The sequence below is a fragment of the Papio anubis genome, chromosome 14 (genome assembly GCF_008728515.1).
Source record: "Papio anubis isolate 15944 chromosome 14, Panubis1.0, whole genome shotgun sequence".
Lineage (NCBI taxonomy): Eukaryota > Metazoa > Chordata > Mammalia > Primates > Cercopithecidae > Papio > Papio anubis.
This window is the reverse complement of record NC_044989.1, coordinates 12,308,014-12,380,102: the sequence shown is the minus strand read 5'-3', so window position 1 is coordinate 12,380,102 and position 72,089 is coordinate 12,308,014. Positions and strand designations below refer to the sequence as shown.

General features: G+C 38.5%; 1 long non-coding RNA gene across 3 annotated transcripts; it reads left to right on the top strand.

The window, feature by feature from the left end:
* The first annotated feature begins 14,028 nt into the window (after positions 1-14,028).
* LOC103876735 lies at positions 14,029-58,438 on the top strand. 3 transcript variants are annotated; one of them, XR_636094.4, is made up of 4 exons: positions 14,029-18,084; positions 52,543-52,798; positions 55,234-55,559; positions 57,436-58,438. It is a non-coding gene; the product is annotated as an uncharacterized LOC103876735 (long non-coding RNA). The 3 variants fall into 3 exon arrangements; XR_001894593.3 differs by lacking the exon at positions 14,029-18,084 and adding an exon at positions 25,617-30,307; XR_002516520.1 differs by lacking the exon at positions 14,029-18,084 and having other exon boundaries at positions 52,275-52,798.
* Positions 58,439-72,089: the final 13,651 nt, after the last annotated feature.

Here is a 72,089-nt window from a genome sequence, read left to right as displayed (position 1 = left end):
TTTGATTGCGCTTTGTCTTCAGGATCATACTGGTAAAGCCATGTTTCATCTCCTGTTACAGTTCTTTAAAGAAATACTTCAGGGTCTTGATCCCCGTTGTTTGCAATTTCCATCAAAAACTCTGCTTTTATCTGCAGCTTGTCTGGGCACAATTGTTTTGGCACCCATTGAGTGCAAAGTTGGCTCAACTTTAATTTCTGAGTCAGAGTAGTGTAAGTGGAACCCTTGAGATGTCTATGGTGTTGAAAATTGTTTCTGCTGTTAATTGTCAGTCCTCTTCGATTAAAGCAACAAATAAGATGTATTCTTTTTTCTTGAAAGTTGATATGTATGGTCTGCTGCTGTGGGCTTCATCTTCAACATTATTTCTTTCCTTCTTAAAATGAATTATCCATCTGTAAACTGCTGATTTCTTTGGGGCATTGTCTTCACTAGCTTTTCATAAAGCATCAGTGATTTCACCCTTCTTCTACCCAAGTTTCACCATAAACTCAATATTTGTTCTTGCTTCAATTTTAGCAGAATTTATGTTACTCTTTTCAAACTGATGTCCTATCCTTCTTAGTTCCTCAAACTAGATCTTGACAGGGCATGTTATAATGAGTTACTATGCATTTATTTTGGTGCAAAATAATTTTGAAATCTATCCATAGTTTTTTTTCATAATACACATTTTTCATGAACTGTTTTAAAGACCCTTTATATATGCCAAGCATTCTGTTAAGTGCTTTGTAAACTCCATTACAACTTAATGCTGGTATGATTATGTCTAATTACAGATGAGAAAAGCTAAGTGAAGGTCATTTAGATAGAGAAACCATTACAAATAAGGGGATAAAATACAAAAGAAGGAAAAGGAAATCTCTGGTTGGAGGGATACTTCTGGAAATTGTATGTATTTGAAAGTAAGTTATTATTTTAAAAAGTATTCCTGACCTTCCAAAGATAATGTCTCTACCTCCCTTAGGTCCATACTATAAACAGCTATTAAATTCTGTCCTTATAGGAACAGATATAAATGTTCGTAAGTGCAGTAATATGAGCATTTGGTGGAGAAAAATCTCTTCCACTTGGAGTAGGGTGAGAGTTTGTCTAGGGGCTGGATTAGTCTGCTTAGGGCCATAACCAAATACCACAGACTGGGTGGCTTAAACAACAGACATTTATTTTCTCACCGTTCTGGAGGTTAGAAGTCCAAGATGAAAGTGTCGACAGGATTGATTTCTTTTGAGATCTCTTTTCTTGGCTTGTAGATAGCTGTTTGGTGGTGAAATCCTCACATGGGCTTTCCTTTGTGCACACCCATCTCTGGTGTCTCTTTGCATGTCCGAATTTTCTCTTCTGAAAAGATCACTAGTCCTATTGATTGAGGGACTACACCATACCAATGCCCTCATTTTATCTTAATTACCTCTTTAAAGGCCATATCTCCAGGTACACTTTTGTTCTCAGATACTGAGGTTAGGGCTTCAATAAATAAATTTTGGAGGTACACATTTCAGCCAATAACAAAAGAGTGCAGGGGAGACTCCAGGCAATGATACATTTTCTCTGGTCCTTAAGGGACAAGTGAGCCCTGGAGGCATCATCTGTGATGTCAGAGGGCAATCATTGCCCGAGGATTCTGACCCCTGTCTACCATTGAGACTGTTGTTTTTGTTTGCATGCTTATTTTTCAGTAGTCTGATAGAGATTTATCTGTAGAGTAAAGCAGTGTATTTGCAAATACACTTGAGAGCTTGATGCCATTTTGTGTTATTTATTTATTTATTTATTTATTTATTGAGATAGAGTCTTGCTCTGTCATCCAGGCTAGAGTGCAGTGGCTCAACCTCAGCTCACTGCAGCCTCCACCTCACGGGTTCAAGCAGTTCTCCTGCCTCAGCCTCCTGAGTATCTGGGATTACAGGCACCTGCCATCGCACCTGGCTAATTTTTATATTTTTTAGTAGAGATGGGGTTTCACCATCTTGGCTAGGCTGGTCTCAATCTCCTGACCTCATGATCCACCTGCCTTGGCCTCCGAAAATGCTGGGATTATAGGCTTGAGTCACCACGCCCGGTTGTGTTGTTTATTTTTGTTGTTGTTTATGCCTAGTGTGCTACTGGCCTTGTTTAAAAGGTCCTCCTCTTGACTACAAGAGTGTCTAATGACACAGACACCTGCAGACCCATTTTAAGCCTTGAAGTAAGGCAATGTAAGCCATCTGTGAAAGGTAGAGCTGGTGGTTTTCCTTCTGTAAAGTGGGAATAAAATAGTAATAGTTAGACTTCTATCACATGATGGCTGATGACGCTGGCCTCATCTGAAAGGGTTAACACAAATAGACACTTAATTAGAGTTAGCTTCCTGCCTCTGGACTCAAAGCCAGCTAGCTAGTCATAAAGCACTAACAAAATTGTAGCCAAGGAGTAGAGGTGTTTGACACCCCCTGAAAGCTTAGGTAGGCAGAGCCAGAGTCATAAGTACTTGTAGGGTTAAAAAAACAAAGCAAAACACAGAGCTGTACAATGAGTGACAGGAGAGCCAGGAAAGAGAGACCCGCCTGTGCCAGCCAACAAAGACTATTGCCTTTGGATTCTGAACAGATTTTGTTTCAATTTCTTCCAGAAGAAAGAAGAGGCAGGAAATCAGAGAAAAACAACACAAAAGGCCCTTCCATCCACTCTTAAGGAAATGTAAGCCAAGCCCTGTTAACCACAGCCAAGTGGATGGCTAGTTGACAACTTGGGCACTGGCCGGAGTCAGCTCTGGTGCCCCTGCCCTACCAGGATGCAGTTGGCTGTCCTTTGGCTGTCCTTTTCCTTCGCAATTGAACCAAGCATGTTGGCCAGGAGAGATTGCAAGGCCAAGGGGAGGTGCCATGCTGTGAGCAGTAGACATTTATGCTATTTTGGTTTGTCGTACAAGACTTGCTGTCATTTACTTTGGCCCTTTTTGCAGGCTGGGCACAGATGGGTGAAAGTAGAAGGTGTCACCTGGCATATCATTAAAAGAAGAATCTAAAATCACCAAGCAGATGTAACTGGTCTGCCGGAGCTTTGTGCAGAAGAGTGGCTGAAAGTCTCTATTAACTAGGATCATGGGAAACTGTGGAGAAGAAGGGTCTCCCACTGATCCTTTTTATAAAGCTGAAAAAGTAGGGCCCAGAGAAGGGGATCAATCTTAATTGCACACAGAGTACTTAAAACTGTGTGGAGACAAGGTTACCCAGAGTTCTTGAATCTGGTTCAGTGTCTTCCCACATCCTTGTTGTATTTGTGCCACTCCACACTTCTGCTCACACTAGTCCTTCTGCCTAGAATGCCTTTCCCCTGGGACTGTAATGTACCCTAAAAAGTCTTCCCTGCCCACACTTCTGTTCCAGGTTGAGCAGTGAATCTATTCTCTGTGCCTTCAGAGCACTGAACTTACTGTCCTGTAACTGTGGCCCTGTGTTCCCTCCACCCAGCTGGAAGCAGCTTTTTGAGGGCTGAGACCCAGCACACAGCATAGCGTAGCCTGGGGGGTTGATGTTTGGTCATGAGTGTTAACTGGATGACTGAGCCTGGGACCCCAGGATCAACTGGCTCACTTGCCAGAGAATGCCTTCGGGCCTTTGAGAATGTTGTGGTCAGCTAGGATTTGTGATGTTGCCTTGCTTCTAAAGAAAAACAAATCCTTCTTTAACTACAAAGACAGAATAATTTAAAGATTCAGACATCAGCTTCTACTTAGACTCAGAAGGTTGTTTTCCAAGGAATGTTTGCATCCCAGGTAGGGATGGCTTGCGGACAGTAATGGCACCGAGTTTCTTATACAGGCTCCTTTAGAAGACTTCAAAAGGCCCCACAGATCTGTGATTTGATTTTTGCTGCTGCTGTTGTTGTTAAGACATCAGTATCCTCTTTTTAAATAAAAAATGTCCTCTGCGTTAAGAAATCCAAAGGGTTAGTGCCCAGTGTGGAATTAGCACATGACATTAGCAGGCTGTATGAGGCTGAGGGAAGGGGACGCTGAATAAGAAGTCCAGAAATGGGGAGAAAGGGGTCATTGAAATTGACAGGTAAAAGAGAAAGGTGACACCGTGTGACTCTTCCTCTAAATTATGCCTAGGCAAACAAACTCTATGGGAGATGAGAGAATTCTCCAAGTCTTCAAACTTGCTGTGTGTTCGATTCTTCTGGGGAGATTTAAAAAACTGAATGCTTGGGATGCATCCCAGGCCATGACATACACACTTTTGGGGTGAACCCCAGTCATCAGTATTTGCTAAACCTTCTCCAGATCATTGTAATCTTAATGTTAAGGCCAAGGAGAGAACTACAGATGTGAAGCCTCAACTTACAGATGGTGAGAGGACCCACCTATGTCTTGGTAGGAGCTGAGGTTCCTTAAAACATTACCACAAAAACTTTAAAATTGGACTTTGGGTCATTTGCCTATTGTGAGAACCTAGTTGAGGGGACTCGGGTTGACCGAACCTTTGGAATCTGCCTCCTCAATGTCAATACCCTTCCTAGTCGCAGCACTCTGGCCTCCCTAGCTGTGTATGCTTGTTCATCCTGGTTTGCTTTGCAGATAGTGGACCCATCCATTAGTCTGCCAAACCCATGCCATGCACTTCCATCTTTCAGCATAAAGGCTGAAAACATAGGGAGCTTGGACTGTTTACAGCCTCTGCTTAATTTGAATCTTCTTTAGTTTAGCAAAACTGAGGCCACTGAAGACAGGAGATACTTTTCATTCCTCCTTGGAGCCATCATGTGAGTGAGTTGAGAGAACTGACACCCTGGAACCAAATCCACCTGGCTGCAAGGCCTAGCTCCAGTGTTCGCTAGCCATGGAGCTTTGTCAGTGACACCTAGAAACCTGAGGCTCAATATCCTTTTCTATTGCATGGGGACAATAGCAATAGCACCTGTCTCAAAAGGCAATACAGAAAGCTGAAATGAAATAGCACTTGCCATTTAGCAAGCCCTGCGTAGAAATTAGATTTTTTTCCTTCTCCCCAGTGCCTACCATGATTTAAACACATTAGAGATGAGAAAGTGGGCTGCTTAGAGAATGGATAAATACATAAATTAATTGATTCCAAGCGTGTCATGATATGAAAACATAGCATGAACTTCTGAGGTGTCCTAGTTGAGTAGTAAATGACTTTAAAAAGTCATATTTTATGGGGCTTTAATTAATCATTTATTGGGGGCTTTCCTATAAAATGAGAAATCACCTTAGGGTTCGTGCACAGAATGAAAACACCAATTACGCTGCTACAGAAACCCAGTCGCTCCTGAAGAACAGCCATAAATGAGCCTATCAATCCGATGATTGTTAGACCCAGTCCAGTCAGGAAATGCCCATCCACAGAGCGGGCCCTGCCATTTCCTCCCTGAGGCCTTTCGCTGCAGACTGCAAGTCTGTGCCTTCTCATAACGACTCCCTTTCATTGACACCTCCCCAGCACCAGCCACTGTTCGCCTCCTCATCCACTTCATATTAATCCTCACGATCTCCACTCCCAATCTTCTACCAGTGAAAACCCTGAGGCTCCAAGAGGTTCAGTGATGCCCCAAACCACTCACTAAGTAGCGGAGGCGGCCCTCACTCCCTCGTGCCTCTGCACCAATATTCTCAACACTATCTTGCCTTTCTTCCGGATCCGAGGAGGGAATCTTCTAGGAACGAGGAGGTGGTGAGTCATGGCCTTCTTTGTAGGCCAGGCCCGGACCTGGAGGCTGGCTGGGGACAAAGCTCCCTGGTTTGAGGAAATACCAAAGAGCCTCAAGTGGAGACTTGAAGGGACTGGAGAAGATCTGGAAGAATTAGAGACATAGGCAGATAAATCAGAACCTGTAAGATAAATATATTCCAACACAACAGTTTTAGGCAATATTTTCTGATTTCTGTGGAACAGATGGATGGTGACAACGATAATAACGTCCCTCAGAGCGTTTCACCAAATCTGCTGTCTTCAGGGAGAGGAAACCTTCCAGTCCATAAGCATAGAGGGAAGGCTGATGGCTGTCTGTATTCTCATGTTTTGAGGTATTTGTGTGAAAACTTGCCTTGGGCATTTAAAATGTCATTTCATAGAAAGTTTAAATGATGTGGGAAAATCCACATACTACCCCTCATGTCATTTGTCCTTTTAGCCCTGGCCATAGAGGTCTTGTTTTTGGCTCCTTGTACACCCTGTGCACCATGCTGTTTCCTGCCCCTGACCATACAGGCTGTTCCCTTACCTTCTCTCTGCTTTATCCTAATAACTACTGTTTATCCTCTAAGTTTATTTCCTATATTCTTCTTCAGCAATACCCTCACCGTGTTTGATTAGGATCATTTTTGCAATTGCTCTCTCTGCATACACCTGCGTCGCTAGCTTTTTTTGTTCTCTGCACCACTCTCCCTTATTCTCCCAGGACATGTTACACATGCCTGAAACTGCAGAAGCTCAGCTACTTTGAATGAATAAATGAACGCTGAATTTTAAAGGTATGATTCAAATAGTATGTGCATGTATGGATTATGTAGTTTCCTCTCAACAATATATTTTAGAGATCCACACACAGAAAACATAGGATAGAAATATTTACCATTAACACCTGATATTATAGGTATAATTTCTCTTTTTAGTCTGTGTGATCCATATCTTCCACAATAAGCCTATGCAATTTTTATAATCAGATCATAATATAATCAGATAATAAAAATGAATACAATTGCCCTAAGGCTTGGTGAGGAATAAAAAATAATACATATGTAGCTTTCTTCTCATAATGCTTTTTTGGATAAAATGTGTTTCTATTTGCTGAAAAGTAATAATAGTCATTTCCATTGCAGTGCTTCATAGCTTTCGAGGTGGTTATATATTCACCCCCACATCTTGCTTTCAGCAACCCTTGACATCCCTAGGAGAGGGGCCTCTTTTTCATTTTATAGACAAAGATGCAGAGGCCACAGCCATGCACTGTGGAGAAAACGCTTGGCGGGAGCCTGCACCTCTCAGGCTGAGTGCCCACATGGGAAGGGCATTTGATTTCTCTTAGCTTCAGCTTCTTTATAAGTAAAATTGAGAGAGAAGTACTTACCTCCAGAAATTAAAGGACCATGCTAGAGAAATGAGGCCCCTCCTTGCACATTAAAGATGCTCAGAAACTTAACTGACTTGCATGGGTTTTGTCACCAACGCAGATCAAGGGCTCATTTGGAACCCAGGCTTGTTCCAACCTTTTCCATACACTGTACTATTAATTGAAAATAAATGATCACCTCCATATCCACAACCCTAGGATACAACATAGCAGACTCCACTTGTTGGAATAAAGGATTGAGCTGTATCTGGTGGAGAAATTCCTTATGGTGGCCTTTGTCTTTTCAAGATGGCACAGGTTCTATCTGCAATGAGTTGGGCAAAGTGCAAGTCAGTGGATCTAAGTATACTGCCTCCTCCTTCCACTATAATCCTGGAGCATCACTGCTTGGGCCACCTTTGTCTCACCTATGGATGTCCAAATCATAGCCTTGGAAGTCCTATACTTGTAAATTAACAGCTGAAGAAAAATCAAGGTGGCAAGAACTGTTCAGATTTTTGTGGTCCTTATAATGTAATCGAGTGGCAAGGATCGCTTTCTCCCATATATGCTTCTACGGGGGCAGTTATTGCCCTGGATTATATGCTGTCTATTCTCTGTCTCCACACATGGAAGTTTCTCAGCCAGACTATATGTTTCCTTAGCCTTTTACTGAAAGCCTTCCTTATGGAAGACTCTCTGCTGTGCTGGCATATCGAAATGCGAAGCAACTGTTGGTCTTTACAAATCTTTGCGTTCTGAGTCTCAAATAGTATGCATGGTAGGCCCTCCTTAAATCGAGTGACGAGTGAATGAATGAACATTTGCAAGCCTTCTCCGGGTTGTTGATTCATTACATTTATAGATTTCTTGTTTGCAAGATTTAAATGCGTATTTTAAAGAATCTGTGGAAAGCACCCAGATCTAAAGACCTTTAATAATTGCTCTTTGAAATGTTGCACAAGACCCTGCCCTCAGAAAGGCTCTATGCTTAGTTTAATACTCTCTTATCACTACTTTGAAATTCTAAGTAGTTTTTGAACCAGGATTCCCACATGTGCTCTGGATCTCACAAAGTACATAGTCGGTCCCATGTATCTTCCTGCTCAGAAAGTCTCAAAATACTAGAGAATTGTTTCAATATTACTTTCACAAAACGGCATGTTAATGGACTAAGCGTGACTGAATAAGAAACTTGTTAAATCTGACTCTGCCTGAGTTTAAACAAAATGGAGATTACAGAGGAAACTGTGTAAATATGCTTAAAGTTAACCTGACCAGAAAATATTTGACAAAATTTTAGAAGTTACTTATGAAGAAGTTGTTTGATTTCTCTTCATTATTTAGCTTTAGATACTGTATATCTTACCTGATATGGTCTGGCCATGTCCCTACCCAAATCTCATCTTGAATTGCAGTTCCCATAATCCCCACGTGTCCTGAGAGGGACCACATGGGAGGTAATTTAATCATGGGGATGGTCACCCCTATGCTGTTTCCATGATAGTGAGTAAGTTTTCACAAGATCTGATGTTTTATGAGGGGCTTTTCCCTCTTTAACTGGGCATTTCTCCTTCCTGCCATTGTGTGAGAAAAGACATGTTACTTTCCCTTTCCACCATGATTGTAAGTTTCCTGTGGCCTCCCCAGCAATACTGAACTGTGAGTCAATTAAACCTCTTTCCTTTATAAATTACCTAGTCTTGGGTATATGTTTACTAGCGTCATTAGAAGGAACTAGTACATTATCCAAACTAGTTTCATCTTTTAAGTGAGTGTGTCCCTTGCCCTCAGCAGGAGATGTTTGCTTAAAACTAAATCAGTACCTTCCACACTGTAGTTTTTTAACTGCTAAAGTCCAGGGAGCATTAACCAATTTATGTATTCTGCCCAAAGAGCAGGAGAATGAAGAGTGGGTCCTGAGAACTGGAGGTTCCTTCAATGCAAAGAAAGTTTCTGGGAGTCTACGCTCAAGCCTGCATTGGTATGTAGAATGGAAAGCTGTCATCAGTTTCCTTTGTCATGTCCCATTTTGTTCAGAGGCCTTTATAGCAACAACCAGTGAGTTTATTGGCGTCTGAGGCCCTAATCTCTGACAAGTGAGGCTGCAATATGGAACTGCAGATTGACGGCTGAAGGGAAGCTGGCATGTGGTAAGAGAGGGGCCTATCTATCTTTTTTGGTGATGGGACTGAAAACTCCAAAATATGAAGTCCTCCCTACCATGGCCCCCCTCATGATATGTTTAATCTATATCTGAATCTATTACTTTTCATATGTTTCTCTGTAGCCCTGCCTTTGAGAGATCTGCAAATAAAATTGCTGATGGCGAAGGACTGTGTCTCTTAAAGAAAGGAGGAAGGAACTCATATTTGATGAGTATCTAAAGGTACTTATATTTTTGCATTTATATATTCCAGAAATCCCATGAGAAAAGCATTATTATGATCATTTTATAGATAAATTAACTGAGCTTATGAGATGCTAAATAACAGCTAGTAAACTATGGAATTAGTATTTGAATATAGCTAACTCATTCCCAACACCTTGCCCTTCCCATGCCATGAAACCTCAGCCCTGCAGCTGAGAAAAAGTGAAGAAAATTCGGTTCTGGGGTGACTTGGAGTGAAGTGGTTTTCATAAGAAAGTCTTCTCCTTCTGGGAGTTTAAGAACAAGGACCAGGATCCAGTCTGCCTGATGCATTTTATTATCCCGAGGAGGTTGCTTTGCTCCCTGGGCCTTCATGTTCTAATTTCGCCAGTGCAAATAGCAACACCTTTCCTGCCCACCACACTAGGTTGTTTGGAATTACAGGGAATGCGTTTCAGGTAGAAGTAAACGCCAGCATGATCGCGTGGTTATTGTTGCTGATGTCATTTGTTTTTGCAGAGAACTGAATAGGTTTATTCTGGAGGTGATAATTGGGAAGGTCTGTCCCCATGCCGCCAGGCACCATGGCCAGCCGAGCAGAGTGCTTTGACTTGAGAATTTCATGAGCAAGGCAGAATAAGCCACTCAGCTTCTGTGCAAGCAAAGCCAAGCAACAGCATTAATTAATGTGGATAAGAAGAGACAGGCCCTTGTTTGTAATTAGGAGACTCTGTGGACCTTGTTTTCTTCTCCAGTCTCTCTTAAATGTGATGAGAGCTGTGACTTCCATGGGGTGAGTAGTTGCCCACCTCTCCACCTCCCTCTCCTCAGCCAGCTGATTTCCAGCCCTGGGATCTGGGGTACAGGAAGATCAGGTTTACATCCTAATCCCTAGGAAACTTCGCCTCAGCTCACTCAGTTCATTTCAACCAAAAGGTGAAAGGAAACTAAGAGTTAGCTGATGCCAAAAAAGGCAATCAGACCAACACAAGCCAGAACTGAGTTATGTCACTCTGGGCTTTCTGCACCGTTGCCGCCATTAACACCTGGAAGGCCTTTGATTCTCACATTAGCAAAACATGCCATAAAGCATGAGCTTCCCTTCTTCCCACAGAAACACTGGCCCCTTTGCAAGTGGGGAGGTGGGGCAGTGTCACAAAGGCAGCCTTCAGCCCTAAAAGGCTTTCCTGATTAGGCCTCTGAGGAGAGACTTCCACGAAGTCTTCTCACAGGAATTTGCAGCCTGTTACAGCCCAGATTTCCAGCAGCTTCTAAAGGAAGGACTCTTGGAATGTCTGAGCCCAAAAGGACAGTGCAGATTAGTTGGTCAAATCACCTTCTTTTATAGAGATGAAAATGGATGCCTCAGGTGAAGAATTTAATTTTCAATATGAATTTTTCTGACCACCTTGTGTCAAACAGGATGCAAAATGTTGAGGATGCAATGATCTCTAACTTCATCTCATTCAGAAGCGGAGACTGTCTATCACGTGCAAGATGCACGGAACGTTTACTAACTACCACCAAATACAGCAGAGCTGTGAATATAACGACAGCTGCAGGTTCCTTGTTAGGTAGTGCAAAATAGGATTACACACACGCACGCGCGCGTGCACACACACACACACACTATCTATACAAATAGCTAAGGTAGCCAAATAATAAAATACCTACCTTTCAAAATAGCTACACATTTAACATTCAATCATGTGTAAAGTATATTAATTTTTCTCTGCTCATTTCCCGATGCAAGTTTATTTGAACTCATCCTGTCGCCTCAGTGTTATGTCTTCCTCGTCAATCAAAGCGCTCTTTGAGTCACCTAGTGCACCTCATCTTTATTTCTATTTGGGTTTGAGAGGCAGCTCTTCTTGAATATTTATAAAAGGTTGTCACTGGAAGTTTTTTCCCAAGTCACCAGTTTCTATTTACTATTCATGATCTTTGCGACATGCATCTCTTACCCAATTGAATTCCTAAAGTGGTTTTGATATCCTTGTTTGTGACAACGTGCAAGAAATGAACTTGGGAGGTCGTCACCAACTCCCAATCCCCAGAGAAATAATTATACCTACATTACATTTCTTTGCCCCTTTTGTTAATAATCCCATTAAGAGACTTCTATGGAGATCCAATACCAATGTTTATTGAGGTTGCTTCATGTTAAGTCTCTTCTCCAAATACTAATCTGATTTGAAAAGTAAAATATTGGGAAAAGTCCTCTATAGTAGATTTTATACAGAACTAAATATATTTCAACTCTTTATTCTCAAAACGATGTGTTGTTTTGGGGAAGACAGTTTTCCTTTTAATCCGACCTTTATGGCATAGGTGGAAAGGTAATGCGGTAGTCCCTCCATTTCTGTGGGGAATATGTTCTATGGAATATGTTCTAAGACCCCCACTGGATGCCTGAAACTGCAGATGGAACTGAACCCTATACATACTACACTTTTTCCTGTACCTATGATAAAGTTTAACTCATAAATTAGGCACAATAAGAGATTAACAACAATAATAAAATGGAACCTTGATCACAATATGCCAGTTCCATTACTGCTGCACTCTGATGCTATTATTAAGCAAAACAAGGTTTCTTGGACACAAGTACTACAATACCAGGACAGTGATTCTGAGAGCTGAGATGGCTACTCATTGACTCACAGACCAGGAGCAAATGCAACTTGGATACAGTGGACAGAGGGAAGAATCAAGTGCTGGGCAGGAGAGAGCAAGGCAGCACACGGTTTCATCATGCTACTCACAATGGCACACAATTTACAACATGAATTATTTCTGAAATTTTCCATTTAATGTTTCCAGACTGCAGTTAACCATAGGTAACTGGAAAGTGAAACTGGAAAGTGAAACTGTGGTTAAGGAGGAACTACTGTGTGGAGGAGAGTGTGAGTGACTTTTTCTAGAAGAAAGGGGATGAGTTAAGAAACTTTCCAAGGAGGAAGTGATACCTGAGGCTGAGTTAGAAGGACTATAGGTCATGGTGCTAAGCAAATGAAGTTGGAAGCACCCCTCATACAAAGGTACTATGGGGATATGTTAAGAACCATGGAATATCTGAGATTTTTCTTTTCCTTGCAACCTAACAATTTAGCTGTTGCAAGTTCATGAGTGCTGGCAGAAGAAATGAGACTCCTGGACCAGAGACAAAGGACCATTGTTTACAACACAGACAACAGCATAAACTTCATGGTTGCATTGGTTCGTCTTGTTCCAAGTTCTAATGGAGACAACACAAAAGTGAGCCCAGGTGAATGCTGCATGCACAGGTGTGCATCACAGATGAGGAGCTCCAATCTCACAAACTCAAATCTTTTATACTACATTGCAAACAAACTTGTGGAAATTTTTTTCCAGAAGGAAGACATTATCTTTCTTTTACCTGGCACTTAACAAACTTACCCTCTATTCTAGAGGATGACGCTATCTATATCTTCCAAGGCTTCTTGCTATACAAACATCCTTGAAAATACAGTTACCTTTTAGTGCTTCTGCTTGCTATACCTTCAGAAATGTGAAAACCCAATGGAGAATTGACTCCCAATAGGAAACGCAAATATACGTGAAATGACTTACAGTCACAAAGCCAACCAGACCTGTTCATAGGCTATTTACATAGCCTCTACTCCCGGGAGTACACACACTCTACTCCCGGCCTTTCCTGCTGACATCATTCTTCTGTGGGATGGCTCCCCTAGATAGCGTGGAAGCCTGAGGAGTCACACAGTGAGGGAAAAGCCCATGTGGCAGGCAGACTTCTAAAGTGGCCCTCAATGCTCCACATCCTTGTACACTCCTTTCCCCTTGAGTGTAGGAGCAATAGGAAGGGAATCTCTTCTATAACTAGATCAGTTATATGGCAAAGGTGAAAAGATTTTGAAAATGTAATTAAAGGCCCTAATCAATTGATTTTGAGGTAGTCTAAGAGAGATTATCCTGAGTGAGTCTGATGTAATCAGGAGAGCCTTTTAAGACAGGCGCCTTGTTGTGGAAAGAACCACATGACAGAGAATGGCAGGTGTCTTCTAGAAGCTGAGGACTTCTGTCTCACAACCACAAGGAATTGAATTCTGCAAACAAACAGTGAGCTTCGAAGAAGATGCCAAGCCTCAGATGAGTTCACAGTCCTAGTATAGACACCTTGATTGTCTAAGCAGAGAACCTAGTTATGCTGTACCTAGACTTCTGACCCACAGAAGCTGTAAGATAAGAAATCTGTATTGTTTTAAGTTACTAAATCTGTGTACATTTTTATATACAACTAATGCACTGCAAGATTGACTTCTAGTTGTTGTATATTTCTTATCTATGCTTCTATAAGATAGCAGAATGAAGACACACATATTTATTGAGCACTATTACTTGTTTTTATTCGTCTTTCTTTTTTTTTTTTTTTTTGAGATGGAGTCTTGCTCTGTCACCCAGGCTGGAGTGCAGTGGCCGGATCTCAGCTCACTGCAAGCTCCGCCTCCCGGGTTCACGCCATTCTCCTGCCTCAGCCTCCCGAGTAGCTGGGACTACAGGAGCCCGCTACCTCGCCTGGCTAGTTTTTTGTATTTTTTAGTAGAGACGGGGTTTCACCATGTTAGCCAGGATGGTCTCGATCTCCTGACCTTGTGATCCGCCCGTCTCGGCCTCCCAAAGTGCTGGGATTACAGGCTTGAGCCACCGCGCCCGGCCTCGTCTTTCTTAAATATGTGTATAGCTTATATTAATTTCAATGTTTAACATTAGAAGTGTTTTGCTCTTTATTTAGAAGTTTGATGATGTTTTTGTGACTAGAAATATGCTGCAGGAGCTTAAGTCCTCTTTATATCAATTAGCCTGTGGCAAAGTTGGTTTCATTATACATCATTTAGCTTGAAGTCCCAGTTTTCAAGAACCTAGTAGATCTGACTTTTAGAACTATATTAATATTTTGCATACCCAAATATAATTAATAAGAATGGAGGGAAAAAACTCCAAATGGAATGCGAACAGAAACAAATTAACCAAACTACATTTCAAGTTAATAACATAACCACACTAAAGGAAAAAAGAAAAAAAGAAACGTCACGTTTGAGAACATGTTTCTAGTTAATAAGTCCTCTGCATTAGAAGTTGGCAAATCTTCCTTGTAAAGGGTCAGATAGTTAAAATTTCTGGCTCTGTGAGCTATATGATCTGTATTCCAAATATTCCGCCTTTGGATCCGGAAATCAGCTACAGATAATATGTAAATGGATGGGAGAGTGGCACTGTGTTCCAATCCAACTTTATGCATGACATTGAAATTTGAATTTCATATAAGTTCCGTATGCCACAAAATTTTATTCTTCTTTGGGTTTTTTTTTCCCAACCATTTAAAAAATGGAAAAGTTATTCTTAGCTCATGGGCAATATAAAAACAGGGATGTGCCAGATTTGGCCTGTGAACCACTGTTTGCTGACCTTGCATTCCTCAGTGATTGAACAAGTCTAAATTCAGCTTTTTACTGTCTCCAATGTATATTTTATTTTTTGATATCATATTGTATTTAATTACATTTTCCCCCTAACTCTGCCAGCTCCTTTAAAAACTTATCTTCCACTTGACCAACACAAATTCTGTCTTACTTCATAGCAACAAATTTTTTATATACTGAGAACACAAAGCAGATGCATTCTATTTTTTTCTGCCATTTGTAGTGAATTATTTTGCTTTTCTCTGAATCTTTATTGCTATGTCTCACCTTGTCATGTGTCAGAATGTTTTCATACAGCCCATGTTGTTTTCTGTTGTTCTTTTCTAGTTTTTTCTTATATGAGATAAGACATGTACATGTCTGCTGTTTGCCAACAGATAGTGTGTATTCACTTTGATCTTTTTATTATTCATCTGGGTGCCACCTTAATGTCCCCTCACAACTTAAACTATGTAATAAGCATGGTCCCTAGCCAAATGTCTAGTGTGTGGTAGACCTTTATCTTGCACTGCTTTGTGGGAAGGTGGATATTTTTTCTCATTCCCTCAATATGGTTCTTTACTCATCAGAAATTTTTTGTCCTCCTATCCTAGCTTCTGTATATTTGAAACAATCTGTACTTTTTCTTGTTCTTATCAGGGTGGGGCATGTAAAAATGCACTATTCATAGCATTCTGCTTCTAATTCTCTGCCTGTCCTTGATGGAGAGAGGGTTGGAGAGTGGAGGTGGCCAGCAGCATTTTCCAGACTCTCTTTTTTCTAGTTAGAATGCTCTGTTTCAGAGGTTTAGGTGGGAGTCAATCACCAGTCCTTTTCCCAAGCTCATTCCTGCTGTAGTTAAGGACAATTCCTTCAGAGACTGGCCTGTCATTCATCAAAATCCTCACTACTACTAATACTACACCTTTACTATTTTAAAAAGTTTTCATAGGTATGGGTTCAGAGACACTAAGTAATTTGCCTAAGATTTTGCAACAAGAATTGGAAAAAGGATTTAAGTCCCCTTCTACCTAAATTTGAAAGTATGCTGCTTCCATAGGGACCCTGCCTCCACAAAGGTTAGGCCACCAAGAAGTCATTAACCGGCAAATAGAAAAGTAACATAAAAATGCATAGTGTGGTATTATAAAAAATATGAAAAAATAATTCATCAATGGAATGGAAGATCAATTGTACTCAATGTGTTTTGAGGTGGATTGGGGGGATTGTCTTATTTCATCTATGATCCTCTAGTAGACATTGGCATGAAGACACAGCTTAAAAAAGAGGCTGCTATTGTCACAATTCCAAGTTCTGTAGCCTCTTGATTTATAAGTCTGAGGCAGTTTGGAGAATACAGGCGCCCATGATGCATATTGTAATCCATAAATTAGTGAGTGATTAAAATCTTACTAAGGCAAACACACAGTCACAAATCTGAATGATGCACAATTATTGCCAGCCATAGCCAGCAGATGTATAGAAATAATTGGCTTTTAATGCTCATTAGTCAGTTTTATTACAAATAATGCATTTGCATGAAGTTTGTAAATTTATGCTCCAGTGGGAAGATATGGTGACTGCACAGTACAAACAGGCAAAGCAATTACAAAAAGTGCATCCAAAATTTATTAATTGTTCAAAGTTACATTTATTTATATGTTTGCTTCTAACCTGGCCTCATTCCAAAACAAAATAATTTCTTATATTTGAAGAAATATAGCCATTATAAGAATATTTAATTGAAGAAAATATGGAGAAAGGAAAATGAAAGTCAGAAAATATAATAAATCAGCAGTGAAGTTAGTGTGCAAGATGAATGTCAGAACATTCTATATGCGTGATAAAAATGTAATGCAAAGCCACCTCTGTATTCATTAACATTCAAAATAAAAGAATGAAAACTGATTTGTGTATGTTTCATAGTGTTTATAACAGAAGAATTAACAACAACGAACAAGTTTTTCTCAAAGGAAATATAACCTTAGTTGGTAAAATAACCAGAGAAAAATTTACCTTATAATTGATCATATGAGTGATATGACCATAAAAAGAAACTAACATTTAGTAATATCTCCAAAGCAAATGCAATCAGACTTCTCTCTGATAATGTTCCAGTGCATAGACTGATAACCTTCCACCAAATCACACTTAAATAAAAATTAGGCACTTGAAGTGGGGAATTAACCCCCCTTTCATACCCCTCTCCCTGCCGTATTCATACATACTTCCTGGCCAGTCATCCTTTCAACCTATCCGTATTTTAATTTTAGTTGGATACAAAATGTAGTGCTTATTTTATTATGGCCATGTAAATGCTAGGCACGATTGACAGACACAGGACACTTGAATGAATTTTCTTACACAAATTTGTGTTTCTTAAAGTTGTCTGATTTCTTTTTTTCTATTAATTATTACTAATTCATCCCCAAATTCTTCCCCAGAAATAAAATCTCCTTATAATACAGTGGAGTGTATCCAATCTTAGGAAAGTTTCATCTGCTTGAAGACGTCCCTTCCAGAGGCCTCTATCCGTCCAGAATGGTAGCCCACTGAGCCTGGAGCACAGCTGCCTAACATCTCCCCTCACTGTCCTGTGGAGATCCCCCAGATCTTTTGTGTTGAATTCCTAGTTTAATCAATCTCATGTTTTTTAGTGTCTTCCTTTTTTTTTTTCTTTTTTTTTTTTGTAAGTTGCCTCCTTGAATAGCTATCTAGAAAAGTGCATATGGCAGATAATTTTTTGGGCCTGTGAACATGTAAAAATGACTATTCCATAGGCATGCATAATGGATGATCTAGGTGCTATAGAACACTGATTAGAAAGGATTCTCTTTCAGAACTTTCGAGGAGTTGCCACTTCTGCTCTACTTCATTGTGCCTGGGACTCCTATTTTCCTCCTACTGGGAACACAGTATCATATAGCGAACCTACTTTGTGCATAGACTTCTTCCTGGAGATGTGAACTCCATCCTCTCTCCATCTCTGAGCCGGTGCTTCAGCTGTGTTTTCACTGTTCCAGTGTTCTTTCAGGCCTGCAGCTTTTAGCTGGTATAATATTTGTTAAGATCATTCCTGTAGTTACTGGCCCACTCCTTCACCTGCATTTCTGTTAGGTGGACTCATTGGTTTTTGGCAGTTTTTTTGTGGAATCCTGTGCCAAGCGGCCAACACTGTAAGGCTTCAGACAGTGGGGCGTTCTGACACTCTGTAGGCAGGTAAGTAAAATACATACCTGAAATGTGTATCAATTTCTCTCAGTGAATTACTGGCATTTGTGATGTGGAAGGGGCCCACTTGGTCAGCTGTTACCAAGTGGCCAGTTTGGTCTTCAAACTCAGTATGGGCCTCAACATTTGACATTGACACGCAGTGGCAACACTAGCTAGCTTAGCCTTGGTCAGTGAGAGATGCTGCCATGGGGTGCATGTGGAGGCTCTCCATCACTGTCACTGCTTTGGCCATATGTCCCTGTGCTAACACTGGTCTATGACAAAATCTGGCTGACATTCTGTCTACTGGGTGTTCAGTACTGCTTCTCTGGTGGATGCTCTGTGGTGGGTGTTAACATGTGGCTCCAAGATCTTCATAAACCATTCCCACTCCAAAGGCCTCCATCCCACCCCTCCTTGTCCTTCTCATTGCAAAATTTATTTATTTTTTCAGACTGGCCAGGCTGTTTGCTGCTGCCTATGAATCTGCATAGTCTCATGTTAAAACACCTCTTTCCACAAATGCACAACTGGGTGCTCTTCCCAAAGTGGATTTCCCCTCACCACTGTCTTTCAAGGCTGCCTCCAAGAAAGCTGTTATTTCTGACGTGGGCCACATTCAGAGCCAGCCCATCTGTGAACCAAGCTCCCGCTCTTTCCCTCTTCAAAAGCTGGCACAAGAGATCACACCATGTGGCACTGGTGCATGATGAGGGAGAGTGCTGGGGTATCAGCAGTGGGTGGCATGAGATCAGCATTCCCTTTGCATGCAGCTTGCTCTGCCCCTGGTCCTGCCCATACTCTACTTCATTTTCACACTATTGTTGCCAGGTGCGTCTAATTTTATAACACGGTGTGTTCCGACAGAATCTAGGTCATTGTGGGCAGTTCATCATGCAGGGTCAAAAAAGTCCCATGCATAGATGTTCCACTTTTATTGGGGTTGGTGGCATGCCAGCAGTTGTTTTTCAAAAGTTGTTGTCATTGACTCTCCATGGTCTCTTTATTCCACCACTAATATCTTTAATATCTTAGGATCTGCTGGGTCATATGGCATCATTTAGATAGTTATGAATGAAACTCATTTTTACATACCCTGGAATGCAGTATTATTTTTAATTTACTGTCTTGGATTGATGGGGAGAACAGTTTCAGAAGGGCCTGAGAAAACAGCAGATATTGCAGACTTACAGTTGGTTAGATATTGGCCTTGAACTCTAGTTAGTTAGCTCTATTTAGTTAGTTCCCCCCCAAAACTGGGGCCATAGTGACTTTTGGAGTTTCCCATATCACTGCCAGTTTGAGTTTTCCTATTCTCCAAGTATAAAGTTACCTCAGTTACCTGTCTACCTGGATTTTGACAATGAAGTGCTACTGCCTGGTTTCAATAGGGATCTTAGTATTCTTATCATTATCAGTGACCCTAGCTCTGTAATAATGCCATTTCCTACAGTCAACTCCACCTACAAAGGACAGCCACCAATGAACTTCTTGGTGAGGCTGGTTCCCCTCTCACCAGAACACCTCTTGTTTTCTCTGGGAATTTCCCATGAACTATAACCACACGGTGGGCTTTTCGTACATTGTATATCCTCCCTAGAATGCTCACTCCCTAGCTTTTTATCCCATTCTCCACCATCAGACACAGAGGTCACAACATGTAGACCTCCTTTACTCTGGCCATCACTTTTTCCATGTTCCTAGGAACTAGTTTGCATGCTCCTAAGACCCAGATTGCATCATCTCCTAGGGTTTTTTGCTAAGTTTTAAATCCTGTACCTTCGGAGAGTGCTCCCAAATTCACTAAACCACTGGCAGATAACATCCTTTATTCACTCTTAGGCTCCAGCCTCCTCGATCAGTCCCACACCTGCTCTCCTGGACCCTGCTGGTTTATGTTAGCAGGTTTTTTTTTTTTTTTTTTTTTTTTTTTTTTAGCTCCTTTGGGATGTAATTCCTTTCCTTTCTTACCAGGCCCAGCACACTCAGGGCTGGGTTATGCTGCAATTTACCTTAGTTATTAGCCTAATGGCCAGGAAGAAGGCGGGGAAAGATCCTGAGTGGGGTGCCTGCTCTCTTTTGGGGGAGTAACCTCTGAGTGGGTTAAAATGGAGTGAAAGTCTGCTTCTATAGGCTCAGAGATGTGGGAGGATCGAGGAATTCAGAATTTTTCAGGTCATCAACCAAGTCTCTTTTCCATGTTTCAAGAACCCATTCATCCTAATCAGGGTCTTCACCTAGATAAGAATGGCTTTCTTATGAGTACATTATTCTTTCTAGTTCAGCTATCATGACAATTAAGTTGTGGAACTTTTCTCCAACTTTCTTCCCTGCTGTTAAAGGAGAGGAGAGACTTTTTATAGAGTACTATATAAAAGTTTTGGCTTTTGGCCTTGGCTTTCACACTTAATCTTATTTTTGTTTTTTCTAGAGCTTAAATATAGTTTAACAATAGTCATACAACCTCTTTGTCCTTATAGTCCCTATCCCTCCCATAATTTTCAAATACATTGAAAAGCATGCATTGCCCCAGTGAGCGCATTCCCTTCCACTGGTGTAGCTTCCTAGCTCACATTCATGAAAGTTTTACCAAGCAGTTCCCACCTTGCACCAGGACTAGCTGTGCTCCACCAACCACAATTGACTGCATCTTAATCACTGGCTGGGTGGTGAGTCATCCAGCTCCAAAATCCCATCTTAGCCCCACTTGCATTAATGATACCATCTATGTTCACCAGGATGCAGACTCTGAGATGAAGTTTAATATTCAGAGTGTTCTTGTAATCAATCTCCATGGAAGGAAAGCATAGAAAGTGGGACTGGACAAAAGGAAACGCTGAACTATTATGCGGACACAGCCTCAGCCAGTTTCATGGAGAGTTCTGGAACTAAGATGGCCCCAATTCCCCTGCACTGGGCTGCAATGGCTGGGCCTTCATAGCTCCTGCATCCATCAGTCATGGATGTGGGTCACATGTGGAAGGGCATGACCTTGGGCAAGCTGGTTTGCTGCAGCTGAGAAAAATCACTGGAAGGGCTAGCAGCTGGAACCTGCCTCCTAATAGCTCTACCAAGGGCTGGTGAGAAGAGGAGGGCAGGATTTTCCCTTCGTAGGGGATAAGGGTCCTACATCGTTAGGGGTCCTGCACCCTGACTCTGCCAAAGCAAGACGTAAGCAAGAAATTAGGATTCCTTTTTATCTTCTACAGCACCAATCCTTTCCCTGCTATTAGGAAAGAATTATAATCTCATTCTGAGATGCTTCCTAAAGATTCTAATAAATCCCAGAATAATTATCAATGCACCTTAAAAGTATCTCTAAGTGTAAGAAGGGAATACAGAAACTAAAGTATTAATTCTCTAGAACATAGAGGAATAATTTCAAAATGAGTCAGTCAATAAAAATTATTGTCTATAATGTGCTAGATACTATGCCAGGTGGCAGTGATTCCAAGATATATGCTCCAAATCCAGTAGGAGAAACAAGACAAAAACGCATTTGACATGAATATTGTTCAATACAGACTATAATTAAATAATGTCCCCATTAGAGTGAGAGCTCAGAAAGGACAGCTTCCCAGGAAAGCTTCACAAAAAAAAGGACCTCGGAACTGAGGTATCTGACACCTTGCACTCATTCAAGGAATATTTGGTGAATAAATTATGGGTGGAATATTAATAGGCAGCAGAAATGATGGTGGATGGGAGAATTCCAAGCAGACCTCGGAGGCCTTGAAATGTTTCCCTGTATAGAAAGCAGTAGGTAGTCGGTATGAATATTTATTAGGTAAGGCTAGAAATATAGGATGATGTCATGTTGCTTTGAATTCTCTTAGAAGGAGTACTGACAATATTCTGTGGACAGTGGGAGAAGGTGTGGGATTCTGAATGGTTTTTGAGCTAGTGAACAGCTGACACATGAGCAGTTTATAGAATGGTTTCTCTGTGGAAGTCAGGGGAATGGACTGGTTAAGGAAGAACTAAGGGAAGATGACAATGAAGGTGCTATTGCAGTGGCCTGGGTAGGTGGCAGTGAGGCCTCAGGTATGATACGGCTGTCCACGTGAGGGAGCATCTTCATGAGGATAAGCTCATCACCAACTGTCACATAATGAATCAACTGCTGAAGGAGCAGTGCTGGCAATGTTTCTGCCTCCAGAACAGGACATGTCACCTCAAAATTCAGTGTCTCGGTTAATAACAAGAGATCCATCGTCTCAATGAATGATGAGAGTTTGGAAGGGTATTCCAAACTCTTTCATGGAAATAAAAAAAAGTTTTAAATTCTACATAATTATTTGTTTATTCTATTTTGAAGGAAATGTCATCATTTAAATATATGTTTGTTGTCACCCCTTAACAAACTCTTCAAACTCTGGCCACAATACCCATTACACAACAGAGAGTACATTTTTCTTTCTGTGGTCCCTGCATTGTATTCAAACTTTGATCTACCATTTTCTCACATTATGTTTTCACAACTTTCAGGATGCCTTCTAGATAATCCAAATAGATTCACAGAAAGCAGATCTGTTCTTCCTGTCAGTGTGGCCTCAGGCAATGCCCAGGAGTAAAAGGGCATTAGCAGTTATTACTTTGATGACATCACCAGTAATTTGCCTCATTCACTTTCTAACATGTTGTAATTTTGCTTTGAAAATGCTGCATATAATAAAGTTATTGGCAAGGGTTTTGAACCACTACATCTCAAGTCAGCTTACAGTTTAACTCTTCTAGCACTGATAATTTCCTGCTGGCCTGCAGCTTGAGAGAATGCCCATGGCATCTGAGGATCATGCATATGTGCAGATACTATTTCACTGTTTTCATGGCTTCAAATTATGGCAGCCTCTCATCAACACACAGTCATCTGCAAAATGATGAAGTGTGAAGCAATAATTGGGTAGTGAGAAGAACACACGATTTTGAGTTAGAAGATCTGTATCAAGTCATAGGTCTTGGCCAAGTTACTTACAGTCTTAGAGTCTCAACTCCCATCTTTCCACTGATTAGGGGAATCACCCAAGAGCACATACCTAAAGGGGATTTATCAAATTAATCACAATATAACAATATGGTAAGGTGCAAAAATTATGAGTATGTTGCTCTGTAAATTTCATGAAAGGAGCAAACCCATGAAAACTACAACAGAAATTAGAGGCTGAAACATTACCTGGGCCCAGGGGTATCCTCTTTTCCATTCCAGTTATTACGCCAGCTTTCCTAAAATAACCTGGATTCTTACTTAAATTGTTATAGTTAGATTTGGCCATTTCTTCATGTAAATGAAGTTGTACTCTATATACTCACTTGGGTTACTAGTATTCTTTTACTCAACATTCTGTCTGTTAGTTTTATCTTTGATGTCTCACATAGCAATAGTTAAAACCTTGTTGATGCACCATAGTATTACTGTATGTGATTTTGCAACAATGCATCTATTGTATCCTGGGAGGTTATGTCTGTTGTTTCCATTTAAAAGCTATTATGAAAAATGCTTCTAAGAGTGTCCTTGTGCCACTTTTTTTTTGGTGTATATGTGTGTGCATTTCCTTGGGGCAAATTTCTAAAAGGGAAATTGCTCAATCATCAGGTATGCCTATGTTTACTTTCAGTAGATAGTACCACAAGTTTTTTTTTTAGATGGAGGTACTCTGTCACTAGGCTGGAGTGCAATGCACAATTCTGCTCACTGCAACTTCTTGGTTCCTTCAAGGATTCTCCTGTTCTGCATCTCTTCAAGTAGTTGAATTACAGGCACACCACCACGCCCCAGCTAAAAGCTTTGTAATTTTAGTAGAGACGGGGTTTCACCATGTTGGCTGGGGAGGTCTCGCTCTCTTGACCTCATGATCAGCCCGCCTCAGCCTCCCAAAGTACTGGGATTACAGGTGTGAACCACCATGCCCAGCTGGTTTTCCAAATAACCTGTGCACATTCACATTCCTACTAGCAACACATTCCCACCACCACTGGTCTTGATAGTTTATACCAGAGCTTTTGTCTTTTTTCTTTTTTTAATTTGGCATTTCAGATAGTGGTATCTATTTCAATCAGTGGTTTTTGAAAATTTGTGATATTGAGCAGATTTTTTTTTGTTTTCTATAAACACCTGTCTGCTATTTTCATTTTTTTTTCCAATTATGTCCCTGTGTTTGTTCGAGTAAAGAATGCTGCTTTGTTTTCCAGTCCTGCTTAAATACAACTAAATCAAAATGAAGGGAAAAGTAACAAAAGTAAGGTAAGAATTTAATGAAATAAGCTAGGCACCATGAGAGTTAGGAGATTCATAACAGCGTCCTCATATTTCTTACTAAAATGTGCAAAAACATTAGCTACGGGTGGCGCCAATAGTTCAGCATTAGAAGGTTGAGAATCCCGAAGGCGGAGCTTTGCAATGACATCCTGCCATCACTGCACTCCAAAAAAAAAAAAAGGAAGAAAAAAAGAATGTAATGAAATAGAAAGCAGAACAAACTAGAAAAGAGAAAAAATCAAAATGGATTTTTTTTGTGGAGATTAATACAATTAATACATTCCTAAAAAATTCTTAAAGATAGAAAAAAGAAAACACAAATTTTCAATATGAGAATAAAAGATATCCGATAGTCTTTAACAGGATGGTAAGAAAATATAGGTCTCATAGATCCTAAAATCAGTAAAAGGATTATAGGTCAATAAGTAAAATAACTTTTATACTAATAAACTTATCTACATTAATACATAGCTCCCTTTTCATTTTAGCTGAGGTGTGGTATTCTTTGCAATTGGATTATTGTATATTTTATTTATCCTTCATCATTTTTGTGATAATGAACAAGTAGACTGTTTCTAGTACTTTTTTGCATATCCAATAACCATCAGTTATATGTTGGTGACATAAATGGCAAATACCTTCTGCCATCCTGTAGAAAAAGCTGCATTGTCTTTTGTTGTACAAAATTTTCCATTTTAAGGTAGTTGATTTTATGTTCATTGTGTTTTATTTAAGAAATTCTTCATTGCCAAGCCCAGTAAGGGTCATAATATTAACTTACAGTCTGTCTTTCCAGGTGATTTAAAAGTTCATTGCTTTTTAGATTTTCATCATCTGAGAAGAATATTTATCTTACTCAGTGCCGTTTGGGGTAGAGGCATCTTTTTTCCCTGTGTAGAGAGCAGATTTTGCAGCACCAAGTATTGTATAATCCTTTCCCCATCTGGTTTAAATGTTACTTCCCATATTACAAGTTTCCATACATGTGCCAATCTAACTTTAGATTCCTTTTTTTTTTTTTTTTTTTTTTTTTTTTTTTTTGAGACGGAGTCTCCCTCATTTCCAGGCTGGAGTGCAGGAGCGTGGAAGCGATCTCAGCTCACTGCAGCCTCCACCTCCCGGGTTCAAGCGATTCTCCTGCCTCAGCCTCCCGAGTTAGCTGGGACTACAAGCTTGAGCACCTGGCTAATTTTTTGTATTTTTAGTAGAGACGGATTTCACCGTATTCCCCGGAATGGTCTCCATCTCCTGACCTCATGATCCACCCACCTCAGCCTCCCAAAGTGCAGATTCTATACCTTGTATAACTCCATTTTTCTATTTCTGAACTAATACTACACCACACTTTTAAAATTATTAGAATAAATCTTGATTTCTTTTGGCTAGGGCAAGTGCTTTCCACTTTATTTTCATTCAAATAAAATGACTGTTCTTGGCTATTCTATGTATGCCTTTTGGGATCAGTTTATTAGGTTATACAAAATAATATTGGAAATTCAAAAAATAATAGTGTTATTGGAGTATAATTTATATGTTATAAAATTCACCCTTTTGATTGATAACTCTCAGTATTCTTTTAGCATATTCACAGACTTGTGCAATCATTACTTCTATTTAATTTAAAAATATTTTCCTACCCCTAAAAGAAACCCTGTACCCATTAGCAGTCACACTCGATTCTACCCACTCCCTGACCCTGACAACTTCTTATTTACTTTATGCCTTTATGCATTTGCCTATTCTTCACATTTCATATAATGGAATCACAAGATACATAACTTTTTGTGCCTGGCTTCTTTCACTTAACATCATATTTTTCAAATTCTTCCATGCTGTAGTGTATGTCCATACTCTGTTCCTTTCTATTACCAGATAATATTCCACTAGGTATATGTACCACATTTTATTTATCCATTTAGTCATGTGATGGTCACTTGATTGTTTCCACTTTGGGGCTATTACGAATGATGCTGCTACGAACATTTGTTATGAGTTGCTATGAATGTACCTTTTCAAGTACCTTGGGCATACGCCTAGGAGTGGAATCGTTTGTCATATGGTGGGTATATGTCTAACTTTCTGTGTGCACCAAACTAGTTCACCTGTTGGATTGTCTCTATCAGTTGTCTTTTCTCTTAAGAACTGATCACATTTTCCTCATTCTTTTTATGCCAAGTACTTCTGGATTACAACCCAAGGCACTCGCTACCCATATAACAAGATACGCAGAGCACATTCTGCATATCTGCATATTTAAATGGTGTGCTGGGGATCAATGTTGGATTGGGTTGGAGACTGGATTCTCTTACATTTCTCTGAAGAGTGTGGATTATCTTTTAAGCAGATTTTAGCTTGGTTGGAATCAAGCAGGTTTCCCTTGATTGAACTCAAATAGCAAATTCTGCCTCTTGCAGTTCAGCTGGATTGTGTCCCATTTATTCATGCTTCAAGAATCAGCAAGACACTTAGGAAGTGTTTATATGCAAAAATTAGTTTCAGTTTTATTTTTGGTCTTTCTGTTTCCTGAAAAACAAAAAAAGACCTGAAAAACATGTAACCTATTTTAACACTTGTTAATGCTGAATGGTGGACAGATGCATATGACTATGCTTTTAGCTTAGTTTTTTATTAAATTAAAGCCAGTAAATACTGATTGTTTGCATCCTGAAATATAGCAGAATTTAGAAAGTAGTCAGTTTTCAATTATAATGTTGACCTTTGATTTACTTCTTAAAAAGAAAAGGCATTAACCCTTTACTATAGCTAGTATTTCTAAAATTAGTAATTTTTTGTGTTTTGAATTGTTCTGATATTTCTAAGCTAAACTTCACTTTGCTGCACACATATATTGCACACACCTACATATATGTATAGATGTATATTCATGTGTATTTAATATGTATTTTAGGTAGTGTATGTGTAAATAACATATGTAATTTGCTTGCATGTACATATGCATATCTGTAGCTATACATAAGTATATATACACTCCTATGTATATGTGTACAAATGTGTCATATATTTGCATATATCATTTAAAAATATAATACACTATAGAATTATAGTTTTGAATTTTATTTGGATTTTTACATGGATGTTCATATGTGGCATTCATCAGTTGTTTTCTCATTGTGGTCATTTTCAGATTTGGGGTTTAACCTCATGCTGGCTTGGTAAAATGAATCTGAAAATTTTTCTTCTCTTGGCTGGAAGAATTTAAACACACTGAAGTTACATAGCATTCAAAAATGTAAAAGAAATTTTCCTCTGCAACACCTTCTTAGCATGTGCTGTGATGTGTGAGTATGGGTGTGTAGAGGCAGGGGAATTGTCCCATACTCCTTTATTTAAAAAACTGTGGGCATTTGTTTGTTTGAGTTGATGAGATCGTTTTTGAAATACATTTCTGTCCTTGATATTTTCCTGGAAATTCATCCATTTTGTGTATTCACAAACTTATTTTACACAGAAGTTAGTGATGCTACTTGGCAGCAATTGGCAATATTGTATGTGTTTTCCCTTTAACCAAATTATTTCATTTACCTTAAAATAATCCCTCCACATGTTCTCAAAAAAAGGTAATGAAAAAGCATGTTTGATAAAAATGCATTTAGCAATATAACATAGCATGATACTATTTCTGTAAGTGTTAAAAGATCTAATGGTTTCAAACATATTTCTCAAATATGAATAGATATGTTGTTCATGGACATATGTATGTTAATTTATAATTTAGTTCAACAGATATACACCAGTTCTTCACAGTGTCTGTCTCAGAGTAGAGTGAAAGGGGGAAGGCAGATGGAGAGTGTGATTAATCTGTTATGTTTTCTTTCTTTCTTTAAAAATGTCTTGAAATAAATATAACACAATGTGAAACTGTCAATTCAGGGTAATAGATATCTAGCAGTTTCTCACCTTATTCTTCATGCTAATCTGTATTTGTATTTTATTCTCAACAAAAACTAACAAAATAAATAACCAGAAAGAAGCACATAAAAAGCCCATTCCTATTCTACCACCTACACTTATTCCTACTGCCCAGGGAGCAGTCACTGTTCACGCCGCTCCTCCAGGTCTTAGCCTATGCAAAGAGAAATATGCATTTCATCTCATTCAAAAAGATCAAGGTTTGTAGGAAACATTTGTTTCTGTTTTGTTTTTAATTTGCATTTCCTTTTTCAAAATTTAGAAAGATTTTGCATCATTGGTTTTTTAGGATTTACCTTTATACAAAAATGAACTTTTCCAATAAACCTGCCATTTTTTGATCTTCCACTATGAACATAGGGAAATAGGAAACTTACATATTCTCTTTTCCCTCCCTACTTCCTGATATTTGTTTTAAAACATTTTTCCAGGGTCCATCAGAGTGATATAGTTGTTTTTATTCATAATGAAAAAAATCTTTTGTTTCTGTTTTAAAATATATATTTTAGGTAACCGTAATCGCCTCAATTATTTCACTTTGGTTTTATATTTAAATAGATTTAGCATTTACTGCCAGTCCTTTCATAGAAGGTCTTTCCATTCCATTAGTTCAGTTTTTTTACTATGGAAATTTCTTGTTTTCATCCGTAAGCTTTTTCAAAAAGGTTTCAGTTTCTGTATCCTAGCAATTTCTAGGATGCCTGTTGATTTCCTTTCTACCTGAATGACTATCAGGCTGTCTATAACATTCACAGATCATACACATTTCCACCCCACAAGCCTCCGCTGAAATTCCTGTATTGTCTTTTGGTATTAAGTGATGCTGTGTAGAACTTTGAATGCAATGCAACTTTTTTTTTCCCCCTCTTACAGGATTCTTTCTTCCCCCCAATAATGTTCAGGAACTTTGCCAAGATACAAACAATAGCTGATACTTGAAAAGAATATCCTCTATACCAGTAACTCACCTAAGTACATGACATATATTACCTCATTTCATTCCCATTCACGACAAACCATGAAGCTGGGATTTTTAATAGTCACACTTTGCAGATTAAAAAATCAGCCTGAGAAACCCGCACCAAGTCACAGCTACTAAAGAATGGAGCTAAGATTCATGTCAGATCCAGGGATCTCTTTTACTCCCTTTACATGCGTGGATGTAAAAGCTTCTCATGTTTGAAGGTTTGGCAAATGTTTCATTTCAGGAAATATTTTTCTGTATCTCTGAGTGTTCTTTATCTGTTCCATTATTTTCTCTTCTCCATCTCAAGGACACAGATATTCACATGCTGCTCCTTTGATGCATAACTTCCGTATCTGCCATCTTCATTGAAATTGTTGTCATCCTGCCGTGCTTTCTAATGACAGTCTTTATGATTATTTCAATTCTCTCTTCCGTAACACAGCATTGATTTTCAACTGGCATCTTCTCTTTTCCTCACCCTCTAAAGCATGTTTATTAATCTGCAGTGCTATTGCTTGATCTTCAAATACTTTCACTACTTTTGCAAATTAATTCGGTGGTATTATATTTTATATTTGTATTTTTATGTATATCAAACTGTTCATTATTTTAATAGTTTTGGTGTTTTCATAAGTTCTTCTCAGAAAGTGTTTTATGAGAATATTTATTCTATTACTTGGTGTATACCTTCTTCTAAAATAAATTCCTCTTTTCTATTTTATATGCTAGCTTTCTTTCTTTTCCTCCTCCTTCTTATTTTTCCTTTTCCTTCAGAGTTGTTAACAGTGCCATGACTCTTTTTTCCATTTTACTCATCTTTGATATTAGCAGCTCTATGTGGACACTTTCTTTGTGCATATATAGCATAAACAAATGATTTTGCTTACCCGCCTATCTTAGTGGAGCCTTATTTGTTTACTCCACTAGAGGTTCAGCTTGTGACCTGGTTTCTGTTTTCTTAAGGGGCTTCGGATGCAGTTGTGACTGTTTTGATTTGTTGTTTTCTGCTCAATTTCATGTAATTGTATTATTATTACAGAGTTTATTATGAGTACTCCAAGGTGTATCCTTCTTAGGTGAGTAGAGAAATTATGTTTATATTGGATTGTTCTGCTATGTAGACATTGCTTGATAGCTACTATGGTTTCACATTGCCATCCTCCTGAGCTATTCTATACTGTTATCCCTCTTCTGACCAAGCCAGAGATGGGGAACATGAGTGAAATTTATTATTTGAACAAGATGCTATAGGAAGAAAGACCATATCGAGCTCATTTTTTTTTAACCTCCTTTCACATTATTCCCTTTGTCAAGGGACAACCAAATTGCCTCAAGACTTTGTCTTATCTTGATGTTGTTTATTCCTGGAAGTAATTAGTTGTGCTCAATCTATGCCTTTATTCCCTCATCCTCGAGGTGTAGGGGAAGATTGATGAGCACTAACAGATTTTCCCTTTGTTGAAAAAATTTTCATCTATGATGCTGGGAAGAGGCTTCTATTATGAAAGAGACATTTTATAAAATTACCCAGGATGGCCTTCCAAACTGGAGAGAATTGTATGCAGTTTTGCCTATAGATGTCTTCTCACACACTTCTCACACATGAATCTGCGTACTATTTTCTAGATTCATCTGTCTCTCTCTTTCTAGATTATCTTTTTCAAAATGAATAATAATAATTTTTGCTCCATTTATTTTTGTATTGCTCTTGGATAATTAATTTTTAAAACAAATTTCCTAATTTCTGTTTATTTCATTAGGTTTTGGGTAGATACATTGAGGACTCTGCTTTGTATCATTCTGTTTTCCCAGAATTCTCCATCAGTTTTCCTCCTGCCTCCAAAGTCAGCTCACTCATTTCTGATTTCTGTATTTTCATTCAAAATATTCAAATAACTCCCCTTAATATGGTTTTCTCTCTTACAAGTTATAATCCATGTTTTTTTCTTTGCATGTTTCATTTTCATTTTGTTGTGCAACCTCTCTTCCCTGGATAGCCATCTTTCTTGCTTACTTACTAAACATTGGTTTGTTCATGATGTTTTTTAGCCTAACCATTCCCTCTTTATTTTTTTTATAGTCTATCTTTGTTTCCTAATCATCTATTGCTGCATACAAATTAACCCGGAACTCAGTGATTTTAAAATAACAATAATCACATTCTTATTTTTCTCGCACCTCTGCAGGACGACTGGGCATAGGTAGGTGGCCTTCACCCAAGGTCTCTCATTTTGTGATAGTCAGACAGGGGATAAAGCTGTAGCTACCTGAGGGTTTTGCCCGGTCATGTGTCTGGTTGGACTGGGAAGACTCACATATTCAGGGAAAGTAACAGCTGGAACTCCTTAGGCATCTTTCTCTATCACCAGCTGGCCTTGCCATGCTGTTTCTCCAACATGGTGATGTTAAGAGCAAGGCAGTGACAAAGTCCTGATCAAGTTCAAGGTCAAGGGTAAATAGGCTCCACCTCTTGACTGAGGGATGAGAAAGTTCTAGAAGAGCATGGTGTGGCCATTTCCTGAAAAAAAAATAACAATTGGTCAGTCTTCCCTCTGCCTACAATAATCTACTTTCCTTACACATTAAAAATACACTAACTCTTACCTTCAAGACTTCCTAAAGCCTTATTTCATGATGGGATCAGGCTGAGGCCTTAGAGCCAGAATTTTATCATCTCAATTAGTTCCAGGTATGATGAGGCTCCTAGGGTGCACTTCCTCAACTACAGTTTCTTGAGAGTGCCTCCTCTTGATGTAAAGACTTACGATTTTCAGATCACAAGAGAAAAGTTACCCTCCCCCTTCCCTCTCTGCACTTAACATAGGGAAGCACAACAAGCATAGGATAACTACTATAGATGTTCCCTTTCAGAGGGGGAATGCTGCGTTGCACAGAGAAGTTGCTGGTCCGTGGCATTCTTGAAATCAAGCCTGGCACATGATGTCAGTTTTTTGTGTTTTATTTAAACTGCTTTATTGATGTATAATTGATATACAAAGAACTGTAGATATTTAATATATAGAATTTGATGAGTTTGTAAGTGTGTAAACACTTAGGATACCATCTCTACAATCAAGTTAATAGACACATCCAACATCTCCCAATGTTTCCTTGTGTCCCTATGTTCTGTGTGTGCCTGTGACAAAAACACTCAACATGAGTTCTAGCCTCTCAACAAATTTTAAAGTGCATAATACCTTGTTGTTAACTATAGGAACTGTGTTGTACAGCATATCTCTAGAACTTCTTCATCTAGTTAAGATTTTAAACCCATTGAAAAACTAATTCCTGTTTTCTCCATCCCCTTAATCCCTGGCAACCACTACTGTATTCTTATTTCTGTAAGTTTTACTATTATACACATCTTATAAAAGTGGAATCTTAAGTATTTGTCCTTCTGTGACTCTTTTATTTCACTTACCATAATGTCTTGCAGTTGCATGTTGTCAGAAATAACAGGATTCAGGATTTCTTACCTTTTTTAAGGCTGAATAATATTCCATTGTGTATGTATGCCACATTTCCCTCATCTATTCGTCTGTCAGTGGACATGGGTTATTTCCATATCTTGATTCTTGTGAATAATGCTGCAATGAATATGGGAGTTCAGATATCTCTTCAAGATCCTGATTTCAATTCTTTGGAATATGTAACCAGATGGAAGATTATTAGATCATATGGTAGTTCTATTTTTAATTTTTGAGAAACTTTATCACTGTTTTCCTTAGTGGCTATACCATTTTGCGTTCCCATCAACAGCGTATGAGGGTTCCAAAATTTCCACATCTGCACCAACACTTGTTAACTTCTGTTTCTTATTTTGAAATTAGCCATACTAACAGGTGTGAGGTAATATGTCATTGTGGTTTTGACTTTCATCTCCCTGAAATTTCTGATTTCAAAATATATTAAAAGCTCCAGAAATTAGTCTGATACTGGCGTAAAGACAGACATGTAGATGCATGGAACAGAACAGGGAGTCCAGAAATAAATCCATGCATATACAATTTGGCCTTGGTACCTTTTTGATGAAGGTACCAAGAATATACAATGGAGAATGGATAGTCTCTAACAAATAGTGCTGGGAACACTGTATATCCTCATGTAAAAAAATAAAATTGAACCATCACATTATACTATACACAAAAACCAACTCAAAATGTTTTAAAGACTTAAATGCAAGACCTGAAACTGTAAAACCTAAAACAAAAAAACAAAAAACCTACAGGAGGCCAGGGGCTGTGGCTCACGCCTGTAATCCCAACACTTTGGGAGGCCGAGATGGGTGGATCACTTGAGATCAGCAGTTCGAGACCAGCTTGTCAACATGGTGAAACCCTGTCTCTATTAAAAATAGAAAAAATAGCCGGGTGTATTGGCGGGAGCCTGTAATCCCAGTTACTTGGGAGGCTGAGGCACAAGAATCACCTGAACCCGGGAGGCAGAGTTTGCAGGGAGCCGAGATTGCACCACTACATTCCAGCCTGGGTGACAGAGTGAGATTCAGTCAAAAAAAAAAAAAAAAAAAAAAAAGGAGAAAAGCATCTTAACATTAATCTTGGCAAGGATTTCTTGGATGTGACACAAAAAGCATAGGCAACACAAACAAAACTAGACAAGTGCAACATCAAATTCAGAATGTTCTGTATAGCAAAGAAAAGAGTTACCAGAATAAAAAGGCAACATACAGAAAGGGAGAAAATGTTTTCAAATCATATATCTGAGAAGGAGCTTAATTTTCAAAATATATATGAAATTCCTATAACTCAGTAGCAAAACCAACCAAACAACCCCAAATACTTCAATGAAAATTTTTTAAAATGAACAGAGGACCCAAACAGACATTTCTCCAAAGAGGCATACTCATGGCCAACAGGTATCTGAAAGGAAGTTGTCAGTTGTTGATCAGAGCTCAGTTCTAATGTCTGGAAATCATTCCCATAGCATATAGCTCTGAAAAAATGTAGCACATGTACTCCACTTTGTAGTTTTTCAGCCTGCTTCCCACCTGTAGAATCTAAGGATTCTGATATCTCTTTGTATTTTCTTAGTTTTGATAGCCCTTTCAGTGTAAGCTAATATAATTCCTTTAAAAACATTCTGGGTTTTCAATGAATCAATTTATAATTCACTTCATTAGATCCAAGCCACTCCACAATTTCTTCAAGATAATTCTTTCTGTGCTATGAACTCCCTTGGGGAACACTGTGGGACAATGATCTTAATGTTCTCAGAAAAACTGTTGTTTAAAGAATAGAATCTTCAAGTCATGCCCTCAAGATCTTTAGAAGGATTTCTGTCTGTTGAAAGGGTCTATTAGGCAACACCTTAAATTGATCTGTGGACTTAACAAAGTGTTTTATTTTGATACCCTTAGCTTCTCCCTTACATCATATTTTTCTAAAATTATAAATTTGTCTTCTTTCCAGAAGTCATTTCTGAATTTCAGCATTGTTTGGCCACTGGTGGGGCTGGGCATGAGAAAAAGTTTTATTTCAAAACCTGGCAGGTCCTAGCTCTCTTATATTTAACAGTTCTTTATTTAGATTTTCTATCTCCTTTCACATTTTACTATGTTTAATAAGAAGAAGCCACACAGCACTACCAACATTCCACCTAGAAATCTTGACTGGATCATCCAAAGCATGAGGTAGATTGCCTATTTTCCACCTTACAGCTGGATTTAGTGACGTTAAACTGTCTACCACTCTTTAAGAAAGTCTCCTTTCTTCCAACTCCTAATTGCCTTACTCTCACTTCCTTTTAAGTCTTTCCTGATGATCTCTTTGGGGTTCATTAAGCTCCCACTGTTTTTCTAAAGTTTTTTCAATGTTTGCATCATCGCTTAATCCCAAAGTCCCTTAGTTACTTAGTCCCAAAGCCACTGCCTCATGTCTTAGATTCTGTTAGAGCAACACTTCACTTACAGGTATCAGAAGGTTTTCCAGTGACCTATTGCTGAATAACAAGTTGCCCTATTCCGCAGGGGTCTTAAACAACAGTATTCATTTCATTACTATTTCTCACATTTCTGGGAGTTGGCTGGACTCTTATGCAATGCCTTTCATGTAGGTATCAACCCATGCAGCTGGTGCTTGAATCTTCTGAGTATTTGCTCCCTCTCCTGTATGGTGGCATTGCTGGGAGATTCAAACTGCTGGGGTCCTGGATTAGCTGGAGTCCTTGGAAGTCTCTCTCAGTCTCTATGTGGTCTCCCAGTTGGCCTTTCCAGCATGGCAGCTTCAGGATAGCTGCAGGGTTGCTGGAATTCTTATGTGGTATATGAGGGCTCCTACAAGAGAGACAAACACAGAGAAATAGAGAGAAAAAGAGAGGGAGTTAGAGGAGGCTAAAACTGTAGTACCTTTTCTAATCCAGCTTTAGAAGCCACCTGTGTCCCTTCTGCCACGCCTCTTTCTTGGACCAGCCATTAAGACCTGTCAAGACTCATGGTGTGGGTAAATCTGCTCTGCTTCTTGATCACAAAATTCTGGAAGACCATGTGGTACCAGAATTATTATTATGGAGACTACAATCTACCACACTGAGTGCTATTATTTCAAGCATTCAACGTTTCTAGGTGTGAAACACTGTGATGTTGTCAGGGGTTAGAACAAGAGTGACTCCATCTTGAGTAGGGGGTGGGTAAAATAAGGCTAAAACCTACTGGCTGCATTCCCTATTAGGCATTATAAGTCACAGGGTGAGATAGGAGACTGGCACAAGACACAGGTCACAAAGGCCTTGCTGATAAAACAGGTTGCAGTAAAGAAACTGGCTAAAACCCAACAAAACCAAAATGGCCATGAGAGTGTCGTCCTCACTGCTACACTCTCACCAGCGCCATGACAGTTTACAAATGCCATGGCAATGTCATGAAGGTACCCTATCTGGTCCAAAAAGGGGAGGCATGAATAATCCACCCTTTGTTTAGCATATCATCAAGAAATAACCATAAAAACAGGCAACCAACAGCTCTCAGGGCTGCTGTGTCTACAGTGTAGCCCATTCTTTTATTCCTTTACTTTCTTAAACTTGCTTTCACTTCACTCTGTGGACTTGCCCTGAATTCTTTCTTGCATGAGATCAAAGAACCCTCTCTTGGGGACTGGATCCAGACCTCTTTCCAGTAACAATGTAAGCAGATGCAGAGTGAGGATAAAGAGGATACAGTAAGCTACATCCTGAAAAATAAGGATGAGCTTGAGACTCTCTCAGGGGGGAGTTAGAAACTCCAGAACAAGGATCACAGCTGTAAAGACCTTGTAGTTTAGAAAGCTTTGCCACTCCCTCTGGTGTGTTAGTTCTGCAGTTCTTCATCATTGCCAATGATCCTTGCATGTGACTTCATGAGCAACCTGGAGGAGCATTAGCTGCAGACTGATTCCACACTGCAGATATTTACAAGGATTAAAAACTCGAAGGAGATCATGAGAGGTGTCTGCTCTCAAAGGAAGTGCAAACAGCAAAGTCCTGGGTCCTGAAGCAAGAAACACAAGCAGAATGGTGGATGACCTGGGACAGCCACACAGCAGCTACCCTTTGTTGACTCATAGTTCAGGCTCTTCCGTCGTGCGGTTTAATCTTCATAGCAAGCCTGTGAGGTAGCTCTCTGCATCGTAGGTGAGGAAATGGAGGCTTCCATGATTTAATTAACTTCATACAGCTTTAAGGCAGGAAACTAGGATACAAAACCATGTAAATCTGTCTCCAAACCCTACAACCTTTCACAACAGTGTACTGGGACAGGTGACTGACAGGACCACATGCAACCCCACTTATCAGGGAACATGCAACCCCACTTATCTCTGGAAATGAGAGAACAAAGATTACAAAGACGAAGAGATATTGGCCTGAGGAGTGGGACATTCACTTAGCTCCTTCTTTTCTATAAACACTTATAAATTGAACTAACTTTTTTCCAAATATTCTCCTGTAAATGGTGGGTAGATCGTTTCTGCTATTGATTGTCTTGTTTGTAACTAACCAAATGCATATATTAGTTAGGAGAGAGGAATGAAAATAGTCTGTCAATTACTTTTGTGCTCACAAACTATGCTAGACATTTCAAGTTCTTCATTCAAAATTCCATAGCGTCTGTTAAAGGTAGTAGTTACCTACTTCATTTCACACGTGAGATACTAAGGCTCAGAAAGGTGAAGCATCTCGCCCATGTCACATAGGTAGTAACTGGAAGAATCAAGGCTTAATCCAAAGTTGTCTAACTGCAAACTTAATTTTGGGCTTTCAAATGTACACTAAAAGCACTGGCTAGGCTGGTTGGGGAGAAACCGAAGAAGAGGAACTCATGTAGAACAGGGGAACTATTGGACCAGCCAAGGGTGCTTAACCTCTTCTGCTGTAATAAAATGTTCAAGGGTACCATGGCCTTAGTCAGCTGGGCCTAAATCCACTCTTTTTTGAGACGGAGTTTTGCTTTGTTACTTAGGCGGAGTGTAGTGGCTGGGATTCAGCTCACTGCAAGCTCCGCCTGGTTCACGGCTTCCTCTCCCAGCCTCCCCGTGATTATAGATGCCTGCTACCACGCCTGCTGTTTTTGTATTTTTTTAGTAGAGACGGGTTTCACTGGTTAGCTAGGATGCAGCTCTAATTCTGACCTTGCATCCTCTGCCTGCCTCCTAAAGTGCTGGGATTACAGGCTTGAAAGCCACTGCTATCGGCCACTCCACCCTTGTATGAAGCTGCATTCTGTGACATACTTATATACTTATCTGAGTCTATCAATTAAAGCTTCAGCAACCACTGTCCGGATGTATTTTCATCTATCATCTATAGTTTTAAGACAAATTATTATTTAGTGTCAATCTTTTTTCCTGTAAATGTATACACCATGCTAAGTGCTTTACATACTTAGCATCGGTTAATCTTCACAACAGCTCTGTGCTGTGGCTTGTTATCCTCATCCAACAGATGTGAAAACCAAGGATCCTTCCAAGCCTGCACAGCCAGTTTTGGTGGAACCACAATTAAGATGCAACTTGGTTTAACTCTGAAACCTGTATTTCTTCATTAAATTGTGCCACGATTTCATTAGGAGAAGCCCTCTTGCAGGCCCCTTTCGTATTTAACGAATAATCCATACTTCATGGTTTCTGCTGCTTTTCTTTTCCTGGAGGATTTTATGAAGAAATCCATTTGTCTTCGCGCCCTGGGAGCTGCTTCCTCCTGCTGTCTGACTCAGGCTTTTCAGACTCTTTGCACCTCAAATCCCTCATTAGGGAATCCAAGCTGGGGAGAGTTCTAGGCACAGTTTAAAAGGTTTTGTTCCCCCCCACCGCCCGCCCACCCCTTCCTATTTTTGCTTTTATTTTTAACTGCACTTCTTTCTGACAGGAACTCTGTTTGTCCTGACTTGAGTCTGATGTTATGAGTCATTGGGGAGATATAATATGCTGATTGCCGAACCAGGTTATTATTTTTTTTTTTTCTATGACTCATTCTCTTCAAAATCTCTAATTTATGATAAAAGTCAGTAAGATGTAAGCACAGAAAATGTTCCTAATGGGCTGTCTTATTATGTTCGGGCCCACTTTGTCTAGTTTAACTCTTGAGGTGAACAATGTAATTCAGTGTGCCCCTTAGAAAGATCTGGGGCCGGTGGGCCATAGTTCCCCTGACACCACTTCCAGACAGGGCAATGAGCAGTCCTGGGGCTTCACTCCTAGGTAAGAGTTCAACCTGTGGACCCAGTTGAAAAGAGAGGGCTTCTGATGAGATACTACTAGCGCTGCCTACGTACGTGCATCAAAAGGACATAGAGCCATAAAAGCCTATCTTGCTTTACAATGTTTCTAATGAAGGAACATTATAAGTCATCCTCCCCTTAAAATGCCACCCCAAAATGGGGCAAACGCATATGCAAAATACAAACATTGCTCACAAGATTACAGTGTACACTAAGAAAATCTACTCAGATGTAGAAAGAGATGGGGAATTTTTATGAGCCACTTTATTATGTAAACAAAGAGTCAGACTCTTAGACCAGGACAAAATTTTCAAGGTCGCATTCAATGCACAACCACTTTGCATAGCCCCTTGGACAGATACGGTCAGTGATGGGGAGCTCCCTGTATTCTCAATATACTGGCGAATAACTGAACACTTACCCTGTGCCCCCATGTCTCCTAGGAACCAGAGACACGAATGTGATAATGATGTCTCTGAGTTGCCCTGGTGTTAGGAAAACAAACTCCTGACTCTTACTCAGCAACCCCTACTGTGTCCCTGGCTTCTTAGCCTTGCCCAAGACTGTTTAACCTGCGCAGGAGCCACAGCATGAGGCTGAGGCAGCTTCTAAGCTGCTATAGATGTGGCCTTTAGTCCCCTGGGTTGCTGTTTTCTGTCAGCCTCTGCCTGGTGACATAGCTTGTCAGTGCCACTGCTTGGGAGCTGCCGCAGTGCAGCAGCCGGAATGAGTGGCACACCTCTTCCAATTTCAGTGGTCCTCTGTGGTTATGGACTGAGTTCTGTCCCCCTAAAATTCACGTGTGGAAGTAGTCCTAAACCAATGTGACTGTATTTAAAGGTAAGGTCTTTAAGGAGATAATTAAGCTTATTTCATTTTTTATTCATGTAAGTTTACCGGATATAAGTGTAATTTCTTTGCCTATATAGATTACATAGTGGTCAAGTCAGGACTTTTAGGGTACCCATCGCCTGAATAGCATAATTTCTCATCCTCTACCAATTTAATTAAGTTTAAATGCTGTCAAAAGAGTGGGATGCTAATCTGATGAAACCTGTATCCTTATTAAAAGAGGAAGAGACACCAGGAATGTGCAACTTGCTGTTTATTTTATATTCATTTTAGATTATGAAATTATGTTAGACAAAAAGCAAATTCAAGAGATTTTCTTATTTGGGTTCAAAATGGGTTGTAAAGACATTTGACCCAGGATCTGCTAATGAACATACAGTGCAGTGGTGGTTCAAGAAGTTTTGCAAAGGAAATGAGAGCCTTGAAGATGAGGAGTGTAGTGGCCGGTCATCACCAACTGACAACAGCCAATTGAGAGCAATCATCAAAGCTGATCCTCTTACAACTACATGAGAAGTTGCTGAAGAACTCAACCTCAACCATTCTGCGATTGTTCAGCATTAGAAGCAAATTGGAAAGGTGAAAAAGCTTGACATGTGGGTGCCTCACGAGCTGAGTGAAAATTTTTAAAATCGTCATTTTGAACTGTTGTCTTTTCTTATTCTGTACAACAACAAACCGTTTCTCAATCAGATTGTGACATGCGACAAAAAGTGGATTTTATACGACAACTAGCAATGACCAGCTCAGTGGTTAGACAGAGAAGCTCCAAAGCACTTCCCAAAGCCAAACTTGTACCAAAAAAAGTCATGGTCACTATTTGGTGGTCTGCTGCCAGTCTGATCCTCTACAGCTTTCTGAATCCCGGTGAAACCATTGCATCTGAGAAGTATGCTCAGCAAATCAATGAGATGCACCGAAAACCGCAATGCCTGCAGCCAGCATTGGTCAACAGAATGGGCTCAATTCTTCTCCATGAAAACGCCGGACCACACATCGCACAACCAACTCTTCAAAAGTTGAACAAATTGGGCTATGAGGCTCTACTTCATCCACTATATTCAACTGACCTCTCATCAATCAACTATCACTTCTTCAAGCATCTTGACGACTTTTTGCCAGGAAAATGCTTCCACAACCAGCAGGATGCAGAAAATGCTTTCCAAGAGTTCGCTGAATCCCAAAGCATGGATTTTTACACTACAGGAATAAACAAATTTCTTATTGGTAAAAAGTTGTTGATTGTAATGGTTCCCATTTTGATTAATAAAGATGTGTTTGAGCCTAGTTATAATGATTTAAAAATCATGATCTGAAACAGCAATTATTTTTGCACCAACCTAGTAACTGTGGTTTTTAGTACCAAAGACAAATCAGTCTTTCTTGTCTCTTCCTTTTTGTTAGTTCCGCTTTTATTCAGTCACCAAAGGTCTTTTCTTAGTACTCCTCTTTCTGACTTCAGAAGTCACTATTTCTTCCACCTTTTTTTCCAAAAGACATTTGTTTTCAATTTTTATGAGCAGACTTGACATAGTTTTGCATTTTTCTTCAAAGATATCATGACTCTTAACCTCCCCCTCCAAAAGAAAAAGCTTCCTAGAGTTCATAGTTCAAAGATGGAGACACCTGTAGAAAAATGTCCAAAGAATAAGCCAAGGAGGGCTATACAGGGCAAGTGACTTCTTTTGACTGGTGGCATTTGAGCAGATTTCACAGTGGGAGGGGTAGTTAAGCTGGGCCTTGAAGGATAGGTGACTATGGGTGAAGAAGAGAGGAAAAGGGTCCCAGCAAAGGAAGTAACATGTGAAGCTGCAGGGAGACATAGAAAAGGCACATTGGAGCAAGAGTGAGTGAACTCCTGTGGTTGCAGCCCAGGGTTCTAGGTGTGAGGGAAGGGCTGGGGAGGTGGCACCACGTGGGATGTGATTATGTAGGATTTACCAGCACCTTTAGGACCTTCCCTGCAGGTGTGTAAGGAGCAGTTCCTGAGCTCTCTGAGCTTGCCTTTCTTCTGAAAAAGACTTGGATAGATGACCAGTGAATGGCATAGTGGTTTTGGCCATCAACATCTGGCATTGCAGAGGAAGTTCTGGGTAAAACAACTTTTTCCCATTCTTTCTATATATGTTTGTATGTTGATGAAATGGCACCAACATTTTTTGAAAAGTGAACTTCCTTTCTCCTTGAGAGTCTCTCACTGATATTTTTACTGTCTAATCAAGGAACAGTGAGGCAGGCTTTGCAACATTTTCAGATCCCTCACCTGGTAAATAATGGAGCATGAAGTGAGAGTCACAGCTTTATGGCTCCAAAGCTGTGCTCCTTCCACCATTTTCCCTTCCTCAAACGTGGAATGACATTTTTGTAGAAAAATAAACACAATTCAATACATTGTGGTCATGTATTTTGTTAACCTTAGGAAAATGTCCAACAGTTGCCTGAATTACCTATGACAAAAACATTTCCACTGGAATCTCCTCCACTCTCCTCTCTGAGTGAGTTAAGTGGATTTCTATAACTACCTTAATGGGTGTATATATTTTGAAAAACAGTATACATAGGTGCTTAAGCCGATACCTGTTACAGTATTTGTTCAATAAATGTTGACTATTACTAATATGAATAAATAATATTTTCCTAATTGTATATATATTCCCAAAGTATATATAGATATATGGAATTTTTTTAAATGCTGTGCTCATAAAGCATTTCTTTCTTTATTCAGCCAATATTTCCTGAGCACCAATATCTTCTAGGCCTTTAGATTGAAGATTACATTTTTGTGGAACTCACAGATGAAGAGGGGCTAGGAATCACTTAGACCTTATTAGCAAAATGCCATGGCAACTGTTATAATCTTTGATAATTTCTTCAAATGACAATAATTTTATAATATTTTTTATTAAGAAAAGGGAAAGAGAACTCAGGGTCTTTCCTTTTGCATAGTCGGTTGATTTCTTTAACTTATTAACAATTCAGAAAAACTTCTGTTACTTTCAAACTCCCTATCAGTAAGGCCATGAAAACGTTTACTGTTGTGAAATTTGGAAAAAAAACATATCACATTTATTTCAAAGATATAAGATTTCAAGTCACTTCACATTTTCTTGTGCAGCAACCATTCTTAAAATCTTTGATTAGACAAACTTCATTAACCAGCTTTTTAAGAAGCCTTTGTTGCAATGGCACATTATGAGTTTGCTATTTTGACGATGTCAGTATTTCCAGTCAAATCAGTAGGAAATTTAAATAGTCACTTTCATAATTCTATTTTATCTAATTCCCTTCTTAAAAGAAAACAATGTGGGGTGTTTTAATTGTATATGATGTATGATTAAGCATATTCTGAGACAGATAGAACTTTTGTTTCAAATTATCTGCTTGCAGTTTTATGTGTTTGATGATTGAAAGCATTTTCCACAGATTAGCTTCATGAGCCTTCACATTTCAGAACCTGTTTCTCTTCTGCTCCCCAGACATTTCTGCAGCCTTGGGGCAAGCTTATATTGTGTATCAACCTCCAGCCCTGCTCTTTTTTGTCATGGCACTGGGTGAGTCAACACAGTGGGTGGTAGGAATATTCTAGAAGACATTTCTACACCAGGATGGTTAGTAATAGCTTAATTGTTCTGGAAGTGACTAGGAGACATAGGAATTCATTTCAATAAACCCAAACTAACCCTAACTGAGGTTCTTCTCAGTTAGATCCTCAAAATGCCGCCCACCTCTGCACCACAACTCAACACGAGGAGAAGTTGGACAGAGATGAAGTGAAATGGAAAAAGACAACAGTCTTAATTGACTACAATTAAAATATCTTACTTTTGCAAATTTTACAAAACCATATGATCATCAAGACACACGGTCAGGGACTTTCTGAGAGCCTTGGAAGGAGCCCATGCACATGGCGGGTTCTGGAGCTGAAGTTTCCTTAAACTCAGGGAAAACACACTCCTGGCTCCATGTCTGGAGCCTTTGCAGGGTGGACGACTAATTTACATCGCTCTGAAAAGCACCGAGTGGGATAACAAAGAGCACATGCTAATCCCCAGTCCACAACCTGGGGCACAGTTTTGTTTTGTTTTGTTTTGTTTTTAAAAAAATGAAAATAGCTCTCTTGTGACCATGAAGTCTGTCAGGGCCTGGATATAGAAGTCACCTCTGTTTCCATGTATTTTTTGGCACCCAAACTGTTGACTTGTGAGCTGTGGTCATTGAAATGATCTGTGTCAATAATAACAACTTTGAGCCTGAATCAGTCCACTAGAATATAGCTAAACCCTCTCCTATAGTTCTTCGTCATTGTAATTCGATAAAAAGCAAAGGGAAAAAGAAACTCTGCCTTAGGGGTGGCCCAAGCACATTGTAAAATAAGTTGTCAGCAGGGAAGAATGAATTGGACTGTAAGTATTAGAAGGGCTGAATGGCTGGAAAGTTGGAGACATGCCTCACTGATGGGCAGAGGTTCAGTTGAATGCTCTGAGGAATTGTTTTCTTGAAAGTCATGCTCTCCTAAATCTAGTTTCTCTGGAGATTCATCCCTTACATGCCTACAAGCAGGTGGCTTCCCAGAAAATAAATATGACCATTTTGCTCCTCTTCCTGAAGACTATCAGTGGTTCTGATGAACCTCAGGATAAAGTCCCAAGGCCTTCAGCTGATACCAGGAGATCTTCATTATCTGATCTTGGCCACCAACTCACAGCCTCACTTTCTGGTCATCACCCCCTCCATGCCTGTGTTAGGCAGTGTTTTCCAGAGAAACAGGATCAAAAGGATGTGTATGTCTGCATCTGTATCTATATTTATATCATTTACATAACCTATCTATATCTACATTTATGTATCTAGATCATCTATATATCTATATCATCTCAATAACTATATCTTTCTGTATCTATAGAGAGGTTTTAAAAGCTCATCACAATTACTTTCCTAGCTCGGTACATAATACTGATTTCCCTTGCCGCCCATATCACATTGCTCCATAATCTGAGTCTATTGAGGAAAACTCTAAAATTCTATCAGTCTGTGTCCAGACAGAAACCACTTTAGGTGTTTCATGGAGGGAATTTAATACAGACAAGGTGGTATAAAGCCAGAAAAAAAAATATATAGAAGAGAAAATAAAGAAGTGGAGGAACAGAAAGGAAGAAAGGTCAGATCCACCCACCAGCTTAGGCTAACACCCTAGCGCTGGCAGCTACAGTCTACTCCTGCCCTGGGCTGTTGGAGACGCTACCACATCCCATCCTGGATCCTGACTCTACTAAAGGGGCATTGCTTGGGCCAGAGCTGGAACTGCTAAGCAGGTGCTACTTCCCCTGGGGTTACTGGAGCCTGCCATTCCCTATGTTCACTGTCAGCTGTACCCAGTAACTTCTACACAATCAGAGGCACAAACCCCCAACTTCTTTCCCCAGCCTTGTAATCTTCAGCCAGTGCCTCCTATTGGCTGAATCTAGTGGGAATCCTGCTGACCGAGGCTCTCTGGAAACATAGTTTGCAAACGCCTGGTTTTAGCTCCAGGCAGGAGTGTCTTGTCCTTTGGAGGCCTCCTGAAATCACGGATCCCAAGCATTTTACTGTGGTCTTTGTCTTTCTCTTTAGAGCATCTTCTTCAAAGCAGTGATGAAAGTTTAAATAAGTTAATCTGTTGCCAAGCAACACACTTTTACATTAGCACACTTCTTATTGCTAGTGGTGGCTTTTTTTTTTTTTTTTTTTCCATTTCCGCAGTGACAAGGTACTGGCAGGTTTTAAGGAATTATACATACACCTATAATACTGAGAGGGTTTTTTTCCCCCTTCTCTTCTAAAAATGTGCTGAGTTTTATTACCTTAGATAGAGGATTCTATGAAGCTAGAGAATGAATTAACATGTCTTCTTTCAAAACCTCATGTGCTTTCAAGAGATATTGGTTGCATATTTTATGGGCTTTTCACTTTTTTTTTTTTGTTTTGAACATAAAGTAAACCTGGTGCCTTAGATAAAACCATGAGCTTCTCCATCTTCTCATTTTCTCTTTTTCAGTGCTTTTCGCTTGAGTATTAATCATATTCCACAATGGGCTTTGTTCCTTGAGAAAATAATATTCAAAGCTAACTGATGAATCAGAGATTTTTGAACACTGCCATTCAGCTGTGATTTGGTCTTTCAGTTAGAAAAGTTTTTGTTTATTTTTCTTTTAGAGAAATCTATACACACACACACTCACAAGTGTGCATTTCTTCACATCTATATTGTGTCTGTATAAATGGAAGAAATGGACATTTGTTGTTTGTTCTGCTGTAAATAGGTGCTGTTCTCAGCAATTCTCATCCATTGCTATAGCCCCCAGTCAGTATTTCATGTTTTTTCCTTAGGTTTTATTGCTGCCATTTGATAGACGAAAAAAACTGAATAGCAGAAAAGTAAAGTAACTTGCCAAAGTCATCGCAGTCATTGATGGAGACAGAAATCAAACTTAGGTGTGTTGTTGCTAAGACAGAGGCTTTGCCACTGGTTGTCACATCATGTCAGCACACACGGTGCGTGCCTCATGCTCATGATCATGGTGAAGCTGATCAACTCTAAGATTATCTTATACTCAGAATCTATAAAATATTAACTTGTTTTACTTTTGCTTGAAGTTATTTTTTATTACTATAATCCTAACCAAAATACTTTCACATGCACAATTATAGCACAACGATAAGTCTCCAGAAATGGAAGGATGAATCTATGAACAATCACTCAAAAATTCTCATCCTTGTTACAGTATAGGAGAGCAGTAGTCTCAAACTGGCTCTATGTGCTTAGCGAGCATGTGTTAAAGACATGGTATTGAGCTATGGCAGCATGTTCATCCATAAGATTGGTCTCCCAATTGGGCAGTTTGACCTGATATTCTGAAAAACACACACACACAAAGTTGCATTCTATTGTCTTTAATATCCGCACATTAGCTAAAAATAACCCTATTCTTATTTTCACCGTATCTCCTCTCTGTAATTTTTTGCTTTGTTTACACAACTGTACATTTTAAGAGCAATAGTTAAAATAGTAGCAAGCATTTTTTTTTCCATTATTTTGCTTACTGGACTGACCAAGACTCAGGGAAAGGGAAAGTAAGACCATCTTTTGGTTAAGTGCATTAGGATTTTCCAACCAAAAATACTAATCTTGCTATCTATTGCTACCTATTACCACCACCACCTTCTTGAAACTATGTACCAATGCATCTTAAAATAGTTCTATCTATCTATTGCTACCTATCACCAACCACCACCTCATTGAAACCATGTACCAATGCATCTTAAAATAGTTCTCTCTATCTATCTATTGCTACCTATCACCAACCACCACCTTATTGAAACCATGTACCACTGCGTCTTAAAATAGTTTTCTCAATGTGATATTTTTTCAATATATTAAAATGTTAGCATCCTTGGTGACATAAAAAATTAGCTATCAATTGGTTAAACTCTGAGAGGGAAGTTGCTGAATAGTTTCACATGGAGACAGTATAAGAAGAAAGGGTTATTGTCAAAGTAAATTAAAGCACAATTCGAGTCCAAGGCAAATTTTCAAAATCTTTCCTTTTTACCTGATATTTTTTTAAAAAAATCTTCAACTTATACCCTTTGCAATAAGAAAAACCTAAAACATATTATGTGCAAGCAATAGGCAATGTATAAGTGCAAGTTGGAGAGAAAAGAAAGGCTGCTCTGAAGAAGGGAGGGGACACACAGTCGTGTCAACACCTTCCCATCTTCCCTGCTTCTGGGGTTTGGGAAAGTTAAGTCAGAAGGTCTTCTTGCATACAAGATTAACTTTTATTTAACAATTCTAGTCTATATATTATGGAGCATTTGATAGTACCTTGTTAAAATGTAATAGCATCTTCCATATTAATTATTCACTGGATTCTCACAGCAGATGCTCCCCTTTCCAGGTGTAAAATCTCCTAAGGTAGGGATGAAGTCCCACTATTTCCTCCTCTACTGGCCCTACTCTCTCCCCCATAGCGCCCAGCACCAGCAGGCATCTCACAGGAGGCATCTTACAGGTGATTCTAGGCAGAGTGAAGAGCCCCACCTCTTCTTTCCTTTCTTTTTGGGTCTGCCTGCCTGCAGAGAGGATAGACTTTTAGAGATATGCTGTGTTCTTGCTCAAGGAGGCCAGTACTGACTGTGACCAGGTGAGTGTGTCTGTCTAATTCCAGGAATCAGTATGGAAAGCAGACTGTGGCCACAAAACTAAGTCATATCTTTTAACTTGGCCTTTCTCACTATATTTTGAATTTCATCTCTCTGGGTCATATGACTATCTCTCTGTGAGTTCTGAACCTTGACAAAGAGATGGTTAGCTATTGGTTTCTCCAACTCCAAAGTGCCAACTATCAGCTAATCATCATACTGATTGCATATAGTCACTCATTTAATGCTTATAAAAAATCCCACAAGTTCCAACTGGGGAAATTGTGCTGCAAGGAATCAAGAAAACAAAAAATAAACCTTGCCAGTGTTAAATAGCTAATCAATGGCAGAGTTGAAAGTCAAATCCAACATGGCTTAATTTCAAAATTTATGTCATTTATACCACCATCTACAACCTTTAGTAATCATTGCCTTTGCCCCACTTTCATCTCTTCAACTATATTTTTTCTTGACCCTTTTAAATACCTATTCCAGATGTGTTGAAATAAAATCACCCCAATTGTTCAGTGATAGATTCTGCTTTTCAGTTTCATTTTCTTTTCATTGCACCGCTGCATAGGATCTGTAAAAGAGGGACAGGTCACTGAGTTTCCCTCCAACTCTTCATTCTGTGGGCAATCTAAGATTCATTCTGTGGGTAATCTGAGATGGCCTCTTTTCTTCATAACCAAGGACCTATTTATACAACAGTGACACTTTCGCATATGAGAATAAGCAGATTGTGACAAAAAAGAAACCCTTTCAAAAAGCAGAGTGATCTCTTTACTCCAATATTGTGATCAAGTTTGTATGTTTCCTGTCCATTAATTTATTTATTATCTTTCTTATAAAGGCAAATTATGTCTATTTAATAGACAGTGTTTTGTAAACGTACACTTAAAACAATAACAGCAAGTGGCGTTTGCAACTGTTTCTATTCATTTTCTTTAAATTAAAATGAAATCTGGGTATAATTGCCAGATCCTCTCAGAACCCTGAGTAAGTAAGATTCGTGATGTCAACAGACACGTAGGTTGTTTCCATAGCTTGACTATTGTAACTAATACTTCGATGAACATGAGAAAGAAAAGTTTCTTGGTTTCCTTTTTATGAAGATGTTTGAAAAGAAGACTTAAGTTTCAAAATAGCTGCCCATCTCTTGTTTTAAAAGGCAAGTTGCTGGACTTGATCTGAGTGAAATCAGATACTGTGTTCCCTCCCTTGGATGGATGATACACTCTGAAGTTGCTGATTGCGCGCTATAGCAGAAAAAGCAATCTGCAGAGCACAAGAATCTAGAGTACGAGAAAAAGCCCAGATCTCTCTGCTTGATGAGACTTTTATCAACCATGTGGAACAACTTTAGGTTACTCAATCACTGCAGCACTGAAATATTTTAAAATTCCGAGCCATGTGTTGCCACACACTAAACACAGATTCAGCAAACCTTCCACTGTGGCATGGTAGAGAACCCCAGGCTAAGGATTAACAGACATTCTGAATTTGCAAACCAGAAAGAGCTGCACTTCATCACTGCTTCAAGAAGGCACCTGGGACGGGAAGGCCTTCTGCTTTTCTGTCTTCCTCTCTGTGTAAGCTCCCCAAATGCGTATTTTGGTCACCTGGATAACCGTTTAGTACATGTGAGATTCTCCAACGTTGCATTTAATGGGAATCACATCAGTTGTTGGGGGAGCCTGAGGAGAGAGAGACGACCAGAGCAAGACAGAGCTCAGGGGGATTGCAGTCCTTGGGGACTGTCCACACTCAGGCAGAGAATGATCCTTGTCTACTTCTGCTCCAAGGAAGTTGTCACTCACGCTAGAGAGAGCTGCTTTTCCTTCTGCTGATATTTTTATTTAGGGCAACAAGCCAGTCCGAACATAGAGGCTTTTAAAAAAATTTATCCTTTTGCACAGACAGTTCCTCTTCCTGCAACACTGTTCCCACCCACATCCACCAGTGAATTTCTTCCCATTCTGATATTCAGTTCAAATGTCATCTCAGGCAAACACAGTAATTCAACATCACATCTCTTCTGTGCTCTCTGATGCCCCATGTGTATCTGTGTTAGTTGGAGTTGTAACTGTTAATGTCTACTACACTGCCAGTTCAGGGATGGCTCTGTCTGATTAATTTCTACATTCCTAGGAGTCAGCACTGTGCCTGGAAAAGAGAATTCTCCAAGAAATTATTAATTGACAAATTAGTGGATGAATGAATAATTGTCATTGAGAAGTTATTATCTGCTCTGTGTGTGTGTGTGTGTGTGAGAGAGAGAGAATTACCAATCTACCTTTCTGCATAAAAACCCCACACCTGTCTATATGTAATCACCTGATGGACATTTATATCTGTGTGTGCCACAGGTCCCCAAATCCAACATAACTAAAATTGCTGCATTCTTTAAATTCTCCCAGTACCTCTCCTAAGTTAATCCTCCTTCTCTATTTTCTAGTTTAGCTATTTGTCTATTCCACACTCTACATTTAGGGTCATCATAAATTTCTTCCTCTCTTTTCAAAAGTGCAATGTGTCATTAAACCTTCATAAATGGCTTTTCTTTTCATGCCCTCTTACATTCTGAGATAACTTGCTTACAGTTTCCAGGATGATTTCAAAACAAAATTTCTGGCCAATCTCCCCTGTTTAAGCAACAAACAGACAACGATCTTTGATGGATGTCTGTGGCCTCTAATCTGAAGAGACTAAAGTTCTGTGATGGTAACTCAGGAGCCAGCGGGAGGGAAGTCCAGAGGCCAAGTGTGCAAAGGGATGTTTCCTGACCTCAGAGTACGCAGTTTTCTGAAATCCACAGGTTGTGTACATGGGTCTGGCTATCCCAGAAATCAGCAGAACATCTCTCCTACATGGGAAGAAGGAGCAATGGCAGCTCAGGATTACAGATGTGAGGGCAAACAGCGCCTAGGATCACTGGGCCACCCACATCACATTCCAACAAGGCACGCACTTTGCCAACAGACTGCTTCTCTTTCCTCCAGAACTTGTAGTCTGAATTTCATCCAATATGTTCATAACTTCCTTCTCATCTCAAATTTAGACGGAGCCTGTAAATACTAATCATGCCCTTTGCATATTTGATAAAATTTAAAGGTACAAAAGAGACTCTGCAAAGAAATAAAAGTATTTCCCTTAGCAAGTCTCGTGTGCAGGAATTTTTTTATTTATAATTACATGATTGAACCATGACTGTCCCAACCCATTTCATCATTCTTCAAGAGGTAAAAACACCTGTAACTGCCACTCTGGCTTTTAGAGTGTTTTGCAGTTTACAAGGAGGTTTAAGGTGGATCAGCTCCATATATCGTGTATTTCTTTAAGGAAAGAAGGCCTCAGATGATTATTTTTATTTAATAGAGGTTCGAAAAGAAAATGGAGGCTTCTAGAAAGTAATTGTTTTGGCCGATGTTACATTACTAGCAGGCAGAGAGACAAGACAAGAAGCTGGATGTCTGGGTTTCCACAATTCTTGGCTGAATCTCACTTTCTAACACTGGGTACACTAGGCATTCACACTGTCTTGTTTTTGTTTTTGTTCTCGTTGCTTTTAGTTTCCATTTTTTTAGAAACATACCTATTGTCTTTGATCTCAATTCTTCAAGATAGAATTGGCTTATACAAAAGTGTTAGGGTGTGTAAAAACCTGGCTCAAAATCATATTCTTGTACCGTATTTGCTACATGACATTGGATAATTTATTCATCGTTGAACTTCACTTTTCTCTTCTTTAAAAGAGAACTATGACAATCTGCATCCTAACGTAAGGCTTGCAGGGTGCACAGTGAGAACACTTGGAATCTCCACATGCATCACCAATGCCAACTGTTGTCTCTGTAATGGCAACTCCTGCCCAGCAGGACTTAAACTGATCCTTGTTCAGCTTTCCTAATTTGTGGCCTCTTGCTTTGCATTTGGGCCATAAACAATGGGATACAGGTCCTCAACAGGGGTTCCATGTGATATTTGCTTCTGGGTCTGCCTTATGTGGATAGTAAGCAATTAGACTTAAGCCTAAGGAGCAATTTTGCTTATGCAATATAATTAGAAGCCATCTCTGTTTTTCATTTGTTTTTTGTTTTTGAGACAGAGTCTCACTCTGTCGCCTAGGTTGGAGTGCAGTGGCACAATCTCGGCTCACTGCAACTTCTGCTTCCCTGCTTCAAGCAATTCTCCTGCCTCAGCCTCCTGATGTGGCTGGGATTATAGGTGCCCACCACAACACTCAGCTAATTTTTATACTTTTAATAGAGACAGGGTTTCACTACGTTGGCCACGCTGGTCTCAAACTCCTGACCTCAAGTGATCTGCCCTCCTCGGTCTCCCAAAGTGCTGGGATTACAAGTGTGAGGCACCGTGCCCAACCTAGAAGCCAACTCTGAAAGGTGTTTTAATTAGAGGTATAGTTTAGTTTAATTCAACATATATTTATTGAGCACCAGGTATTTAATACATAAAGACAAATGAGGCGAAGTGTCCTTAAGCATGCATGGTATATGAAATCTGGATGATAAACATGTAGATAATTGCAGATAATTGTGATATATACTCTAGGTGCACACAAAGGCTGTGAAGATGCAAGAACGAAGCGTAAGCAGCTGTGCTTGGTCAGAGGAAGGGTTCCGGGAAAGCCACACGGAAGAGATAGCATTGGACTGCAACCAGGACTAAAAAGATGATGTTGCCTTGGCAGACAACTGGAAAAACATCATAAGCAGAGAGAACAATGTCTAAAATATCAACCAAGGTATTTTGCAACCAGTTACGACTCTGATTCTGATTTTCATGCTTCCTACCTCTTTCACCTTGGGTAAGTTACTAAACCTATCATTTAGTCTTTCTTATTTGTAAATTGATTCGAATAACGTCTTTCAAAAAGGTATTGACATTGACCTTACATTGTGGGATTTCACTAATCTAATGCTTGGTGTATAGAAGGTACCCCATAAATTTCAGGCTGGAACTAGCAGAGGCATGGCTTATTCATGGAATGCAAAGGGCAGGAGGAGCACAACATAATTCAGTGTTTTAATGAAAGTGTCCAAGGGTAAAACCCTTGGGAAATGAACAGTGTGCAGCATGGCTAGATGTTGATGTCTGTGAGAGAGACAATTATGACCAGGTTCTGTGGTGGTGGGTCTGTTCCTTGTTTAGATCATCAAACTGAATCATTGTGGTGCCTTTCTCCTCTCTCTCCAGACAACTATTCCCTGTTCACGCTCTTGAGGGTTTTATCAGGTTTTTCGGAGCTGAGATCTCTTGCTTAATGTGTGTGGTGGCCATAATTTTCTCAGCATAGCAACCTGTCCACCGTGACAGCGTCCCGTTGCTGGCCTTTCAGCAGCGCAGTGGATAAGCTCTGCAGTTGACAACCATCCACCCTGGCTTAATGTTTCACATGACTGAGGTTGTACTGGGGAAGCCAAATTCCAAGAGGAGTGAATTATGTACAACTGTTCCAAGAGCATCTGTTCAAGCTCCCGTTCTAGGGCCCCCCATACTTAACTCCACACTTGTGTACCCAGTACACAATCGTACTTTTGACCCTGGAAAAAATCATCCAGCAGACAACAGGCGAAATAAATATCTCTCACCAGGTACCTAATGGAAAATAAGCGGGTGGCTCATGTTCACTGTGCAGCTATCTTTATTTTTAAGGTCTCCTGAGCAAGAGGGCCAAAGTCCAAACTTCCCGAACTCATAGTATTAAGTTACTGTTAATAGGACTGGATTCAAACTACTGCACTGTAGACTGACCCTCCAGCTCATGGTTTTGTTTTTTAACTCCAGGCTCGAGTTTAGAGCAATAAGGTTAGCCACCTGAAACAACAACATTTGCCTAATCTAGTGTGATCTATTTCCCCAGCGAAGATTACTTTCTGTGTTATTTTATTTTTAAAGGGAGTTAACATTTAACGTACACGTTAGCTCGTTCCTGTTGCCCTGAATGGTTCTGTTTGTTTCAGCACGTCTCTCTACCATGCTGTTAAGCCCCGCTTTTCTTAAGGTTCAGGAAACTCTAAATATTAATGAGGGCCAAAGATCCGTGCATTTGGCAACTCCTTCCCCACCACACACTCCATTAAACACAATATCCGAAGGCATTTTGTAAGTTGGGAAACTTGACCAGGAAAAGTATAGCACCATTGCAATTGGGAATAGTGACATTTTTTTTCAAATGTCATTTATGGAGAAGGAATTGGTAGAATTGGCTGGTCAATAGTTTATTTTAAGCAACTCCAAAGATTTATAGAGATGAGTAGTTCTCAAAGTCATCAGTGGTATCAGCATTTCCTCGAAAAATTGTTTGAAATGCAAATGACCAAAGCCTACCCCAAATCTGCAGAACCATAAACTCATCAGAGAGTCTGAGATGGGGCCTACCAGCTGGCGACTCTGATACACCTTACAGTTTGAGAACTAGTAGTATAGACACAACCTCCTACCTTATAGAGCCGTAATAGTCAGCATTAGGGAAACACAAGTGTACTTCAGGGAGCTTAGGACTGAGGCCCAGACAGTCCTGAATTCTATTCCCAGTTCTGCCATTGACTGGATATTAATCTTACATGTGTTTTGCAATATATCTAGGCCTCCTATTCCTCATTTATTAAATGATTATAGTAATACATTCCATTCTACTTGACTCCTTGAGTTTTGATGGCATTAATAATAAATAATACATTTTAATAATATTTTAAAAAATATTTTATTTTAAATAATAAAATGAATATTGCTCAAAGTGCTTTGAAACATTGAGAGGGCTTCCCGTGGTGGCCAACCTGTGGCAGCACTTTATTGCAGAGATCTCCTTAATCAGTCTCTCCAGGTATATGGGGATTTCTGAAATTCCAGACGGATAATCTTATCACAGTGCAAAATTATTCTGTCCTATAAATGGCAACAACAAAAAGCATTCACTTCAAGTGGTTAGTAGACAGATAAAATGAAGGAGGTGTCAGTGGAACTTGAAGGATGAGTTTGGCAAGCAAAAATAATAGCACGTCCTTCTTGGAGCCAAGAGGGAGCAACCTGTGTTCACTAACGACAGAGCTGAGGATACATAGAGCAGAAGGAGTGCATGAATATGTATAAATGCTTGTGTGTGTGTGTGTGTGTGTGTGTGACTGATAGAGACAGAGAGAGAGAGCAAGAGATAGAGAGAAGGAGAAGTAAAAAGAGGACAGTGGCAAGGTAGAAGCACGCAGCTCCCATCTCTACCTAATGGTAGTTTCTCCTTTACAGAGTACTGCACTCCCCTCAATCCTCACCCAAGCTGTTGGGTTGACACAGGAGGAAACTGAAGCCCAGAGGACATAATTTATCTCCCTCCTTGATACTGGCATATGAAGAAGCTGAGGCAGAAGCTGAAGGAATGGCCACAGACGCCAAGGATGGCCAAGGAGGCCCTTGATGCTTCTGGTCCTGCTGGGACCACTGAACACACATGGACCTCTCTGCAACTTGAGCAAGGGAGGGTCAGGCTGGGTGACAAAGGCATGAGCAGAGCTGCCCAGGGCGTCTCTGTGCATGTTCATCCCAGTCTTAGCAGAGCACAATTTCAATCCACGGTAATGCTCCAAACTTGGTCCCCCCAACACGTCCAGACACTCTTGTTAAGTCAAACACTAAGAGATATTGGACAGTATTTATTTTTGTTTCTCTGTCTCTATTTATTCTTGTTGAAATAATAATATACCAGTTAGACTATTTAAATAAAAATTCTATCTCCATGATCTTCAATACATAATATTTTTCACAATTTTTTAATTTGTTGTCCACAGTTGTTTTACACAGTTGTAATGACAGCATACATATCCTCTTGACCCTTCCTTTTTTATTGCTACTAAATAATAAACAATTAGATTTGTTGCTATGGTGTTTCCACGATGTTCTCTTTAATAGCTATGTAGTATTTTATTCAGAAAACACACCATAAATTTTTGAACCATTTCTGTTTTCTTTAGTTGAACTCCCATTTTGTGCTAAGACATTCATTGCAGATATATACAATAACTCATTCCATTTTTACTATGCTTTTTGGTACTTTGGTTAATATTTATTTCCTGTTACGTTTTGATAGAATTTGGAAGGTAAGCATCCTATTTTTAATAGGATGCTCATTGTTATCATAAGGAGTTCCACAAACATTCCGAATACTGTGATGTTCTATTTATATCCATCTATTCAAACACACGGACACTCAGCTCCCTTTTATGGAGTTTTGTGCATTTTGCCTCTTCTCCCTCTCCTTTTCCCTTCCTGTTCTTCACTAGTTTAATCTGGGGAGTCTGACATCCTTGCTTAAACACCACCACCTCCCCCCTCCAACACGCCACCACCAGTTTGCTTCTTGTGTCCTGTTTCTAGTCAAAAATGAGTTAGATTGCCAGTTTTCTTTCTCTGTTTTTCACTTTTCCTTTTCTCTTTTTGCTATAATAATTGCCCATCCCGTTCCTTTCTTTTTAAATTTAGCACTTGATTTCATCACTCATATTAAGTATTCTTTTCAAGAATTTTCCCCTCTATTCTCTTCTTGCTGTTAACAGATTTAGGGAAATGTAGGATTCCCTGGCAGGAAAGAGCACATCAGGGCAGCATGAAAGAGAATTACAGGCCCTATGTTTGAGGTCGCATTCTTTGCTTTGGCCACTATTAAATGAGCTTATTTACAACCCTCAACTTCATCCCTCTCTTTTAAAGACATGCATGTATACATTAAATGTAATACTCTCACCCCCATCTTCATTTAATTTTACTACCAATAATATTCCATTTTCAAGGTCCAGGGGTCTATTATTTACTTGTCCAATTTTATTTCGTAAGCTGTCTCAATTTACTTTTTGAAAGGAATGGAAAAACAAAAGAATGGACGTCTACATGATCAAACACACATAGATTTGACAGTGAAAAAAATCATCGAAAGACATTCCATGATGTGGCAACTCAGATACAATTGATCTTAAAAATCCAGTTGAGCAGAATGCCTTAGTAACTATTATTCAGAATGCCAAGGCCCAGGCCCATGGTACAATTATCAGAAGCTCCATTTTTGATACTTACTCCCTGTTAAGAGAACTCTCTGGAGAGGAACTGAAATAAAACCGTCTCTGGAATCACTGATGAAAGTCTCTCCTAAATGTCTGCTGCACACTGAATGCGGATCAGCTGTGGTCCTTGTCATGCCTTCTCACTGGAAGAGGAAAGAGGGTAGAATGGGAATTTCTTCTTTTCCTTAAGTAGCAAAAACTAGCCTGCTGTTTACCAAACCCACCCTCTTTTTCTCCTGAGCATACAACTAGGAGACATTTCCAGTGTTCCCTAAAGTCAGGTGAGGTTACATGACCGAGTCCTGGCCAATGAGATGTGTGTAGAAGTGGTAAGTGCTATTTCCATGGTGGTCCATGATAGTTGATTACATGTCATTTCCTATGCTCTTGTCTTTAGTTTCAGATTCACCCAGATGCCTTGGATAATTTGTTTTGGAAAACATATATTGAAGTTACCAGAGCCACAGTATGACAGAAGACTGGGTCCCAGAATCAGAATTGCAAGGAAAGTCATGCACTAATGAAGAAAACAATTCTTAAGGCTTATGTGAGCTGAAAACAAACTTGTCATGTTGCTGCCTTTATCCATTTTTAGAAGATGTTTGTCCCCAGTAGTGCTACTCTAATAAAATACATCATCAACACAGTAACTTAAACTGGTCTCATTATAAATCTTAGATCTCCTATCATTGCAGTTTAAATCCAGCCTACTGATGTGGAAAGGCATATAAATGCCTTCCAGATTCTGAAAGGCATAATTTTCTTCACTTATTTCAGGTTTTACTAAGGATTCCATACCCTTTGCTTCTGTTGAATTATTTCGTAGACACTATTTTGTAAAGTAGATAGAAGACGTGCCTAGGATTTAGGGTTTTTAATGTCTTTCCATCTTCCCAGGATGCCTATCTAGTAATCATTTAAAATACAAGACAATCCAATAACATGACATGAAGCTTTCCACGAACTCAAAGAACCAATGAGAATAGACTTCTCTAAAATATTGGTGAACAAATGAATACTTGCCAGAGTCAGAACAATGAATTTTAATTGAGTTACTGCACTCACCAGGCATTCCTGAGCCAAAGCACTTTTCCTTTTTTAAGTAACAATTTTGTCTTTTAAAACGTGTATTTCTAGCTTGACATAAGCATGACTTTTTCTTTCATGTGTCATGTATAAATGGAGCAATTTATTTTCTTTGGACTCACAGAGTAAATCCTCATCTTTGCTTGTGCTGATGGGGTGCAGGCCTGTGTGGGAGGAATTCTGTGAATGTGGAGCTTTCCCGTGGGTGCAGAGAGAGTTTGATGGGAGCTGATGAGGTGTGTGTGTTCTTCAGACTTATCAACCACCACATGATGCTGGAAGATGAGCCAGTGAATCTGTGGGTGTTGAGCTTGTTGGATATTCTGGATGCAGGTTTTTTTTTTTTTTTTTAATTTACAATTTAATAAAACCCAGCTGACAAGCTTTTTTTGTAAATCGTGTTTATGAGATATGAGTCAGTGATGACATATCCGTAAGCGATTCCAATGAAAGGAAAACCTTTCAGGCAAGCGGCCCTTGGTTTTGTGGGAAGCTTAGCCAAGCATGTTGCTCTAGCCTCTGGGGTGAATTCTTTCCTAGCTTCAGTGAGATGAGAAAATCTTCAGAGCACATTCCAAGATGGGGCTTTTTTTTTTTTTTTTCTGTGAGAGGGTGAAGACAGAGACCAGTTTGGTTTGGTGGTTGTCATTCCGACTTTCCACACTGTCATAACTAGGACATGGCTGTGAAAGAACATCTTGAAGATGAAGCAAAGCCTGTTTTAGTAGCCGGGAAGATTTTGTTTAGCTTTCGTTTAGTTTTCTGTTGTTGTCGAAGCTTTCGAAAGTCTTCTCTGAAAGTGGTTCTGTGTAGTAGGGGGGGAGAGACAACTTTGTTGTTTTCTAAGAAACAAACAAACAAAAAACCTGCTTTTTTGAATCTCCCAAATGCAAAAGCAAAGATACTTTCCTTGTACCTTCCTCCAATTCCTGCCTTACATGTGTGCTCTCATCAGACTTCTCTCCTTACTGTGCCATCCAACGAAATGTCATGGTCCTTGAATGGTTTTATTAAATATCAGATGGCAAATATGTATGCAGTCGTGAGGCACAGGAAATAGCAAACCATCCTAATATCCTCTAAATAAGCTGAACATTTCACTTGAGGGAAGGTATTGCAGATGTTCCAACTTGAGGAAGAGAATACACCCTCTATAAATTGAAACCTTTCATTGTAGTTTTTTAAAATCTCATATTTTCATTAGGAACTGGAAATAAGATCAATTTTCTCTTGGGACCTATATTGAAAAACATAGAGAGACAAATATAACCCAGGCATACAGGAACTGATGGGCACTCAAGTAGGAATTTTTTTTTTTTTTTTTTAATAAAATCTTACCTGCCCATGGTATGGTTAAGCATGACTCAAATGTAAAATGATTTTTGTCATTGTTAGATGCCATGAGGTATTGTATTAACAGCATAACCTACATGAGAGATCGTATGACTCAGGAGTTCAAACATATCATCAACATTATGGCTAGAACCAAGGTTTTTAACAGGTCAGGCTACTTTCAGGAAAACTCTTTCAAGTGTCATATGTATACAATGTTTGGAATTCTTATTTAACGCATTCTATTATTTAGAGGGCTTGCTTCTATTTTTCAGGGGCTGAATAGTGCTTTGACTTAGTTGTCTACAAAGTGCGACTTAAAATGCAAAGGAGGGAGAGAAAGAGAGAGAGAAAGAGACTTCTGTCAGAGGTGTCCTCTGCAGTAAAACCTTTGTATTTTACTTCCTAGAAGAGCCCAGGTCTTGATCTGAAGGATCTTGACCTGCCCCAGGCATGACTGTGTGACAAAGCAGCATATGAAAACAGTTGGGCATAACCACTGGAGAAAAACTGCTACTTTCTGCATGACTTTGCTCCATCAAGTACAGCAGCTATATCCTACTCAGTTCTGAGCATAAAAGTTTAAAAGTAAAATTGACAATGTGGAATTTATCCACAGGAGAGCAACTAGTATGCTAAGTATTATAAAACCAGAAAACTACTTGAAATGAGGAGATAACACTGAAAGAAAAGGAGACATTTAACTGAAGAAAGAGAACTGAATGGGGACCCTAATTCTGTTTTCACGTATAAGGGAACTGTCAAGAGAAAGTAAAATTTGATGCTTTCTAGGTAGCTCCATTGGGTGGAAAATTAAGAGAGGGAGATTTCAGTGGAATGATTATTTAACTGATAATTAAAATGAAATGACCTCTCTCATAAGTGACTTCTTATCACTGGAAGTAATCAACAGAGATCCTTGATAATCCTGACAAGGAAGCTATAGATGACATTTATAATGGATGAATGTGATCAGATTATTTCTATGGCTCTCTTTCTGCTTCAAACTTCTGCAATTTCATAAACCATCTGTTGTGGCTTTTTCGTTGTTGTCATTTGTTTGTTTTTAAGACAACCCTATTAATTTGATGTAGAAGAGCCAAGATTAAGAGACTGACAAAGTTTATGCTGAAAAAGGCCTGTCAATAGATTTGCTGACATGTAGATGTTACGTGATATAAGCACACTAAGACTTTCCTGTTCTTATTAATTCCTCATACTGATTGTGTCCAAGTTTCTCTGAGTAGGTAGCCAAACCATCATGAACTTTGGAGGTTTTCTCCTTCTCATGGATGTCTTATTAAAAGAAGATTCACTAACATCTAGCAGAAAAGTACTTTTTCCGTATTTTACCATCTAGAGTGCCATATGACTCAGACATTGTATCACCCACTTATGCCTTACAAAAGACATATCAGGTTGTTACCACTCCCTTTTTGCAAATGAAAAACTGAGTCTCAATGAAGTTGGGGGGTTTCTGCCAATAGGCTTTTATGGAAGATATTTTGGAATGGAGAGAAAAGTGAACTTTCTTGTGTTTCCAGGATGTTATTTCAGCATGTCCACTGGTTACCTACTAGGTCTCCAGTAAGAGCCTACGTATCTGGATAGATCGATCTAGGATACTGAGATACGTAGGTCTGGTGGAGAATTCCTTAATCTACTGGAAAAGAAAGACTAAGCCAATAATTCTTTGTGGGTATGACAAAAAAGATGTATGTTTTTGCTGAATAATTTTGCCTGTGTTACCTACACATTAAGGATTTTATTCCTCAGTAAATCATCTGTAATAAACCAACCGTGTAAAATTTCCTGTCACAATAATCTTGATGTCTTAAAATTAATATCTATATGGATTTACAAATTTAAAGATTTTTTCGACAAAAAGTCTCATTTTTGAATTATTTTAAATGCCCAAGAAATTTAAAATACCCTAAAATATATGAAGTACTTGGGAATAAATCTGATGAGAGATGTGCAAACCTTCGAAAGTTGAGTGATTTTTAAATACAATCATTGACAATTAGAGCTTTCTCTTCTATGATTGCCTAATTTATTCTTTGACTATATTTTTTGTCTCTTTTTTATCATTTATGGAAATTCATCATTTTGGCTGACATAGCCATTTAATTTTTTTCCAATTTTGGTGTATCAGTTTACATATTTCATATTTTTTTTGACATATTACTTATTTTGTTTGTTTTTTAAGCATTCATGTTTCAGGTCGTTTTTACAATGTTGTTACCACACTTAGATTATACTTACAGAGCTTTATTTTATTGATTTTCATAACGGTTTTTAATTTTTCTGGAATTTAATTTTTAAAAGGTATTTTTTGAAACACCTTTTCAGTGTGTTAAGTGTATAAGGTATTAAACAGACAATCAGTTTTCAGTTTAATTAAAATTTTATCTGAAATAAATTAGATTATCATATTCTGGATTTTATTTTATTTTCACTGATCCATTTATGCACTTATATTCAAGTGCATAAATGGCATTATTATATTACAAATAACATTTTAAAACTTTGTGTTATTTTAATACATCAAAAGCACAAATATTTCCACAGTAATTTCTTATATCACAGTTTTATTTACTCTTTGTTATTATCCCACTGGAATTTTAAGAACCTTTTATAGAAATCTTTGTCTTTTTCCTTCACCACTGAAAAAATGAAATTCTTATTGGAATCATATGCAAAATTTTCTGTATGTTTTGTTAAAATGAGCATTAAGATATCACAATTTCTCATTCAAAAAGTATACGCTTTCATTTCATAAAATTTTATATTTTTCTATACAGATCTTATATCTCTAATGTGAAATACATTCTTAAATATTTTATAGCTTTGGCATATTTTTGTATAAAAAAAGTTTTTCGACTGGGCACGGTGGCTGACCCCTGTAATCCCCACACTTTGGGAGGCTGAGGCAGGCGGATTACCTGAGGTTAGGAGTTCAAGACCAGCCTGGCTAATGTGGTGAAACCCCATCTCTACTAAAAAAATACAAAAATTAGCCAGGCATGGGCGTTGGTGCCTGTAATCCCAGCTACTTGGGAGGCTGTGGCAGGAGAATCGCTTGAACCCAGGAGGCGGAGGTTGCAGTGAGCCAAGATTGTGCCATTGTACTCCAGCAGCCTGGCCGACAGAGCGATACTCTGTCTCAAAAAAAAAAAAAAAAAAGAAGAAGTTTTTCATCTCTGTTTATAGCTAGTTATTTCTGGGATTGGGGAAATCTATTGATACTTGTGTGCCTTTAATTCAGCCCCTACACCAAAGTAATTTATTCAATCTAATAAAAATTTTTTCATTATTTTGGCCAATCATTGGATTTCCAAGACACGTAATCACATCTTTAGAAAAAATATTAATAAAAGGTATTTATACTAATTATTTAATACTGTATTATTACAAATGTACTTTGCCAGGAATGTTGAATAATGGTAATATAGACAATAGACATCCTAGTTCTGGAATTTAATACTAGCAGTTTTAGCAACTCTGTTGCTAGAAATATGTTTTCTGTTAGTGTGTGATAAGTAAACCTCATTATGTTAAATCATTTTCTTGTATGCATATTTTACTAAGATCTTTTTATAACTTTTCGATTTTATCTAGCATCTTTTTAGGATCTATTAATAAATGACAATATGATTTTCTTTAATTTGTTGAATTGTAGTATTTCTGATATTAAACTATCTATGGTTTCTTATAGTAAGTTATCCTGTAATAGCTTCAAAACCCAAGTTTCCAGGAGATAGTGCCATTTAGGAGTTCTCAAAATCCATGTGATACCGTGTCTACTTTTCTGTACCTTACATTTTTGTGGAACACTATATTTTTGAGGTTCCATTAAGTCCTTTAAGTTTGCTATTGTACATTAGTGTTTAAGTATCTGAAAGTTGATGTGCCTATCCCCCTTTGGGTGAAAATATAAGGCATTGTTTTCAAAATTGAATAAATATTGAAATCATCTAGAAATATATACATTTTTAAAAGACAAAAATCCCAGTTCCTAGACTTTATCACAGATCAGTGACTTGAGAATATTGGAAAAAACTATCCAACCACCAATATTTTTGCATCCTGTTTTATGTCCCTCGATATCCCCATCAATGTGTAGTGTTGCCAAGTTTTTTGTTTGTTTTTGTTCTTGACAATCTGTTGGGTATAAAATTGTATCTCATTGTGATTGTAATTTTTATTTACATAATTACCAGTGGGGTTGAACATCTTTCCGCATGTTCCTTGACCATCTGTTTATTCTCTTCTTTCAACTGCCTCTCAATTTCCTTCACGTATTTTTATTTTGAATAGTTTTTCTCTTTCATAATAATTTGTAGAAGTTTGATTTTAAAATATTCTGAATAATAAGCTTTTGTCATATATATATTGATCACATATTCTCCAATTATTTTAGTTTTTGTTTTGCTTTTAGTAGTTTCTTTTTAACACCAGAAGTTTTAATGTTCAGCTAGATTAAAATTACCACTCAATTCTTTGTAGCTCTCATTTTGAATCTTGTTTAAAGAACACATTTCAAAATCTGAGACTATAAAGATGATCTCCGGTATTTAATTCTAAAATTACACATTTTTTGTTTTTTCATTTATGAAATAAATAAATAAATATGGTGTAGGGTGAAGATGTCTCTGGTTTCTTTTCAATATTAATAACTTATATTTCCCTGTTCATTTAATTTATATAAAATTTAACATGCTTTAATGAAAACATGAAATGTTTTAGCAATTGTGTTCAAATAAGCTACGGCAATATTTCACTGTATGAATAAGTAATAATTTTTGTATTTGGTAGATCAAGTTCATTGACATTGTTATGTAGCTCAAGAATCATTTTGTTTGTTTTTGACTTTTTTCTTCTACATACGTTTAAAACCAGCTTCTCTGGATATTTGAAATATTCTTGGGATTTTTTCACTTGTTTTGAATTTACTGGTTACTTTAGAAATAATTGCTGATTTTGTCTTGAGGGTTCTTACATAAATTTTTAAATTTCTCCATTTATTAAATTTTCTTTAATAAAAATAAATAAAGTTTAAATTGAAATTGAAATAAAGTTATAATTTTTTCCAAGGCTCACACACACTGTTTATTTAGATTCATTCCTAGGTGATGTTTTAAAAAATATATTATTGTAAATGGGACTATCATAAAAGTTTCTCATTATATTTTGTTGATATATAGAGGAACATTATTGTGATTTCTAATCCACCAAAATTGCTGAACTTTTAAAAAATTTTAATAATTTATATGAACACTTTGGGTTTCTTTAGGCAGATAATCACATCAACTGCAAAAAATTGTGACTTTGCTTTGCTTTTTAATTCCCAGTTCAGTTGTGTGCTACTTATTTGCTTTATTTCACTAAGAGTGTCTTGTCCAAAAGAAACGTGTTATATTTAAATTTAAATTTTCTAGTAGGCATATAAATAAGTAAAAGATAAACAAATTAAATTGAATTTAATAATACGTTTTATTAGGCAAGATATCTTAAATATTATAATGTCAACATATAATCAATATAAAATTACAAATAAGGTATTCTTATTTTTATTTTTTACTAAATATTTGAAATCCAGAGGGCAGTTTACACTCAGAGTACATTTCCATTGAGACTATCCTCATTTCAATTGTCAATAGTCACATGTGGCTGGGGCTACTATATTATACAGTGTGACACAAACTTCAGCCATATTAGCTACAGTGGTGATATTGGACATCCTCTTCCATTTTCTGATTGCAAGGAGATTGCCTGAAGAAAATCTGAGGGTTTTCTTCCTTTTGTTATTTATTTATTTATATTATTATACTTTATTTTCTGGAGTGCATGTGCAGAATGTGGAGGTTTATTACATAGGTATACATGTGCCATGGTGGTTTGCTGCACCCCTCAACCAGTCATCTACCTTAGATATTTCTCCTAATACTATCCCTCTCCAGCCCCCCACCCCCTGATGGGCCCCAGTGTGTGATGTTCCCTTCCCTGTGTCCATGTGTTCTCAGTGTTCTACTATAAAGACACATGCACACGTATGTTTATTGCAGCACTCTTCACAACAGCAAAGACATGGAACCAACCCAAATGTCCACCAATGATAGACTGGATAAAGAAAATGTGGCATATATACACCATGGAATACTATGCAGCTATAAAAGAAAGGATGAGTTCATGTCCTTTGCAGGGACATGGATGAAGCTGGAAAGCATCATTCTCAGCAAACTAACACAAGAACAGAAAACCAAACACCACGTGTTCTCACTTGAAAATCTGAATTTTAAAGGCAATATCTGCAGTGTACCTTTGGTTCCAATTTTTTTTTTTTTTTTTTTGAGACGGAGTCTCGCTCTGTCGCCCAGGCTGGAGTGCAGTGGCGCAGTCTCGGCTCACTGCAAGTTCCACCCCCGGGGGTTCATGCCATTCTTCTGCCTCAGCCTCCCCAGTAGCTGGGACTACAGGCACCCACCACCACGCCCGGCTAATTTTTTGTATTTTTAGTAGAGACGGGGTTTCACCATGTTACCCAGGATGGTCTCGATCCCCTAACTTCGTGATGCGCTCTCCTCGTCCTCCCAAATTGCTGGGATTACAGGCGTGAACCACCGCACCTGGCCTGATTCCAAATTTTAATCAAGTTAAAAGAAGTTATTCCTATTCTCGGTTTCAGATTTTTAAAATCATGAATAAGCTCTACATTATATTGAATATTTTAGTCAATTCTTGAGATTAGCATATGTTTTAGAACTGATTTATTAATGATTGATCACATTAATAAAATTCTCATATTAAAATATCCTCGCTTTCTTAGGCTAAACCTAACTTATTTAGGTATTTTCTTTTATATAACTGCACTTTGTTTTATATTATTTATAAACTTTTATTTTATTTTAGAGTGACATTTGCCTTTAGTTTTCCTTTATCATGCAATTCTTTTCTGTCAAGATTATAATGTGTCATAAAATGTGTTGGGTATAATTATTTTTCAGTTCAGTGGATCAATTTTAATAATAATGGAAATGATCTTTTGTGGAACTTATTTTTAAATCATTCTGGACACTGTAAAAATAGGTTCCAACAATTACATTTTGTTTTTCATTTGTATTTTGCTAAGTCAAAATTTGAATAAAACTATTTGAAATAATCTGTGATTATTACTACATATTCTGAGGACATGGATATTTAAAAACATCTTCATTTTGGTTTTCTTTAGTCAATTGATATTAAACAGGTTGCTAAAATGTTCCTTTCCTTTTTATCAGTAAGTTTTGCTTAGTCTTGTTTTCTGAAAAACTAGTGGCAAAATTATTTGCAAAAGCTATTCTTAGTATTTTACCACCGATTTTATTCACTATAATTTATTTTATTTCTGCAGCTATGTGCCTCTTCTCTCTCTCTCTCTCTTTTCCTCCCTCCCTCTCTCACTAACATATTTGTTTGAGGCTGATCCATTCCCCTGGACACACTGCCTTACCTGTATCTCATAGGTTTTGATGGGTGGTATGTTGTATAGATAGATATATAGTTTTAAATTCTTAACGTGGTTTTTTATTTGATATTCATATTTAAATATGTGTTCTCTTTAGCATTTGTTTTTTGGTCGGGTGAAGAGGTTTGAATTAAGTTCATGCCCCCATCATCACTGGTCTGCACAAGGGGTACAGTGCCATCCTTCCTCCACTAGCAACAATTATTCTAATAGTTTGATTGATCTCCTTTTATTGATATGTGCCTTCTAAAATGCATATTGCTATTTCATGCTTGTACCTAAATATAGAGAAATGTTCATCTTCTTAATCTCTTCATATGTTTATCAATCTTTAATATTTTCTTTTCCATAAATCGCCTGTAACTGTTATACTAACTGTTATAACTGTTATACTTCTTTGTCCCAGCATTCTTTGTTATATCTAGTATTTTTCTTTCTTGGATCTAATTTTTATTTTGCTAGAGTCCAGATTTGAATAATACTATGAGAAATAGCCTGTAAGTACTAGGTATTCTGTGGCATTGAATATTTAAAGCACCTTTGTTTTGCTTTTACATGTATATGCTAGATGGATTTATTGGAAATAAAATTGTAAGTTTTTCATTACATTTCTCAGAATTTTGAAAATAAATCCTCATTATCTTCCAGCAACTTCAGTGATGATCTTCCTGTGAGAACCTTCATCATTGATTCATAACTGAAATATTCTCATTCCTGGACTTGTTCTGAAATCACACCATGTTGGGACCAGTTGAATGTTGATATTCTTTTATCCTGTTTGGCATTTCCTTGTTTCTTTAATTCTAAAGAATCTGGAAAAATGTTTTTCCTCTTACTTTGATTGTTTCCCCTATATATTTTATACACCTGGAATGCCTGCTGGGAAGGTGTTGCAGCTTCTGGATCTGGCCATGATGGTTCTGAAGTTTTCTGTACTTCCATAGCTCTTAGTCCATTTGTACTGCACCCTAGAGAGAACCCATGGTTCAAACTCCCACTTAGCTAATTCTCTCTTAAGGAGTCTCCTACCTACTACTAAGCCCTGGTGGGTTTTGTGTAAGGATCACACTTTTCATGCATAAGATCTCAAATGACTCTTTTTCTTAAGAGACTAGTTTTTTTTTTCTTTGGTCTATCTGAAATTATTAATTACTGTAGTTCTTTTTCTTCATTTCCTACATTATTTCTCATTTTTAGTGTATTTTTTTGAGTTTGCGTCTCTGTTTCATTTAGTTTATTTTCCTAAAATGTTTGTTTATTTCTGACTTCTCTGTTCATCTTATTTGTCAATTCCTGTCCAAATGTGAAAATTTGTATTTCAAGAATTTCTGTTTAGATTATGGCAATCTTTCTTGATTTCCAGTATTGCTATGATTTTATTTATTTTTAGATGTTTCTTTTTCTTCTGTCATTCCTAGGGATTTGGGTCAAAAGGGAAAGTGGTATGTGCCCGTGGTCCAACATGTTGATCTAATCTCCTCTGCACTATTTTCTAATTGAGTACGTTTTTGTGTTTATTATGCTATAAGTTTGTGGCGGTGTATTCCTTCTTTGTTCTAGGGCAGAGTTTCTGTTTAGAGGTAAGGGGTTGAGTCTGCCTGGTCTATCCATGTGAGAGTTACTAAATTGAAAATCATATCATGCAGGTTGGAATAGTTCCAGAATGAGATTTGGGTGATTGGCCAGCTGGAGACATGTGATCAGACTGTATGGATAAGCGTCTTTAAAATGTACAATTCATGACTTCACTAGTCCTTCTCTGGACTAACGAATGCCTTTGCATCTCATAGCATTTTACCAGCATGATAGAAATCTCTAGAATATTTATGGAGAAGGCCAGACGTCTTTAACAGTTTAAAATTCTAATATAATTCTGAAACTTCTTACAGACCAAAATCATGAAAACTTTGTAAATAGGAAAGTTACATCAAATTATGGAAGAATTATTTTGAAAGAAGTTCATGTAATCAATATATATGCCACACAGTTATTAAACAAGAACCCTCATAGAGATATAACATCCTATTGGAAAGTTATCAAGTTTTGTACTAAGGATTTATTTTGAGGCACCCATTTTCGATGAAATGCTTGATACATAATTGCTGTCAGTAGGACAAAAGAAAAGTGTTCAAATTTTCTCTCCAAAAAAATTAATATTTTATTCACTAACTTTCATTGCAGAAAAAGCATATTTTGATAAAGGTAAAAATATTTTTAAAAAAATAACTTGCTTCTGCAAATTTGTCAAAATCAAATCAATAATCCTTTCAATGTCTACATCAAGTGCAATGGGATATGATAGTAATGAAATCTGGAAACCAATGAATTGAATATTGAGTCAATGAAGTGTGAACTTTTTGTGTTTTTTTAAACTTATTTCCTGTTTACTTAAAAGCAACCTAAAATGTTTCTGGTTTTAAAAAAAATCAACATATATTTTAATATGTAATGAAATTTGATTGAATACCAGCTAGTCAGCTACACCTTGTATTTTTCTTGCCATTATCTGACACCTATGATTTGCCAGTGGTCCCTAAGGATCTCCTTGCTCTTTGGACTTCCCTCTTTCAGGTTTTCTTCTGGTTTTGCTATGGCCCCAGAAATAGTACCCGGAGACATAGTAATTATCTGTCAATTTCCTCTGACCCTTATTTTACATTGCACCATGACTTTTGGATAGCTATGTTCAAGTTTTCCTCCTTATAAGTTCTTTAAAGGCAAAATAGATTTTTTAAATTCCACCAGAAGAAACTTAATGACTAGGATTTGAATAAATATCTAGCAATATGGGTTTTGTTTGTTTGTTTGTTTATTCTGGGATAAACTTTCGCACACATTACATCTCGACACCAATAACATTGAGAAGCATCTTACAGTTGCCATATAGTTACATTTCTCCTGCTGGCAAGAAGTTGCTTAATATTCTAGTAGCATAATAGGAAAATGACAGGTCTTTGATGTTTCAGTCAACAATCAGTTAAGGACTACTTGAGAAATAAACATGAATTCTGGTTGTTGTCTCAATACTTTTTTGACACCTTTTTATAAGATCAAGAATCTGCCAGCATTAAATGTTGCAGACTTGATATAATTGACTTGGAAACAAATCTTGAAGCAATTGTGGAAAGTTCTTGATGGCACAGAGGATAATAATTTGTGGGGAAAGAAATGGACATCAATAACTAAGTTGAAAATTATTTCAGACAAGTGGCTTTGAGTATGAAATAGTTTGAGGATCACTTAACCGACAAATCTCAGTTATATTTTCTTTTTAATATTTGGTTAAGTGGTATGAGATTAAAAACAACGTCTCATGTGTCTAAAAGAACTCTTTCAATAAATACAGAATAAAAATTCTCTGTTATAAAAAGCATTGTCTTATAGCTCAATTGCCAGCAGATAAGAAATTGCATTTTCTCTTTTAGATGTACATTAAAAAATGGCATATTAGAGTCTTTGGAATGTAGTATTAATCTCAGAGCAGAGAATTTAATGATTTTAAAAGTTTCAAAAGTATTTTTTAAACAAAATTTATTTAGCCCCTGTTATGTACGTGTAAGTCACCTTGCTAGTCCTGATGAAAGTGTGGACAAATTGTCCAACAAGTAAGAAGAACCTTATGATGTAAAGGAGGAAGAAGTGAGACTATACACAAATACTCTTAATAGCATGAAAATGATGAGTACTTTTCAAAGAGCCATCTAACTATGTACTACGAAGACTCCAAAGACAGGAAAGATGATTTCCAACCTGAGCTGAGGAAAAAGGCCATCTTGAATGCCATTTGAGCTTGGTATGCGATATGGGCAGGATGTTGACATCAGTGATGGTGGAAGAGATGTCATGGGAGAGAAGATATCACCCTTGCAGGTGTGTTGTTGAGTAATGAGCAGTTTGACCAACCTACAGCTTATGGTCTTCAAGGGTAGGCAGTGGAAGACATGGCAGAAGCCGGGCAAGCTCTCTCATAGGGTGTCTCCAATGTCAGGTTACCAGGTCATGGCACTTGGACTTCATTACATAATCAGTTATAAGCCATTGAATATATTTTACATAATAAATAAATCTGACCATGATTTGATTATGTTCTAGGAATATAATTCTGGTATCACAAGTAGGGTGGATGTGTGTTGTGGCTAGGGTAGAGGGACGCAGCAAGGTACACAATGGAAGAGTCAGGAAGGAGTAGGAGAGACCTTTGCCCATTTTACAATGATTTGTGGATAGTGCTGCAACAATACCCACAAGTGCTAATCAGAGGTACAACCAAATCCTATCTGATTGAAGTAAACATCATGACAATGAGCTCCACAGTCATTGTTATAATTTACATTTTTTATTCAAGATAATTATCTCTTTTGAGATATGGACTAATTTCTGTAATTATCCTGTGTGGGCCCAGACCACTACAATTGCTGATGAAATCAGGAAATTTTGGGAGTTGGGAAGTGAGGAGTTTATTCACAGCTTATTCTCCTCTGTGGCAGCCACCAGCCAAGACGAGAAACCGAATACTGTCTCCACAGTCCTAGCTCTCAGAGTTGTGACTCTTTAGCTTGGGAGAGAGAGAACTAGCAGGATGAAAGACACACACACACATACACACACACACACACACACACACACAGAGAGAGAGAGAGAAAGAGAGAGAGAGAGAATTACCGATATAAAAAACATGGGAATCAAGAAGAGTATTTTTCTTTCTCTGTCTTTTAACATAAAGCAAAAGCTAGAAAGAGGTAGAAAGAACACAGATTTTGTCACTTGCTACGATTGGGGGTTGGGTTCCATCCTGAGCATGTGACCCTAGGAAAGTGATTTAACCAGGATCTCTGAGCCTTGTTTTGTTTGTAACTATATTGCAGGTCTGTCGTGCTCACTTACAGTTATTTTTTGGAGCGGGGAAAAGTTTCCTCTCAGAAAACTTGAGGTTGGTCTAGGTGCCCTATCACATGCCAGGCACTCTACTCTATCCCTCACATACTTTCCAGCAAACACCTTCAAGCCAACACGTCCAGGAGAGTGGGTCGGCCAAGGGTCACTGAACATTGGGTGTTTTGGTGAAGCAAAAAGAAGAGGCTCCTGGCATGGACAGATTCAGCCTGGACAAGCATAGGGTACGTTTG